The sequence below is a fragment of the Cebidichthys violaceus genome, unplaced genomic scaffold (genome assembly GCF_023349555.1).
Source record: "Cebidichthys violaceus isolate CVI_PGR_0920_01 unplaced genomic scaffold, fCebVio1.0.p SCAF_9, whole genome shotgun sequence".
In the NCBI taxonomy this organism is placed as follows: Eukaryota; Metazoa; Chordata; class Actinopteri; order Perciformes; family Stichaeidae; genus Cebidichthys; species Cebidichthys violaceus.
The window spans coordinates 1,409,732-1,475,871 of NW_027176975.1; the positions used below are offsets into that span (position 1 = coordinate 1,409,732).

Below are 66,140 nucleotides of genomic sequence, written 5' to 3' on the forward strand. Positions count from 1 at the left end.
CGACTCCACGTATGACGGAGCACATGAGAGGAGGCGAGTCCCACACACACTCACACACACACACACACACACACACACACACACACACACATGGCTGTTTCCTGACCTGGCCGTCTCTCGTCCAATAGGAGGCTGTTTAGCGGTCTGGGTCAGCTGACGGACGGTGTGATCGGCCTGGACGACTTCCTGCTGACGCGTCAGTACCACGTGTGGCCGGGCTACGACTACCTGGGCTGGAGGAACGACTCGCTGGGCAGTCTGGGATACGTGGAGATGGAGTTTGTGTTCGACAGGCAGAGGAACTTCACCTCCATGAAGGTCTTAAAAATGATTTTACACCAAGATTTATATTTGTATATAAGGTTTAAACCCTATTATTATTGTTTTTGTATTTGGTTCATTCTTTTCTTGGCCTTTAGGACTGCTGTGACTTGCTGGTGTTCTTATATTTTGTTATGTCATGTATTGTTTAAGAGATTAAAATAAATCACAGTCTCTGTTTTCAGTCTAACAAACAAACTCTCCTCCGTCAGGTTCACAGTAACAACATGTTCTCCCGCGGAGTGAAGATCTTCTCCTCCGTTTCCTGTTGGTTTAAGCCCCGCCTCATCGCCGGCTGGGAGGCGGAGCCTGTGGCGTTTAAGACGGTGCTGGACGACAGGAACCCGAGCGCCCGCTACGTCACCGTGCCGCTCAACCGCCGCGCCGGCAAATCCCTCCGCTGCCGCTTTTACTTCGCCGACATCTGGATGATGTTCAGTGAGATCTCCTTTCAGTCAGGTAACACACACACACACACACACACACATATACATTAATATATACACACACACATGTATACACACATGTATACATTAATATATACACACACACACATGTATACACACGCACACATATATATATACACACATTAATATACACACCCCCCCACACACACACACACACACACACATATACATTAATATAAACACACACATATATACACACACACCCACACACATATATATATATATATATATATATATATATACACACACACATACATACACACATTAATATATATATATACACACACACGCACACAATTATACTCACATGCACACTAACACACCTACACACACACACACACACACACACACACACACACACATATATATATATATATATATATATATATATACACACACATATACTCTCACACACACACACACACACACACACATATATATATATATATATATATATATATATATATATATATATATATATATTTACACACACAGATTCTAATTTCCTCCACACCGATGAATAAAACATATTTCCTTTTTTGTCCCTCAGAGGACACCGTACTCCCGACCCCAATGACTCTGGGGACGACCTCGTCTCCAGTGAAGAGAGAGAGCACCATGGCAACCCCATCTGTGACAGGTCTGACCTCTGACCTCCCCCTTTTGATCTCACATGAGATGAAACAAACTCACCTGAAGTCATTAAGTCCTCTCCTCTTTCTCCACAGCAGCCAATCCATCAGCCAGCGAGCCGCCCGACGACGGGAACACGCCCATCCTGATTGGCTGCCTGGTGACCATCATCCTGCTGCTCGTCATCATCATCTTCCTCATCCTCTGGTGCCAGTACGTCTGCAAGGTGCTGGAGAAGGTGAGCAGATGAAGAGATTCAATCAATCAATCAATCAAGTGTTATTCTAATTCACCTTTCAAACAAATCAATTATCATTTAAAGTGCTCCACAGATGATTGACAAGAAGGAATGGAGATAAGAAGAAGACATGAATAAAAAAAATTTAAAAAATATAATGCAACACAAAATAAATTGTTCATGGTAAAAAAAAGTAAAACGTTAAAGTAAAAAAGTAGACAGAATCATGATTATGAATATAAACATGAATGTTCTTTAAAAAGCTGTAATAAAAGTCCTCCTCTCCTCTCCTCCTCCAGGCTCCTCGTAGGATCCTTGACGAGGACGTGACGGTTCGGCTGTCCTCCTGCAGCGACACCATCATCCTCCAGACCCCCCCTGTGCCCCCCCGCTCTGGCCACGCCCCCACAGGTAGACAGTTTGATGCATAAATTGAAGGCCGTAACCATCTTCATTTTTGTCCGTCGCCATCTTGGTTTTTCATCGCTCAATGAATGTAGAATAATGACACCATCAGTGTTAATCAGGATTAAGCCTCACTTTCATTGTGCAGTTCTGTCTGACGCCAGTTTAAAAGTTCTTGTTTCATTTTGTTGACTTATTAGAGTCAAAGGTTTTTCCAGAGGGAGTTTTGTTTCACTCCATAAATCATAAAATACTGTCACCAGACATAAAAATCCATTTCCTCCATGTTTTTATTAATAAATATAGTATAAATGAGTGTGTGAGTGGTGTGTGGACAAAGCCCTCAGTAGAAAGCTTCAGCACACAGAGAGGAATGAAGGTGTGAAGTTTGGTGGATGTCAGAACTACTGAAGTGGAGATTTCTGGATCAGAGTGTGAGAAAAACTCCATTGATAGAAAAGCTCCTTTAAAGAGACGTTTAGTTAAAGTCCAGACATTTAGAAGAGTCTCCAGGTGAAGAGGGTCACAACATGAACTAGTAGATATCACCATCACACTTCACCACTTCATCACTCACAGCAACACCAGTAGTTATTGTATCACAAGTTCTCTGAAATGTTGAGGCATTATGTAATGGTTTTGTTTTTTGTCTCAGGCCTCACCAACACCGACCCTCACTACGAGAGAGTCTTCCTGTTGGACCCTCAGTACCAGAACCCGGCAGCGCTGAGGAACAAGCTGCCGGAGCTGTCGCAGAGTGCCGAGGCGTCAGGTAGACCCGCCGGAGCTCCTCATTGTTCTTTAACCTCACAGTCGTAGCAGAAAGAGAGGAATGTTTGACACGGTTGACAAGTTTTTCTTTCATTGTTGGTGTTTTGTTCACCGTCTGTAGAGGTTTGGTGATAGTTATCATAGTCCTTTTTCATCTACGGAAACTCAAAGTAAATGTGAATCAGTGATGCTTTCAAAATGCTTTGTTCAAACTGTCGACGCCATCGAACTGCTGCAGTCTGCCCCCTGCTGGCCGCATCACGAACCTCCATCTTCTCAGTTCTTCACAGCTCTCTGCTTTTTCTTTTCTTCTCTTTCTTGGTTTCCAGTATTTTCTTGATGATGCAGAATGTGCATGCTCATTCACTCTGCAGCTCTTCTCGTCCCTCTCTGTCTCTGTCCATGTTTCCTCCTCCTCCTCCTCCAGCTCTCCTCCTCCTCGGTAACCCTCTCTACGATCTCCTCCTGCTGACTTCCTGTCACATGTCGTCAGGCTGGCTGCGTGGTAAGAGCTGAAAGGTGTGACTTCATCAGATCAGATACGGTCGACCGGACTGAGAGACGAGGACGTGAACACTTTATTCTCTCTCATATGTCAGCCTGCAGTAAATTACTGGAGGAGAAGTTCATTATTTTTAGTTCAGGACTTCCCGGAGCTTCACCATCCGTCCCACAGAATATTTGACTTGCTTCAGTCTTGCCGTCAAAGGACGTCGCAAAATTATCCGGAAACTGAAGACGAACAAATCAAGCAGTAAAGCTACTGTGACGGATTTATGGTGGTAGAAATCCATTTATCTTCGCTTGGTTCAGTCATTAAAGCTTACTGCTAAATTACCACAACTTCATCATCATCGTCATTGAGCAGGTTTTTGATTGCTTAATAACGGCAGTGGCGCAACCCCAGTAGCATGAGAGATTAGCCGCGGACGGACAGACACAGAGATGCACACTCACACACAACAGAATACATCATCTCCTTGCGGAGACAACTAGCTAATCAAACACGCCTCTTCCTTCCCTCTCCGTCAGCGTGCGGAGGAGGCTACGCCGAGCCCGACGTCACCCAGTGCACGCCGCACCAGTGTTTCCACAGCAACGCGCCGCACTACGCCGAGACGGACATCGTGCGCCTGCAGGGCGTCACCGGCAGCAACATGTACGCCGTGCCCGCCCTCACCGTCGACTCGCTCACCAGGAAGGACATCTCCGCCGCCGAGTTCCCGCGGCAGCAGCTGATCTTCAGGGAGAAGCTGGGGGAGGGGCAGTTCGGAGAGGTGAGGAGGAGGAGGCGGGGCCACAGCTGAATGGCGTGGTGCTTGTATTTGATTCATTTTATAACGCCGTGCTCTGGTGCTGTGATTTCCTGAATTGAAATGGATGGTTTCATTTATACAGGTCCACCTGTGCGAGGCCGAGGGACTCCCAGAATTCCTTGGGGAGGGGTCTCCTCTCCCTGACAGGGATGGGCGTTCGGTACTCGTGGCCGTTAAACAGCTGAGGGCCGACGCCACCAGCCAAGCCAGGTACACCATGTGACTGTGTTTATTTCTTTAAAAGTCTTTATGTCAATTTAATAAATCTGTATTCTCTCCGGCGAGCAATTCTGGTTCAGTAAAAAGTTTAGTTAGTCCATTTTCTGAGGGAAACCCTCAACGGATCGGACCTGCAAAACCCATGTGGTGACTACAGTGACCGAGTATCATGTAAACAGGGACATGAGCACATTTTCCAAATGAATTTAATGTGATTTCAACATTTTGTTCATCTGTGTGAGAAAAAAACAACAACAAGACAATCCACAACTGAAAGTGCCTCAAATGAAACCTAAAAAATAAAATGGCCGCTCTTCCCTCCGTCCACCAGGAACGACTTCCTGAAGGAAATAAAGATCATGTCCCGTCTGAACGACCCCAACATCATCCGGCTGCTGTGCGTGTGCGTGTCGTCCGACCCGCTGTGCATGGTGACCGAGTACATGGAGAACGGAGACCTCAACATGTTCCTGTCGCAGCGGGAGATCGAGAGCACGCTGACGCACGCCAACAACATCCCCTCAGTCAGGTTAGTGTACACAACACTGTACTCTTTATACATGCGAACACCATATGTTCAAAAAGTTTAAGATGCAAACAGCAGGGGACGACATGATCACTCTCCAAACACGATCAAGCTACGATCAACTCATGAATTCAAAGTTCTCACCACCTTCTTCTTCCTTCCTTATCTCTTCCCCTCGCAGTCTGTCCGACCTCCTCCACATGTCGGTGCAGATCTCGTCGGGGATGAAGTACCTGGCGTCCCTGAACTTCGTGCACCGCGACCTGGCCACCAGGAACTGCCTGCTGGACCGCCGCCTCACCATCAAGATCGCCGACTTCGGGATGAGCCGGAACCTGTACAGCAGCGACTACTACCGCATCCAGGGCCGGGCGGTGCTGCCCATCCGATGGATGGCCTGGGAGAGCATCCTGCTGGTGAGATTAACATAAGATAGGACCAAAGACCTCCACCTGCTCCTAACTATGGATTTATAACGCCTCATGCCTTAACCTTGACTTGGGATAACTTTACTTTTATACATTGTGAATGTCGGTGGATCTCTTAGTTTTATGAATTTATGCAGATGTGCAATTATGGAAAAATGATAGAGGCACTCATCCAGACCCAAACCAGATCGAGAACATATAACTCGACTGATCAGCTGCTTCTGCTGTCGGCGTCTTCTCGAATATTCCCATAATATGCTAATGCTTGTCTTTGGACAACATGAAACATGGCCAATGCTAGGTGACATGAAAGAACAATCAAAACTTGTTCTCTCACCATTTTTCTCTTGTAGATTGTTAGACTACCGAGCCAACTTGTTTTGTTTCCGGTTCACAACCTCTTCTTCTTCTTCTTCTTCTTCTTCTTCTGCTTCTACTCTGTTTACTGGCTGATTACAGCCATGCTTGGCCTAAAGCGCTAGCTTCTGACCAAACTATGCTGTAGTTATAAGCTCCAAACCAGGTGATGGAAAGTTGTTGAATTGTCTGGTTTTTGTTGTGACATTTCAATGGAAGCATGGCTAGTGTTTTTATAGAAATAATCAGTGCACCGGCTACTCAAGGGCAGAAAAGAACCTCTTGTTCATGACCTGGTATATTTGGATAGTGGCACACAAAGTTCATTCCTCGTGAAATAGGGGCTTGGTGACGTGGGCGATTACTCGTTGGGTTACTTGGGTGAACCGCTGTCCGGTGTCATGCTAGCCAGCCGTCAACAAGCACGAGTCAATCACAAAAGCCCTCAAAGCTAGTGGTGCTAGAGCACAAACTGACTGAAAGCTAATCCAGTTATTTCAGAAGACTTCTCAGAATAGGTTCATCTTTAGATTTTGCCCCCCAAAAAAAGGTTTGTGCAAGACATTCAAGACCTGTTCATCGATGGATGCAACCTCACGTAGTCTGATGGTAACACACCAAACAAAAGAGTGTTTATTCTAAAACATGAAAAGCTCTTTCCCAAAATGAAATAATGTCACCTCTCGCCTCTCCAGGGTAAGTTCACCACGGCCAGTGACGTGTGGGCGTTCGGCGTCACCCTGTGGGAGATCTTCACTCTGTGCAAGGAGCAGCCCTACAGCCTGCTGTCCGACGAACAGGTCATAGAGAACACTGGCGAGTTCTTCAGGAACCAGGGCCGACAGGTGAGACCATCGACTCCAAGTGGAGCACTAGCCTTGCATCCAGGAGTGCCTGATTTAGATCACCGTTGGGCCTTGACTTGTGAAAGCAGCTCCAGTTCCTGCGGATGCTCACGACATTTCATGATTATGTTCGTCAGTCATGTGAACTGGGTCCAGTTTAGGACGACCAGTTGTCCTTGATACAGCACTTCTGTTCTTTGAGATTGCCCTGACTACGTTGGTACATCTGAGGAATTTTCTGGTTCTTTACTAAACAACCTCTTTAACTCTCCTGTATTTCCCGACTAGATCTTCCTCTACGGCCCTCCGCTCTGCCCACCTTCACTCTTCGAGCTGATGATGCGTTGTTGGAGTCGCGACATACCCGACCGGCCCACTTTTGAGGGACTCTACCAAGCCCTGAGGCCCCACGTCAACCAGTGAGCCGAGGCCACTGGGATGTACTTACTTGTGTAGGACGACAGACTGACACGAGAAGACTAAGGACTGGAATTATGCTACAAGAGTAAGACGCGTTCAGAGGGAATGAAGAAACTGGCAGAACTGTTGGTCAGAAGGTGGGTTTGTTTTGTGGTAACAGCAGCAACTCTATTCTGAGAGACAAGATGGAGGTAGAAGGAGAAAAGGCTGGTCAACTCAGAGGAAACCCAAACCTGTCAGGCGTTGGTGAACAAAAATTTCTAAGCTTTTTAAAGCTTTCTATCATTTCTGATTTCACAGTTTCATCCGTCTCTTTAAATCCCCTTTGACCAAAGCGTCTTGTCGGACCTTTTGACATATCTTTTTATTACGTTGTTTTGGTGCCAAAGGTGCCATAAGCTTTATATTCTTCTTCTGTTTGGCTTTTAAAGATGCCAAAAACTGGACAGACTCTTCAGTCTTGGTAGTTTCCCCTGTCCCTGTGTTTTTATTTTTATTTTATTGTTATTGTAAAGCACTGTCTGTCTCTCTCAGTTATTCATGTTCATATATTAACCCACACTGGAGCTAGGGTTAGGGTCAAATTGTAGTTTAGCTTTATTTTTTATTTTATTTTTCTTGTTTTACAGTATTTCACTTTTGTTTTTGTGGATATGAACATTGTCCATCTGAGATTGACATCATATTGAAACCTGTGTGGTTCACAGACTGAATTGTGGGTAATTAAGTAGAGAAAGTCGGTTGGAGGCACACCGAAACCAAATAACAAAAGAAAAGTGCCTATTTTATTGCCAAAGAGAAATAAAGAGTGTAAGTGATAAAACTATTACATTTGTAAAACTCAATATACCATTAACATCTGTTGGTGGATGCTTTCATTCAAAGTGCCTTAAATTTGTAGCATGAGTGGGAATCAAGCCAATGTTAACACGGGTAGGGCTCCTGCTAACAGTGAGAGTATCTCATGCAAAGTTCCAATGTTTAGGTATCACTTTACTCCTGTGTCTGTGTTTGTGCTGGGGCCTAAAACATGTGTGTTAAGTTTGTGTTGGATTCATTAGACCTGTGTATATTCTTTGTCTCCATTTGTTCTGCCAGGGTGGCTGTTCCAAAGATTAGCCAGATAGCCGTAAAGAAGTCCGTAGTTTCAACAGTGAAACAAAAGATACAACTGTTCGAATTAAAGTTGAAGTATTTACCAAACTTAAACGGGGCCTTTGCAGCATTTCAAAGAATAGCTACCAGGCTCAGTTTAGTAACTAAAGGCAGTGAAGACACTACAGCCCTGTGGGAGGAGAAGCACAGTCTCTGTGTTAACGCTAGCTAGCTAACTGACTTGCTAGCTCGCTAACTGACTTGCTAGCTCGCTCTGGGGTCACAGTAGACTCGGTTGTCTTTACTTTAAGGACATAAACAAGATAACTAGGGTTTCCATCTGTCCTGTATTAGTTAGGATGTCCGCTGTTTTGGGCTTAATTCACTTTTCACATATCGAACCTCCCAATGTCCATATTTGACTGCTACTCTAGTCTGATGGCACTCTTACAGATCATATATATATATATATATATATATATATATATATATATATAGATATATATATATATATTTATATATATTTATATATTTATATATATATAAATATATATATATATTTATATATTTATATATTTATATATATATATATATATTTATATATTTATATATATATATATATATATATTTATATATTACCTGTTATCCAATCACACGCCCCATTATGCGCATTTGTTGTATGTACATTGTAAATGCGCCGATAACTGCGAGATCAATCAAAGTAAAAGTTGATTGGTCAACATTGCAACTAGGTTAATGAATGTGCGATCGAGGTTTAAGGCTAATCATTTTCAACATTGTTGTCCAATGTGTAAAAGTTGTTAAGCCCATTTACATTTTTTAAACGTCATCATTTTATGTCCCATTCTTTTAGTGTTTTAGTCACTCATTCGTGTGAGTGTGTATTACATGTGTGCAGTATTTTAAATCCCTTCCTTTGAACAAATTGTTAAAAAATGTAAAATGGCGCAAATCAACGTGACCTTCACAGGAAAGAGGGAGGAAGACCAAATATGTTGCGTTTGAGTGCATCCTTCAGTGTTTATGTTGTTGCAGTAGTGTTTGTATTATCTGTACTGTATCTTAACACTTCTACGAGTGTGTGTGTGTGTGTGTGTGTGTGTGTGTGTGTGTGTGTGTGTGTGTGTGTGTGTGTGTGGGTGGTTGTTTTAGAGAAAATGGGTTTTGTGTTTGCGTGTTTTTGACATTCCTTTGAGCACTGGGAGCGTTGGGATTGAAGTGGTTCACCGGAGTTGCTCTGTTGTACCGAATGACATGATTAAATGAGGGCGAAGGGACTTTTTTTTTAAAGCAATAGGACAGAAAAGTAAGGAAACCACTAAACTCAAACTCCCAGAGTCCTTTGCTACAGTGAGCCTATGTATGTTTCTTCTGGTTCCATTAGAGAGATAGTCTTTTAGTTTGATAGTGTACTGTATAAGTGATCTAAAATATCTCAGTGTGTGAATGCAGATTAGGTGTGATAATTATTGATAATTCATTTTCTATCACAATTTATATCTTCTTCTCTGATTACTTCTATTCTGGGAAGGTGTTGTGTTGTTTTTTTCCAACAGTAACATTTCTAACAGATGTGTCCTGCTTCAGACTTGTCCTGTACATAGGCTAGTAGCTGTGTATATTAATATATTGGGAGTCGTCCCAAGTCTTTCTCACTCTGTACCCTCTCATGTTGGTTTTTCCTCCAATAAACAGTACATTTTGTCAAGCAGAGGAGTACACACTGGGTCTTACTTTACATTTAAAACACCAAAAGACTCCAAAAGACTCCAAAGTTTCCATAAATACCAAATTATGTCTTAGGTTAACCATCACATCCATTAATAAAGTTACTCTGATTAAAGGTTTTTTGTTGTATTCTCTATTCTAATGCGGTTGTAAGCACACAGTAGCTGCAAGTTTCACCATAAAACCTCACAGATTGTACTGATGGGTTCTATTTCTTCTCTATAATGAGCTATAATATTTGACACATTCAGAATTATAATACAATTTTGCAGCAGAAGTGTTACATCCATATGTGAAGCTATTAAAAAGACTCAAAAAGTATGGCTGTGTTTAGAGTGATTGGTTAGATGTCAATCACTACACTCGTGGAGGAAACACAGGTCACATTTCCTCTTTGAAAACCACATGCAGGGTGACCTTACCTCCTTCTAGTCCTGCTGGGTTTACTGTTGCAACTCTCCATTTCAGTCATGATGAAAGAATCAGTGCAACGTACAAAATGTGCATCTGGTGTGTGTTTATGTGCTGGGTATCAGCAGGGGGCGGCAGAGAGACAGAAAACTTTTTCCCAAACTCTGAATCCTGCAGAGAACTTCCACCCCAAAGCTCAACTTACAACACCTTAAACAGCAAACAGCAACAGCACAACTGATGTATTTCATAGATGACAGAACCTCGAGGGGTTTATAAGAGACACATCTCCTTTACTGGAGCTCAGTTGCATTTGGAACATCTTGGATGTTTCTTTAGGGATTTAAACGGTTCCAGTTAGTCAGCAGATCTCTCATTGTGGATTTACTTTTAAGGTGGATTTATTTTCCCGGATAAACAATGGCTTATGTGTTCCAGTTTAACAACAGGGTTCACGGTGGGCAGGAATGTTACCCATGACATCGGTAATAAAACTTTACAGCCAATAAACAGGGACACAATTAAAAGGCTACTTTCATTGATTCATCCTTTTTCAGCCACTAGGGGGCAGACAAGCTCAACACACAGCTCAAGATGTTAGCAACCAGAAGGGTTGGGCAGAATGCAGAAGGGACAAAAACTGCAGTTCCTCAAATGGCCACTCGAGGCCGGCTCCAAAAGCGAGTGAATCCTCATAGACCCTCATGTTAAAAGGACCAATTTCACAGCAGAAATAATCATGAAGCATTCTCAGGCCAGACTAGATATATAATCCCTCCAGCATGTTCAGAGCCTCTTACCCATTGGCCGTGCCTGGAAAACTTCTAAAGGGAGGTGTCCAGGAAGATCCTGATCCAGATGATGAACCACCTCAGCTGGTCCCTTTCAACCTGAAGGATCAGTGTCTCTACTCTGAGCTCCCTCCAGAAGTCTGAGCTCCTCTCCCTATCTCTAAGGCTGAGCCCAGTCACCCTACGAAGGATACCTATCATTTTGGCCGCATGTATCCGCAATCTCTTTCTTTCAGTAACTACCCAAAGCTCATGACCACAGGTGAGGGTCTGAACCGAGATGGACTGGTAAATCTGTTTATCTCAGGCTTCATTGTACCCTTATCCCTGAACAAGAACCCAAGATACTCAAACTCCCTCGCTGGGGTGTAAATCCACCATTTTCCAGCAGAGAACCACGGCCTCAGACTCGGAGGTACTGACTCTCATCCCGACCGTTTCACACTCGGCAGTATCGTTAGTGAATCGGACCTTGAGACGGGGCAGACAGCTGTTGCAAGCGATGTTCAATTCCTGGTGCTATCAGCGGCCGCATTCCATTCTTTGTGAATTCACCCCTGAGACAGAACCAGACAGGAAGATGAGCCAAAGAAATGCTAAAAATTTCTGTAGAGCTGCAGAGTTGGTGAGAACTATTGGCCGGTTCGTCACTATGAGCGACCCGTTTAACATTACACACTTAAGTCTTTGGTGAGAAGCTTCTCAAATCAAACCCTTTTATCTATTCCTCAACCCTCCAAAAAGGCCTTTTGATTGACCCCAGCAACTACCAGTAGCTTCTACTTTGATAAGCTTGGAAAGAATTTACTGACATATTCTTCTTTTTTCAAGCCTGACTAGCTTGGTTTGGTGCCAGGATCGTGTTTCTCTTTTACCAGCTACCGTCTGAATTGGATAATGAGGGTCAGGTGTTACAGAACGTTTGCTCTTCTCTCTCGCTGTAAGTGCCCTTGCAGAAAGCAAAGCTACATTTGCCTGGGAGCAGAGGTTTTGTTAGCAGACGTGAACCTCGGCTTTCATAAAGGGTGGTTCAACAGTCAAGGCCAAGTCAGCCAAACCCAACCTGGCTGTAACTGTTGGTGCTGCTGTTGTCCTTCTGGATGAGAGAGGAGGTTTGGTCTTTTTATTTGTATCTCTTCGGTGTGAACTCTGTCACGTCCATAGAGGAGAGTCCAGAGGTCCGAGAGGTTGAATGCATGAAGGGACAGATTTAGGTTTTCAGAGCGATGGACAGAATCATGACTACAATGACCTGATGGTGGCGGTTTAGTCTGAATCGATTTAGACCAGGCTCATTCAGTTTGATTTAATAAAACTCCAGAATCTCATCACTGGACATCTTCTGTACCTATGCGTGACTTTCCAACACTACAACATTCTCTGTCATTTGTACGATAGAGATACAGAGCAAACAGATCCACGGAGAAACGATTCAGTTGTACTTTATTGAGGAATAAAGCTGGAGAAATTCGGCCATGTTTTGGCCGTAGAGACGTTTTCCCTCGGTGTAGCTGTTAGCAGCTGAGCATGTCACAAAGTCTTGTCAGACCTACAGTCTCACGGCAGTTCATGAAATAGTCCGGAAATATAAATGGAGGTTCTTGTATGTGTCCTTTTGATGTGAAAAGATATGAAACATCATATTTTCTCACACTACCTTTGTTTAGTGTTAAAAAGCTGCGGCGTCTCACATCATTTCAGGTGTGTTAATTGATAATTGATGACTCTTCAGCTGCTCTTCATTTAGTTGAGTGGCCTGTTTTTCACAAAAAGGTGGAGAAACCTGACGAAACACCAGAACCATTTTTGATTCGGCCACGGCAAATCACGTGAACAATGTTTTCATCAATACTTCTGATGTCGGTACTCGTGGTATTTTTACGAGCCATCAACTTCACGTTGGTGTTTGAGAAGGAAGCTGGTCTCCATCACCACAGCAACATCTGGTCACACAAGGACAAAAGAGGTGAGCAGGTTGCAGGTAAGGATGTCTCCAACATTAAAGGTCAAAAAAGAAACTGGAGAATAATCATTGAACAGAGAAGAGCACCGAACACAAGGAGCTCTTTCCTCCACTCTGACTGATTGACAGGTGATCTACAGTGAAACAGGAACAGAAACATGAGCCACCTCTCTGTGATGTTTAATGGAAGGTGTGTGGAGGCCAGGGGGCCGCTGGCTGATGTGGATTCAGGTTTTGTTGTGGTTTTAATGAGTCTGGCTTCTGCTACAGCTGCTTTACAGCAGGAGTGAGCTGTTCTACAGATGGATGGATGAGGTGAGGCACGTTTCCATTGACATGTTGTGAGTATGTAACTGATACAGAGGAAGGGCGGCGTTCTTTAAGTCTTTACTCAAACTGCAAACTGTCTGCAGACATCCATCCCAGAACCCCCTCTGTTTTTATCCTTTATTTAGGTCTTTCCCAAAAGTCTGACTGAGGATTTGGCCATTGAGTATGTTTGAAAAATCAGTCTGGTCTCATCCAAGATTTGTAGCTATACCTTCAAAATATAATGTGCCGTAATTTGAGGAAGTATAAAGACTGCAAAAACACACACATAAGTGGATCAGGTCACTGAGAGGCCTGTTCGTTCCCCATGTGAGAGTCAACGTTGATTTATTCTTCACGTAACTTGCCTTCTTCAGTGGCGTCACTTCTGTGGTTGTTTTAACCCGGCAGTAAGAGTGAAGCCAAAGCTTCTTGTCTTAAAGCTGCATTCTCTCTAGTGTCCACCAGGGGGCGACTCCTCTGGTTGTATAGAAGTCTAGTCTAAAATGACTCTACTTCTCTCTTGATTTATTCCCTCAGTAAACATTGTAAACATGAGTTTATGGTCTCAATCTCTAGTTTACAGTCTTCTTCAATACAGCATGATGTTCATTTAGTACATTATGCTCCATTTAGAGTCATACAGACCATAAAGCAGTGGATGATTTAGGGGGCGGGGCTACAAGCTGATTGACAGGTCTCTACCAGAGACGTATACGGCGTCTCTGCCTCACTCCTCCTCAGCCCAGATATGGTCACTTCCTGTTCACTGGCTGCAAAAAAAATAAAATAAGATGGTGGCTGCCATTATCCAAGATGGCGACAGTGAAATCGCCGATCTTGAGGCTTCAAAACATCAGTCCACAAACCAGTGAGTGACGTCCCAATGACTACGTCCACTTCTTATATACAGTCCATGGTTTTAACTCAAACCACGATCTTTTCCTAAACCCTGACTAAGTACTTTTGTTGCTTAAACCCAAATAACTTGTTTCCTGTGAAGACGGAAAGCAGAAGTTGACACGTGTTGCTTGACTTTCATAGAAAAACTTTTGTTAAAATATCCTACAAACGGTTGTTTGAGGATATGTTGGAAAAGTTGATTTTTATCTCTTTTTTTCAGCTTTGCCAACTTTTCTACCTCATCCAAACAGGGATGTATTTTAGATGATTCCACTGTAAATGTAAAACGTGCATAAAAGGCTACTCACTGTACAGACTAACCACATGAATGACAAGAAAACGCTTCTACTGTTTACTGACTGACTTTGTTTTTCACTAAATGAGCCCTGCACACACGTACAAGTGTTTTCACTTATTCTGGCCAATTACACCTCTGGTGTGGTTGAAGGTGGACGGAGTTATGACGGTAATTAGGTGTTGTTAGTGTTGTCCCCAGACTCCATGTCGTCATACCGACAATAAAGTTGTAATTGTTATCGCCCTGACAGGTGCAACAAGCTAACGAGGTTCAGTGAGATCAGTCTTTTCTCTCCTCCACAGTCCTGAGAAGAAATCAAGTCACCTGTGAGGGACCACAGGTGAGCAGGACCAATTCATAAATGACCTCCAAGAGGACAAACACCAGCAACTACTGCAAACACCTAATGGTCCACCCTCTTATACCGCTAGCAGCTGCCCAAAAGAAGCCAAAGCAACCACTAAGCAAACATGGTAGTAAACCACTTGATAGACTGGTAGCTACCACATACCTTAGCATCCATCTGTTAGTCACCTACAACCACCGACCAACATCTTAAATCTCATCTCATGCCTCAACACTTGTCAACACGTTAGCTCGTCCAAGACTGCCGTCTATAAGCCTTGAGTTTGGCATTTTGGTTTTTAGCCATAGCCATCTTATTTTTTTTTGCAACCAGTGAACAGGAAGTGACTCTATTAGGACTGCGGAGGAGTGAGGTAGAGACGCCGTATACGTCTCTGGTAGGGACCTGTCAATCACTGTGTAGCCCCGCCCCTAAAGCATCCTCTGCTTTATGGTGTGTTTGACTCTAAATGGAGCATAATGTACTAAATGAACATCATGCTGTATTGAAGAAGACTGTAAACTAGAGATTGAGACCATAAACTCATGTTTACAATGTTTACTGAGGGAATAAATCAAGAGAGAAGTAGAGTCATTTTAGACTAGACTTCTATACAACCAGAGGAGTCGCCCCCTGATGGACATTAGAGAGAAGTAGAGTCATTTTAGACTAGACCTCTATGTTGTTTCTTGTCGTTATTAAGCAACCAAAACCTGAACGCTGGAAAGACGACGATGATGATGAAGCGGTAATTTAGTGGTAATTTAGCGTCACTGGCTAAACTAACCAAAGATCAATGGATTCAGAGCTTTACTGTCTGATTTTGTCTGTGACTGGCTGACCTTTGAACCGGATGCCGGGACGTCCTTCGATGGAAAAGGTGAAGCAAGTAAAATGTTCTCGATTCTGACGAGCTTTCCATTGACAACAATGGATTTGAGGGCACAAAAAATGTACTTTATTGTATAGTTTGTGATTTGTGTGGCCTTATTACAACAACCCTTGCATCGTCTTCTACACACACTTACTAACAAAGTGTCGATGATGTTGTCGGTGCTGGTAGGCAGTGCTATTGTGTTTCCACGGCTCTTTATGTGTCCTGTGTGCAGGAGGCCCCTGCAGGCGGCCAGCCCTCATTATGAAGCCGTTTAAAGCGCTCAGGTCGGGCCGACACCTGCTTCTCATTGGAAACAGCAGCGGCGGCTGTCTTTTTGTGTTCCTGAAAGGGAAGTGCAGAGCGCTGCGATTAAGTCGACCTGCCTTTGATCTTTACACAAATGTCATAAAAAAAAGAAAAAAGAGCAGTCGTTCAGCTCGATCACTTTTTCCCTTCAACATGACGGAATCGGTTTAACCACGCACACGTGTTGCTACTGTGAGCTAGCTGCTGCTAGCTGCTGAAACAATGGCGCATCAGACCTTCTCGTGCTGCACAGAACCCAGGCGTAACCTGGTGTCATCACTCACTGAATTTATCCGAAAGGACTCAGCAGTACTTTGTTTCATGTTGCCGTTATAAACACGGTTTAACAGCCTCAAAGGAACAGGAACTGAGAACAAATAAACTGAATGTTGAAGCCAGTTAATGATTTCAATCTGCAGTTCCACTAATGGCCACTAGATGATGGCATTGAGAAGCTCTCACTGTCATGGTCAATAGAAATATGTTGTGAGCATCCCAAAAAGCTAATGTCACTTTCTTGGAATGTTCAAGGCTTAAAGGAAGATTTCAACACATTTCACAAACTGTGGTTGTTTTTGCTCCCAGAACACAGAGCTGGAGTCAGGACTTGGTTAGTGTAGCTTAGAAGTCGAAAGTGGACCATTACAACGCCTCTAAAGGTCTCTTATTTGCATGTTGATGGGATAAAAGTGACTGTCAATTAAGATAATTCAGTCATTTCAGGGGACTTTTCATGAGTTCAAGGGGATTAATTACTAGTTGAGAATAAAGATACTTTGCTCACAATAGTAATAGAGGGATTGTTGTGTCTTTTTCCAGTAAATTAAAATATATGCTTTCCTTCTCCGAGCTCGATAACAGCAATGACGGATGAACAAGTTAAATTTCAGTCATCGCCGTGGATGAAGCAGCTGATCGTTAACAGATGCTCCTGATGTTCCTTCAGGGAACAATGAAGAGGTTCATTACAGAACTGCGGAAACAAACTATGCTTCAGTAAAGTGTCCTGTACATTAAGCAACAGGACAACAAGGTAAACAACATGTTCATGGTTCAAACCAGGACTGTTTCCTGACATAAGTTTGTCTCTTAATGCTACACCGGATACAGAAAATGAGCCGAACAAAGTTGTGACTCATGTGGATCGAGTCTGTGGATGAAGCGTTACGTTTTAATATCATTTTACTCATTTAAAATGAGGCTAGTTAGTTAGCTGGCCTAGTCATGTCACTTTCATGCTACACTGGTTACATGAGAAGTTTGCTTCTGTCAGAAATGTTCTTAGGTTAAGTCAACAAACTTACTTGTTTAGGTTTGGGTTCAAATCAACCCTTTATGGCCGGGTTAGAGAGGAGGATGGGTTAGTCACGTGAGTCATTGGGGTCCTTAGTCATGTGACTAAGATTAGTTGCAAGTAGGGTGGTTGAGGTTAACCTCCTGAGAAGACAGACCTTTATTTTGAAAAGACTATATGCATAAATGAGTGGAAACTGTACATTTTACTGTGAACACAGAAGTTTATTTTGAAAAGACTGTATGCATGTAATAAGTGTAAACTTTACATTTACTGTGGACACAGAAGTTTATTTTGAAAAGACTCTATGCATGTAATGAGTGGAAACTTTACATTTACTGTGGACACAGAAGTTTATTTTGAAAAGACTGTATGCATGTAATGAGTGGAAACTTTACATTTATTTATTTTGAAAGTTAGGAACGAGAATGTGTGGGACATGAAGTTTACTTTATGTTTTCTTACTCTTAACTCATTTGAAGTGACATATGAGAACATAGCCTGCGTGAAGTAACTCATAGCTATATAACTGTGTGTGTGTGTGTGTGTGTGTGTGTGTGTGTGTGTGTGTGTGTGTGTGTGCGTGCAGCATGTGGGTGGCAGGTTGTGTGTTTTACAGAAAGCTCTCTGTTCTGGTAAGTTCTTCAATTTAAGCTCTTTTTTTCTTTTTAAAGCGTCCTGAGCGCTCAGTGGGGAGTTATTGTCCAATAAAACCAGACAAAAGCAGCTTGAGTGGATCGTACTGAACAAGTAGCTACTGTACATGTTAATGATACAACAGACCCATGAACGATGATCTAAAGCAAGAACTAACGCTTTAGACAATAACAATAACAAAGATGAAGAGGATCATCAGTGAATAACCTGAAATAAGTGGAACATTTTGAACAGGTTCAACCTCTTGGTACCCTGACAGAGAGGGTTGAGGACCCTCTAGATGGAGTCAGGTCTTCACTGCTCTGACCACAGAGATGATGAGACAACACAGTGACTCTAATTATACCGCTGTGAAGAGAAAACAAAGGGTTTGAAGGACCATGCAGCCGTTGTTTCCACACGTAGACGTCCTATTGACACTGCTTTATCCGTTGCATTTGATTCAAATGTGTCACGTATGTTTTGGTTTGGCTGAAGTGAGATATGTAGTTGTGTGAGGTCCTGAAAATACAAAATAAAAGCCTCAGCAGCTGCTGCAGTCTTGCATTTATTTGTCTCATTCCGGATTGACTGCAAAGTCCTGCTACTCACACATCAATGCATGGATGGACATGCGCCTCCCTACCTACAGGAACTCATTACTCCCCAAACCTCCACCCGCACCTTCAGCTCTTCAAACAGCCTCCGGGTCCCCAACACCACGCTCCACACCATGAGCGACCGGGCCTTTGGCTGGGCAGCACCACGCCTTTGGAACAGTCTCCCTGACCACCTAAGGACGCAGATGTTTTTCTGTCGGCTTCTTGTCTTTTAAACATCCTTTTTTTTTAAATCCCAGAAATGCCGAATCAGTGTTTCTCAATGTCGTTAAATCACTTTAAAACACACTTTCTTTCAGCTTTCAACTTCATACGTGTTTGTTGTGTTTCTTTTGTGCATTTTGAAAAGTTGCACAATCATGCACCGATGACACAGAAATGAACCACTTCTTTCATCTGTTTGTACCGATTTAAAGGTTCAAAGTTGTCAAATGAGTCAAAGGTCTGCATGCAAAACCTGCCCTCTCTCCCTCTCTCCCTCCTTCCCTCTCTCCCTCTCTCCCTCCTTCCCTCCCTCCCTCTCTCCCTCCTTCTCTCTCTCTCTCTCTCTCCCTCCTTCTCTCTCTCTCTCTCTCTCTCTCTCTCTCTCTCTCTCTCTCTCTCTCTCTCTCTCTCCCTCTCTCCCTCCCTTCCTCCCTCCCTCCCTCAGCAGTAGTCTCGTAGCCGCTGCGCTTCATCACTTGAGAGGAACTCTTCAGGCTGTGTGGAACAAGTCTTCATTAAATACACATTTATTCGGGACCATGAAGGAACTCTCTCTGCTGTCTCTTTCACATCTATGTTTCCTCTGTAGTTTTCTGGACCGGGCTCGCGCTCAGGAGGCTGCTGGTGATGGAGAGGATGCGCTCCGGCGGGGGTTGACATGGCAACACAACGGGCAGGTTTTTAGCATCCTGAGCCGCGGCTCTCAGTACCGGCCGCCCGGCAGGAGGCGAACCGGGTCGCCTCGGCGCGGTAACCCGGTGGTCGTCCTCAGCAGCGCTAACGACACGGTCCCGGTCGCGTCCCGGGGCTCCCCGCGGGTCCCCGCCGCCAGCGACACTGCGCAATTGCGCGCGGCGATGCGTCAACAGCCGGCGCCCGGCAGCCACGGGGACTCTGCCCCGGTCAGACGGGAGGACATGATGGTCGGAGACGATCCGTACAACCCGTACAAGTCTTCTAACTACTACCCCTATTACAACTACTACAACTCGTACTACAGACCCAGACCCAGGACCCAGGACCGGCACGGATACGGAACCGGCTACCACCAGCACGGTACGAGACCAACCTGTCCTCTGTGAATGTTTGAGAGCAGCATGATCTCCACAGGATGAACCAAAGCAAAACCACTTTGATTTAATACAAGTCATCAATGTTCCTGTGAATACAGCTGCTTTAATTATTGTAATCTAAACAATATTTAATAATCAGTAAAACGTTTATCTTCATCCAAACAGGCTGATTGTAGTTTATCCTCCAATTGTGTGTCTCTTTGTGGTCGTTTCATGTCTCTTTGTGGTCGTTTCATGTCTCTTTGTGGTCGTTTCATGTCTCTTTGTAGTTGTTTCATGTCTCTTTGTAGTTGTTTTGTGTCTCTGAAAGTTGCTTTAATATAAATCTGAATGTGTTGCTGGTCTTAGGTCTCCCTGATCTGGTTCCTGATCCGCACCACATCCAGACCGGCACCTACATCCAGAGAATGTCGATGTACAACCTCCGCTGTGCTGCTGAGGAGAACTGCCTCGCCTCGTAAGACGACGACACACTTCTGAACTACGTCAATCAATCAATCAACTTTAAAATCTGTATATCCAACATTAATATTGACTGAAGTGATGCGATGTCACCAACATACTGTATCACTGCTGTCAGCTGATCAATCCTCTGTGACTGTAACTGAACGTGTTTTAAAACATCTGAGGTAGACGAGTGAAAAGTGAGTTCAAGTCTTCTATCCTCGAAGCAGAAATGTGTCCTCAGACCACTGATACTTTATTACTTTATTACATGAATACTTTAATACTTTATTACTTTGGTACTTTAATACTTTATTACTTTAATACTTTATTACTTTGATACTTTAATACTTTATTACTTTATTACATTAATACTTTAATACTTTATTACTTTGATACTTTGATACTTTAATACTTTATTACTTTATTACATTAATACTTTAATACTTTATTACTTTGATACTTTAATACTTTATTACTTTGATACTTTGATACTTTATTACTTTAATACTTTATTACTTTGATACTTTAATACTTTATTACTTTATTACATTAATACTTTAATACTTTATTACTTTGATACTTTAATACTTTATTACTTTGATACTTTAATACTTAATTACTTTAATACTTTATTACTTTGATACTTTAATACTTTATTACTTTATTACATTAATACTTTATTACTTTATTACATTAATACTTTATTACTTTATTACTTTAATACTTTATTACTTTGATACTTTAATACTTTATTACTTTAATACTTTATTACTTTGATACTTTAATACTTTATTACTTTAATACTTTATTACTTTGATACTTTAATACTTTATTACTTTAATACTTTATTACTTTGATACTTTAATACTTTATTACTTTGATACTTTAATACTTTATTACATTAATACTTTAATACTTTATTACTTTGATACTTTAATACTTTATTACTTTGATACTTTATTACTTTGATACTTTAATACTTTATTACTTTATTACTTTGATACTTTGATACTTTATTACTTTATTTGTTTACATTTGGTTACATTCAGGTCCCAGCTGATATACAAATTTTTAAATTTGCTCGTATTTATATTCTGTCTCTTGTCTCTTTCTCTCCTCTGTCCTCCCCTCATTGTCTCCTCTCCTCCTCTCCCCTCCTTCTCTCCTCCTTCTCTCCCCTCTTCCTATCTTTGTCATCTCTCCTCCTTCCTCATCCTCCTTTTCTTCTCCCCTCCTTGTCTCTTCTCCTCTCCTCTCCTCTTCTCTTTGTCACCTTTTCTCCCTCCTCCATCTTCTTCTGTCCTCCTCCCTTCCTCCTCCTCTTCCTCCTCCTCCAGCTCCTCCTCGTCCTCCAATGACTACGACACCAGAGTGTTGTTGCGGTTCCCTCAGCGGGTGAAGAATCAGGGAACAGCTGACTTCCTGCCCAGTAAACCTCGATATTCGTGGGAGTGGCACAGCTGTCACCAGTACGTAGCTCCTCCTCCTTCACGTCTGTGCAGAGTGACCTGATGATTGACCTCTTGTTGTTGTTGTTGTTGTTGTTGTCAGTCACTTCCACAGCATGGACGAGTTCAGTCTGTATGAGCTGCTGGACGCCGACACTCAGACGCAAGTAGCCGAAGGTCACAAGGCCAGCTTCTGTCTGGAGGACACTTCCTGTGACCCGGGGTACTACCGCCGCTACGCCTGCACCTCCCACACTCAGGTACACACACACACACACACACACACACACACACACACACACACAGTGTATACTAACAGGAAATAGGTCTACTCAAGTAAAGTACTACTGACACTTAAAAACATGTACTTAAGACTAAAAACAGGAACGATCAATAACAAACGCACAGAAAAAAGAAATATATGAAAGTCATAATGAATAAATATATTTGTGTGTGTGTGTGTGTGTGTGTGTGTGTGTGTTCAGGGCTTGAGTCCAGGTTGCTATGACACCTACAACGCTGACATCGACTGTCAGTGGATCGACATCACCGACGTCTCTCCTGGAAAATACGTCCTCAAGGTCTGTTGGTCTTCTGGGGTCATCATGTTTCTTTACACTCACCTCTAATCACATGTTGGGGTTTAAGTTATTCTATGTTCTCATGACTCACAAAATGTGGATTAGTCCGCCGCTGAAACGAGTCCCCGAGAGACGCATTTCCTCCTGTTTGAGTAACGTTTGCTTAAAACTATAGGCAGACTTTTAAAGTCATAATTTTTGTCATTTATAAAAAGATCACACAGAAGCTAAACACCCACACTACAACACTCTTTGCTATGTCCCAATACGCATTATTGTTAAATGCAGTATGCCAAAAATACCAGGTTGTTCTTCTACATCCGCTGGCATTTTGCAGTATGTAAGCCACCATGTTTTTTTTCTGGCTATTCTGACCCACAATCCTTTGCACAGCCAATGTATGAGCAAGAGAGTTGAGGTTCAAGGTGCCATTGTTTTAAGCAGACGGCAACTTACGGTTCTGAAAAGTGAAGTCAAAGCTTCATGTGTTAAAGCTGCATTCTCTCTAATGACCTCCAGGGGGCGACTCCTCTGGTTGTATACAAGTCTAGTCTAAAATGACTCTACTTCTCTCTAATGTCCACCAGGGGGCGACTCCTCTGGTTGTATAGAAGTCTAGTCTAAAATGACTCTACTTCTCTCTTGATTTATTCCCTCAGTAAACATTGTAAACATGAGTTTATGGTCTCAATCTCTAGTTTACAGTCTTCTTCAATACAGCATGATGTTCATTTAGTACATTATGCTCCATTTAGAGTCAAACAGACCATAAAGCAGGGGATGATTTAGGGGCGGGGCTACACACTGATTGACAGGTCTCTACCAGAGACATATTCGGCGTCTCTACGTCGCTCCTCCTCAGTCCAGATGTGGTCACTTCCTGTTCACTGGATGCCAGTAGACCGCTGTCTGTTCCCCGTGTGAAACGAGAAGTCAATGTCGATTCATTTGTCACGTAACTCGCCTACTTCCGCATTTCCGTATTTATTTTTGGATCTTTTCCTCAATCTAACTTAAGTAGTTTAGTTTCCTAAACCTAACGGAGTAGTTTCCTGTGAAGACGGGAGTTTATTTTGAAAAGACTGTATTCATGTAACGAGCAGAAATTGACACGTGTTGATGATTTTAGTAGGAAAACGCACAAAAAAATAGAAGTACATTTTCCGTAATATATCATATATCAAAAACCGCTGCATGAGGAAATAGTCCCAATTAGAATACATACCGCATGCAGTAGTACATACTTTGTAAGGGCAGCTTACTGTACTAAAAGTAAAAAAAAAAAAAAAAAGTATGCAATTTGGAGCTTATTTATTTGTAGTCTTAGAGATTTAAATCCTCAGTAGGAACCAATGGGCGTTAGAGTGCTGATGATTCAGCGTCTTACTTCAGGAGAGGTGACCTGCTGTCCTGATGACGGTGACTTTGTCCCGCCAGGTGACGGTGAATCCGCAGCAGAAGGTCCCGGAGTCCAACTTCAACAACAACGTAGTCCACTGTGACGTCCAGTACACCGGCACCGCCGCCCACGTCTCCGGATGCACCACCACATCGTGGGTTCATTCATTATTACTAATATCTGAGGCTCATTGCACCTTTTTTCTATTTTTGCAAAGTGTTGATAATTGACAGGTGTTTGTTTCTACCTGGGATCTTTCATCTGTCCATCTATAACGATCAATACTTCTCTCAATGCTTTTTCTTTTGTTCTTTCTTTCTTGCAGCCACTGAGATGAATTCTGCAACATGAGCTGGAGAACCAAGACCAACGGAGTGAACGCTGCAGAAGAATGAAGCTTAAAGTTGTGTGTGAGCAGGTTAAAGAACAAAGAGTGATCACTGTGAGACTCGCAGAACACCTGAAGAAGATCATTTTAGTCAAAACTAAGCCTCAAGTCAGAAGGAGCATAAACTGACTTTAGCTTTTTTTGAATTACGGACAGGTATCGATGTCTGTGAGACGAGATGCAAAGTCAATGTTGCACCAGTTATTTGTAAATCTATCTCTATGTTTGTGTGTAAAGTACTTTCTATGATCTTAGTAGCTACTAACTCCTTTTAGATGAGTGATTTGAAGTTTAAAACTCTTTATTTTGACCCTTTTTCTCCATGTTTTTCGTGTCTAAGTGACTAACGGGGACGACGATGTTTGAAATTGGTCCGATATTGATACAATGTAACATCTCGTCTCCTAAAAGGGCTTGTTGTTGCCACTGATGGGCTCAGATTGTTGGTATTAGTGTCTGACAGCATAATGGAAACGATCCCTCTAGAGACGGAGCAGAAGCAGAAGTCTCGTTCTGTTGTCGGAAGTTGCAAACGTGAGTGAGTTTTGTTGCGTATAGTACAGAATGCGTAGCTGTTGTCTATAAAAGATGTTCACTGTCATCGCTGAATGTTTCTACGATGTGGATGAGGTCTTTGAATTCGATGGCGGCCCCGTATTTATTCATTTGAGCCAGAATATACGGATGAAAATTCTCCGTCAAACTCAAGAGCTCTGGAGGCTGGAGGTTGTTTCTGTGGCTGCTGTGACCTCATGCACCACAGAGGAAGAACACTGCAGACATCTGGACCTGCTGCTGCCCGATATTCAGATTTCAGATCGAGACTTCTCTTTAACTCAGACTCGATAACGAACAGACCTGACCAAGGAAAAGGTAAAGAACAAGGTTTTATCTCTCTGTCAGGGTTCTTTCCATATTGTTGTCAGACACTCATAACAACATGTTAAATGAAGGTAACGTAGTTAATTGACTATTAATCACGATCATGATTTTGGCGACTTTAATTGACGTGATCGACTTGCGATACTTACATTTAAAATGCTCAAAGAAAACTCTCCTTCACGTCAAATGAAGTTCTTCCTAAACTAACAGCCGGCCACCAGGGGGCGATCAACATGTTTTGTCTTTCACTTTTGGGGAGCTGTCATGCAGCCTGTGAAGAACTTTGCTCAATGTTGAAGCTACAGTCCAAAGTACAAAAGTAATATACTGTATATTAGTCTTTTACGTTGTTGTATAACGGGCAAAATGAAAATGCACTGAAACCCGGTGAAGAAGAACCTTGTTTTAAGTTCTATTCTGATGCAAAGATTTGTACACTAGACATTATTTAACATTATAACAACATTATTTAAATGTCAAAGTGCAATATTCATATTTTGTCGCTAACATCAATGAATGATCAAGAATAATCTCCATATTTATCAAAATAATCCTGGTTATCATTGTGGCCATTTGCAGCTCAATTTAAAAAAAGGTTGTCCCCATTAGTCACTTAGACACATGAATAGAAAATATAATATGGAAAATAGGGCCCAGGTTGAAAAATACCAAAGTTCCCCTTTAAGAAATGTCTCATCAAAAGCAATCTATGCAAAAGCATAAAACCGTAGCATCACCAGCTGTGACTTCACTTCCAAAAACACACTAAACTCACCTGTCAATCCTTTTGTTCATGTAGTGATGTCGTTGCTTTATTTATGTCTGTATACTTGAAAAAGTTTGGAACGAATGTTGAATATCTGATCGCATAACTTTACAGACAAAGTTATGCACATTGTCAGCGTAAGGTTTTATAATTTGGAGACTTGTTTTGCAGAATTTAAAATCTTACATCTTCACATCAATAATAAACAGCAAATTGTCCGACGTGTCCGTATTAGCTCTTATACTTTAAACAGGTTATATATTAGCATGCTAACTTTAGATAGCTCGTTAGTGAGATACACAATCACACCTGACCGCTACTTATACGAGTCAGTATTTAGAACTAGCAATGAAAACTATTTATTAGAAGGCTTTTTTGTGGTGCAATATCTGTTTTAATTTAGTGATGCATAAAACTCCTATTAAATAAAACCCGTTATAACTAAGCTGAGGCTAAGATTGAGTTTACAAACAGGTGGTGCAACTGGAGTTTTCCTTCTTTTTACTGGTTACTTAACGTTTGGCTTTGGGCGTCTATTTCATGTTCATGTGTGTGTTTCTTTTTGTTTAGTTTACTCACAGTCAGGAGAAAGTTTTTTTGTGATGGCGACATAAAAAGATTTTCTTGAGATTAAAAAATTATTATTTAAATTAAAAGAATATGTATTTAATTGTTCCCGATATAGAGAACTCAGTATTTGTTGTTTTTCTTATTTTCTGATCTTAATCTCCATTAAAAACATTTTCTCTTGAACACAGAATAATAATTACAATTTACATGCATGGCATCTCTGGGCTTCCGTAGCTTTTATTTTATACAATATGTGATGTAACTGTTGTTTTACTGACATTTTAAAATTAATTAAATATTTTTAATTGGAGAAATTCCAGCATTTTCTGCTCTAAACTTCCTGTAAGGTTTCATAATTTCACTAATGAAGTTTTTGTTCTGTTTATTATTGGTGCTGTAAAGTAGATCTTTCATGTTTTGGTGCTAAAGGTGGTTTTCACTTTGTCACTTTGTCATTTTGTGTCCCCAAACTGAATTTAACCAAAAAGAAGGACACGAAAAGTTAACTTCTGACTTACAAACTAACGTGTGTATACTGAGTACACAGTGTGTGTACTTGTACAACCTGTAACCACACACACCTGCAGAGCTGTATATATGTTATCAACCTTCATACCACATTAATAAAGCTTGCTTGAACGTGAACAGTGTTCATGTATTTATGTACATTTTCAGTGTGTTCACAAAGTAGATTTAGTGTTAAATGACTTTTTACTGTACTACATCTCAGAGGTACATATTGTACTTTGTACTCTGTACTACATCTCAGAGGTACATATTGTACTTTGTACTGTACTACGTCACAGCGGTAAACTGCGCACCTTTTATTGCAGCTGACCGGAAGAAGCCCCCCCCTTCCCCCTCCTCTTTCCTTTTGTCTCGTCTCACCTGCGGAGATTCTCAGGAACACACAACAGGTATATCAGACTCTATCCGACGTTTCTTTCCATCTTGTGTATCATGTGTTTGGACTTTGTATCACTTATGAAATATTAGAAGTAAAAAGCTCGGCGCTTCACAGCCTGCTGTGGGTTTTAATGCTCTTTATCACCTTTTGTTGTAAGTGAAAGTAAAACAAGTCCGAACGGGCGCGTGCGGTGAAGGACGCCGCGTGTCCACTTCGTTATTATTATGTATTTATATGTGATTATGTAAGTATATATAGAATAAAGTCACGCTCTGGTTCACGCTCCAACTTATTTTACAGTTTAATGAATGCGTCAATGAGAGCATGAACCTGTAACTGACGACCAGCAGAGAGCGCCACTGAGCTGTCATCATAGATTAAGATACAACTTTATTAATCCAAGACAGCAGAATAAACATTCGGTCAGATTATATCTCACTTCAGTTTTTTGTTGGTTCTATAGTTAACTTATTTAATATAGTTTCTTTTGTTTATTATTCTGTGGAATAATCTTAATTTATCATAATAAATCATTTCAATGTGCTCCACCTGTACCAGCTGTAACATTAAAGTGATGAACACATTAATGCATCGGTAATTATAATACAATAATATAATATGTATTACTCTGCATAATGAGCACTTTTAGTTTTTGTATTTTAAATCATATTTTTGATGCTATTTGACTTTTTCTTAAGTAAGATATTGAACTCATGACGTGTCATTTTAAGGATATAAGTTAATATGTCATCATGAGTTAATATGTCATCATGAGTTAATATGTCATCATGAGTTAATATGTCATCATGAGTTAATATCTCATCATGAGTTAATATGTCATCATGAGTTAATATCTCATCATGAGTTAATATGTCATCATGAGTTAATATCTCATCATGAGTTAATATCTCATCATGAGTTAATATCTCATAATGAGTTAATATCTCAACATGGCTGACTGACTTAAATTCAGGTCCAGATTAAAATCATAACTCAATAATATTATTAACGCATTTTCTGAAGCAGATTTAAATGTTTGAAATGTTTAAAAGCAAATCTCATCAAGTTTGGAGAAGTACTGATCAAGCTGTTCATACGATGTTAAAGTTACTGTGAGGAGCTTGTATCTGGTCCTGAACCAGTCTCAGTGTAGTCCTGGTCCTCTATATGAACCAGTCTCAGTGTAGTCCTGGTCCTCTATATGAACCAGTCTCAGTGTAGTCCCGGTCCTCTATCAGACCTCCATCAGTACAGAGACCATCAGAGAGAAGATGGTCTGTTTCTATAGAGTTGTTCTTAATGATGTCATCGGAGCCACCGGGTTGGATTCTAGTGAAACCAGATGAACTCGCGCAGGTTCACCAGAACCTCCTTCAGCTCAGACTCCAGCAGAGACCGGTCCACCGTGGACAGACCCAGATCCTCCAGCAGAGACCTGATCCACCAGAACTAGGACTGAGAGGGTCAGACTGTCAGACCCTGCTGCAGTAGAATGAGAGGTTTTCTAAAGGGACTCTGGTGCTCAGAGACACTACAGCTTTAGTCCACAGGGACCAACAGAACCAACACATTAAAGTTCCTTGTCGTAACTTAAAGTACGTTATGTGACATCAGAGTGAAGCACATGAAGCATTTCTCTTCTTTATCGTTCTCCTAAACTTTTCATTTCTGTTGTCAGAGCTCCAGGATGTGTCATGTGACGGACAGACAGTGTGGTGCCTTCACTGTCCTGGTTTTCCACGCCGTTGTCTTCCTCGTCCTGATACACTCGTGTAGCGGTGAATGACACACATCACTAACACTAACACTCCATGTTAACATGTGAAGTGTTAAACAAACCTGTTTGTGTTTCAGGTCAGTCTGAGCCCATCGGTCCATCTCAGCCAATCGTGGCAATGGTGGGTGATGACACCGTTTTGCCGTGTCAGCTGGTCCCCGTCATGAACGCCTTCGTCATGACGGTGGAGTGGGCGAGGCAAGACCTGGACCCCCCGTTTGTCCTGCTGTGGCGTGACGGCATGGTGCTGGCGAGTATGAAACACCCGTCGTACAGAGGACGGACGTCTCTGTCCACCGACCGGCTGGAGGACGGAGACGTTTCACTGAAACTCTCCTCGGTGAGGATATCTGACGAGGGAAGATACAGATGCTTCATCCCAGGACTGCAGAAGTATTCTACTGTTCAGCTGGTTGTCGGTAAGTCGGCACATTTTGCCTTTTTAGTTAGAAGTGAGAAGTGCAACAAAGTGGAATTTCTTAAATTTATAATTAATGTTTTCCTGGAAAATGATCATTTAAAAAGTTAATGAAGGATTTTATATGTTTGACGAGACATGAGGAGAGAACTGAAGAAGAGCAGTGATTTTTAAAACCTTTCATTTCTTCGTCACAATTGTGCAAAATTTTGAAAATGTTTCAGTCAGAAGGCTAAAAAAGTAGCATATTTAGCTCCAGAGTACTTAAAAACATAGGAATAGACACCAAGATCATTCAAATCAGGGAAGAAAACAAATTTCAGGAGGCCCAATTGGCGGCCATCTTGGAAAATAGCCGCCATCTTGGATCTTTGAATGGCCAAGCGAGCATTTGATCAGATACCTCTGGAGAACAACTCCACCAAATGTCATGCTTGTATCATAATTTGCACGATTATTCTACTAACTATAAAGCCTCTCGTCCTTTAGGCGCCGTCTCCTCGCCTCAAGTCCTGATGAACGAAACCAGCAACGGCAACGTGTTGCTGCGGTGCGACGCTAAAGGCTGGTACCCAGAGCCTGAGGTGGTCTGGCTGGACGCAGAGGGAGACCACGTCCCCGCTGGACCTGCAGAGACACTCAGAGGTCCCGATGGCCTCTACGCTGTCAGCAGCAGTCTGACCGTGGAGAAGAGACGCGGCAACTTCACCTGCAGAGTCCAGCAGAAGACCACCAACCAGACCAGAGAGACACATGTCCAGGTTGCAGGTAGATACAGTTAAGGCTACAGGTCTCTATCGCTCTCATTCACACATTACATTTACTTTAAAATGAACACTTACAAATCCAAATTTACTAGATTATGAGTCAATAGATTTGGTCAACACACGTCTCCCCCTCGTTTCCTCTCGGTTTCATCGTTGTCCGTTCTCACACTCGTAGCTGAATCCTCTGTCGTACTGGAGAGCGTTTATGCGTTTGTTCCTTTACAGTTTCTTGGTGAACTTCAGAATAAAATAAGCATTGATAAGAAAAGAAAAGTCGTCCGTTTTGTGTCCATCGTCCTCCTCAAAGCTGCAAACCGGGACTTCTAAACGTAGGTCTGATAACGCCACTGGACACGCCGCTCGCTAATCGCTCCAACAGCAGCTCCTCAAGTTGTCAGTAGTAGAATTATAAAATGTAGAATTTAACTGAACAACAGCTGCTAGGTTCTAAAACTCCGGAGTAGTGGCAACTCTAGGCTCAAATTTAGCAAAAGATATGCGTTTTAAAACAAAAGCGTAGTAGTGTGCACGTACCCTCGGAGAGTATTATCTATGTCAGGCGTAGGCCTGTTGGGAGATATTGCGTTCGATCATGTATGTGTGTGTGTGTGTGTGTGTGTGTGTGAGTGTGTGTGTGTGTGTCTGTCCGCGGCTAATCTTGCATACTGCTGGACCCATCAGCCTAATCCTTGTTTCTATTATCTTTGCCGCCATCCTGACTGTAAGACAAATTCACACAAAACCAGGCCTTTAAAGTAACGAGAGAAATGACCCAGTATCAAGTAGTATTGAAACTCCTCTGTCAAATGATACTTTTTGTGACCAGATCTCCAAAGAAAGTACAATTTGCATGTTTTTCCCTGCAGCCAATCACTGCAAGCGTTTGTAAATCAAGACCACACGACAACGTTTATGTTCAACATGCTGTTTGTTCCAATATTCTCCACAGTGCCAGAGGGCGTACAAACAGAATGAACTGTTAAGAAGCAAAAAACAACAACAAGTGTAACCAAGTGGGTTGAGATCTGGTGGAGATCTGCACTCCGCTGAGGGCATCGTTCTAGTCTGAACATGTTCTTTGTTTCATTTCAGATCATTCCTCTATGGTCAGTCCACATGTTCTTATTGGCGCTATCATTGGCTGTGCTGCGTTGCTGTTTATTCCTGCAGTTCTCTTTGTTGTGTGGAAACGACAACAAAAGAAACGCAGTAAGTCACAAATTGATTTCACTTCTTTCTAAATGTTCAACTGCAGCCTTTGACTGATTTGAGTTTTAATCCCGTCGGCTTTCTTCTAAAGTAAAGTATTATAGTGGACGTCTACACATTCATCTTCTGCTTTCTACTTTGGAATAAGTTTATATATCTGTAATTCTTTTATTAACACCAGCCGGTGTTTTTAAGTTGTGTCATTTGTCCGTTCGTTACGAGCTTCATCAGTCTCTCTTCTCACAGAAACCAAGAGGAGGAGCCCAGAGGATGGAGCTGAGCAGACAGAAGAAGTGAAGGAGGTCACATCTATCAGGGACAACACAGGAGTTCAAGACGGAGAACATGTTTCACTTTTGGCAGGAAGAGAAGAAGAGAACAATGAGATTGAAAGGATTCAAAGTGAAACAAACCGAGATCAGCTTGTGACGAAACCAGACGGGGACAACCCAGAAGAAGAGACCAAAATTAAGTCTATCAGCGAAGAAAAAGTACGTCTGATAGATGAAGAGAAGATAGATCTCACAGAAACCAAGAGGAGGAGCCCAGAGGATGGAGCTGAGCAGACAGAAGAAGAGAAGGAGGTCACATCTAACAGGGACAACACAGGAGTTCAAGACGGAGAACATGTTTCACTTTTGGCAGGAAGAGAAGAAGAGAACAATGAGATTGAAAGGATTCAAAGTGAAACAAACCGAGATCAGCTTGTGACGAAACCAGACGGGGACAACCCAGAAGAAGAGACCAAAATTAAGTCTATCAGCGAAGAAAAAGTACGTCTGATAGATGAAGAGAAGATAGATCTCCAAACAAAGGAAGAGGGCACCATCAAACATGAAGCAGAACACAAGGATGAGAAAGGAAACCAGAGTAACTTTAACACAATGACAGAAAGCCAAAAGATGCAAATCAATGAGGAATCGAAGGAGAGTGAGATGGAGAGGGGTGAGAGAGAGACTCCATCAGTCAGTAGGGAGGTTACAGCAAGGCCAGACCAGAAAGTGCATCAAGAAATAACAGGGAGACAAAACCTGGAAGAGAATAAGCTAAAGCCAGATAAATCTCAGAGAAGTCAGGAGGAAACCAAAGAGCAGCTAGAGAAATTCATGAGGGGGGTGAAGGTGGAACGAGTGAAAGTAGAGAAAGAAATCAGAGAGCAGCCGGAACTCTCAAAGCCCCACGCAGTGAAGGCACTTCAGCATCAAGAACCATCGCAGGCGGAGCCGATGGAGATCGACAGTAGTCCTCAAACTCAAAGAAAAGTGAACCATAAACAGCATGAACAAGAGAAAGAGCTCCACGCAGTGAAGGCACTTCAGCATCAAGAAGCATCGCAGGCGGAGCTGATGGAGATCGACAGTAGTCCTCAAACTCAAAGAAAAGTGAAACAAAAACAGCGTGAACAAGAGAAAGAGCTCCATGTAAACCCGCAACAGACTGCCATGAAGAGGCAACGGCGGGAAGATCGCGGAGCGAAGACACGGAAGACTATCAAGAAGCTAAAAGAGCGTCCGGGAAAACGAGAGCTAAAAGAGCTACTGAGGGAACGAGAGCTAAAAGAGCTACTGAGGGAACGAGAGCTAAAAGAGCTACTGAGGGAACAAGAGCTAAAAGAGCTACTGAGGGAACAAGAGCTACTGAGGGAACGAGAGCTAAAAGAGCTACTGAGGGAACAAGAGCTAAAAGAGCTACTGAGGGAACGAAATGGGGATCCGATGGAGTTCAAAGAAGGTACAAAGATGGATCAAGAAGTGAGAAACGAACCTCAAGTCTATGATTGGAATTCACAACAAGATCAAGCACCTATGGGTCTGGAAGACAACCGAGAGAAGCCAATGGAGTTATAGTGAAAAAAAAGATGGCATTAGACAACTAAAAAAAGGAGGAGGAGGACGACTCAAAAGTTCAAAGTTCAGTTCATTGTCGTCATATACATATATATGAAATTTAATTTCTGCATTTAACCCATCCCTAGCTTATTGGGAGCAGTGGGCTGCTGAGAAGCGCCCGGGAAGCAGTTAGGGGTTCAGTGTCTTGCTCAGGGACACTCTGGCACAGGACATGTAGCCGCCAAGGATCGAACCACTGACCCTTCCATTTGACGGACAATCCTCTCTACCCGTTGAACCACGGCTGCCCCATCAGGGGGCGACTCCCCTGATGGTCATTAGAGAGAAGAGCTTCTCCTCTCTGGGAGCCGACACCACGCTGCTGGAGACCCAGGACGTATTGCTGGACCCGCTGGAGGGAAGGGAGGCAACGGGAGAACCGGAACCAGGACTGAGAGGGGCCGACTGTCAGACCCTGCTGCAGTAGAATGAGAGGTTTTCTAAAGAGACTCTGGTGCTCAGAAACACTACCGCTTTAGTCCACAGGGGGGCGACAGAACCAACACTAAATATAAGTTACTTGTAGTAACTTTAATATCTGAGTGATATAACACACAAACTTTCATTCATGGAGCAACGTCATGCGGCAGCAACTGTTTCGTTATAAATTAATGCAACTGTAAATTAAGACTTTCTGTAATCTGCAGAAGTCTGTTGCTAAGAACTTCACTCTGCTTGTCTTCACTACAACAAAACCCAACGTCTCTCCATCAGACTCAAAGAATCCTGGTTTGAATAAAGCAGAAAACTGAGAAGACGTCAACAGTCAGAGGACGAGTTCCCGATACAGGGCAGGTACCAGTCCTCCCGTCTTTACACTTTGTCTTTAATTGTTTACACACTAATATGACACATAAAGCCCAATTATTGTGCATATGTTGCACTGATTTGTTGTAGAGAAAATAAAGGTTTTGCTTCAACAGATATCTTTGTGTTTCTGCACACATTTCTGTCAACGTGAGCAACAGTCCTGCAGGATATTTGAGGTGTTTTGGCTCTTTGGGTGTGTGTTCTTCAGTGAACTGGTGTTTTAAAGTAAACCTCCTGCATGGAGTCTGTTTGAAACAGTGTGAGAAGGTTCCACTAGATGGCCCCGCTGAGGTCCAACTGGGCTGGTGAGCGTTAAACCAGTCTGGACCACAGCAGAAGTCCACAGTCTGTTATTATGGAAACATGTATTTATAGACCGGTCTCTGCTCCTGACAGAACCGACACTTATGGAAGTGAACGTGTGACGTTAAAGGTCTGGTTCTGGAGGACGAACGAGGCCCTCTGAGTCCGAGTCTGACGTTTAGATATAAAATACAGGCAGATTAATACAAAACATCATAAACAGTGACTGTAATGAGGATTACAAGAACTTTTCTCTGCAGTACAATGAACCCAGAGTTCTCCAAAGAGTTCTGAAATGAGCTATAAGAGCAAATAAGCTACGTTTGAATGTGTTAAGACGTTTAACAGTGTACATTACAATCAACTGTTGTATTTGTTTTTATATCATTCTTATCGTTTTTATTGTCATTCAACACACTAAAACATATACATAGTGGTTCAAGATAAAGATGCAATTGATAACTTTGAGCAATGAAATAAAGCGTCATGATTAATCTGTGTTTCTACCATAAAGCAGGGGACGCTTTAGGGGCGGGGCTACACTGTGATTGACAGGTCTCTACCAGAGACGTATTCGGCGTCTCTACGTCGCTCCTCCTCAGTCCAGATGTGGTCACTTCCTGTTCACTGGATGCCAGTAGACCGCTGTCTGTTCCCCGTGTGAAACGAGAAGTCAATGTCGATTCATTTGTCACGTAACTCGCCTACTTCCGCACTTCCGTATTTATTTTTTGATCTTTTCCTCAATCTAACTTAAGTAGTTTAGTTTCCTAAACCTAACGGAGTAGTTTCCTGTGAAGACGGGAGTTTATTTTGAAAAGACTGTATTCATGTAACGAGCAGAAATTGACACGTGTTGATGATTTTAGTAGGAAAACGCACAAAAAATTACAAGTAAATGTTCTGTAATATATCATAAGAACCGCTGCATGAGGAAGTAGTCCCAATTAGAATACATACCGCATGCAGTAGTACATACTTTGTAAGGGCAGCTTACTGTACTAAAAGTAAAAAAAAAAAAAAAAGTATTCCAATTTGGAGCTTATTTATTTGTAGTCTTAGAGATTTAAATCCTCAGTAGGAACCAATGGGCGTTAGAGTGCTGATGATTCAGCATCTTACTTCAGGAGAGGTGACCTGCTGTCCTGATGACGGTGACTTTGTCCCGCCAGGTGACGGTGAATCCGCAGCAGAAGGTCCCGGAGTCCAACTTCAACAACAACGTAGTCCGCTGTGACGTCCAGTACACCGGCACCGCCGCCCACGTCTCCGGATGCACCACCACATCGTGGGTTCATTCATTATTACTAATATCTGAGGCTCATTGCACCTTTTTTCTATTTTTGCAAAGTGTTGATAATTGACAGGTGTTTGTTTCTACCTGGGATCTTTCATCTGTCCATCTATAACGATCAATACTTCTCTCAATGCTTTTTCTTTTGTTCTTTCTTTCTTGCAGCCACTGAGATGAATTCTGCAACATGAGCTGGAGAACCAAGACCAACGGAGTGAACGCTGCAGAAGAATGAAGCTTAAAGTTGTGTGTGAGCAGGTTAAAGAACAAAGAGTGATCACTGTGAGACTCGCAGAACACCTGAAGAAGATCATTTTAGTCAAAACTAAGCCTCAAGTCAGAAGGAGCATAAACTGACTTTAGCTTTTTTTGAATTACGGATAGGTATCGATGTCTGTGAGACGAGATGCAAAGTCAATGTTGCACCAGTTATTTGTAAATCTATCTCTATGTTTGTGTGTAAAGTACTTTCTATGATCTAAGTAGCTACTAACTCCTTTTAGATGAGTGATTTGAAGTTTAAAACTTTTTATTTTGACCCTTTTTCTCCATGTTTTTTGTGTCTAAGTGACTAACGGGGACGACGATGTTTGAAATTGGTCCGATATTGATACAATGTAACATCTCGTCTCCTAAAAGGGCTTGTTGTTGCCACTGATGGGCTCAGATTGTTGGTATTAGTGTCTGACAGCATAATGGAAACGATCCCTCTAGAGACGGAGCAGAAGCAGAAGTCTCGTTCTGTTGTCGGAAGTTGCAAACGTGAGTGAGTTTTGTTGCGTATAGTACAGAATGCGTAGCTGTTGTCTATAAAAGATGTTCACTGTCATCGCCGAATGTTTCTACGATGTGGATGAGGTCTTTGAATTCGATGGCGGCCCCGTATTTATTCATTTGAGCCAGAATATACGGATGAAAATTCTCCGTCAAACTCAAGAGCTCTGGAGGCTGGAGGTTGTTTCTGTGGCTGCTGTGACCTCATGCACCACAGAGGAAGAACGCTGCAGACATCTGGACCTGCTGCTGCCCGATATTCAGATTTCAGATCGAGACTTCTCTTTAACTCGGACTCGATAACGAACAGACCTGACCAAGGAAAAGGTAAAGAACAAGGTTTTATCTCTCTGTCAGGGTTCTTTCCATATTGTTGTCAGACACTCATAACAACATGTTAAATGAAGGTAACGTAGTTAATTGACTATTAATCACGATCATGATTTTGGCGACTTTAATTGACGTGATCGACTTGCGATACTTACATTTAAAATGCTCAAAGAAAACTCTCCTTCACGTCAAATGAAGTTCTTCCTAAACTAACAGCCGGCCACCAGGGGGCGATCAACATGTTTTGTCTTTCACTTTTGGGGAGCTGTCATGCAGCCTGTGAAGAACTTTACTCAATGTTGAAGCTACAGTCCAAAGTACAAAAGTAATATACTGTATATTAGTCTTTTACGTTGTTGTATAACGGGCAAAATGAAAATGCACTGAAACCCGGTGAAGAAGAACCTTGTTTTAAGTTCTATTCTGATGCAAAGATTTGTACACTAGACATTATTTAACATTATAACAACATTATTTAAATGTCAAAGTGCAATATTCATATTTTGTCGCTAACATCAATGAATGATCAAGAATAATCTCCATATTTATCAAAATAATCCTGGTTATCATTGTGGCCATTTGCAGCTCAATTTAAAAAAAGGTTGTCCCCATTAGTCACTTAGACACATGAATAGAAAATATAATATGGAAAATAGGGCCCAGGTTGAAAAATACTAAAGTTCCCCTTTAAGAAATGTCTCATCAAAGCAATCTATGCAAAAGCATAAAACCGTAGCATCACCAGCTGTGACTTCACTTCCAAAAACACACTAAACTCACCTGTCAATCCTTTTGTTCATGTAGTGATGACGTTGCTTTATTTATGTCTGTATACTTGAAAAAGTTTGGAACGAATGTTGAATATCTGATCGCATAACTTTACAGACAAAGTTATGCACATTGTCAGCGTAAGGTTTTATAATTTGGAGACTTGTTTTGCAGAATTTAAAATCTTACATCTTCACATCAATAATAAACAGCAAATTGTCCGACGTGTCCGTATTAGCTCTTATACTTTAAACAGGTTATATATTAGCATGCTAACTTTAGATAGCTCGTTAGTGAGATACACAATCACACCTGACCGCTACTTATACGAGTCAGTATTTAGAACTAGCAATGAAAACTATTTATTAGAAGGCTTTTTTGTGGTGCAATATCTGTTTTAATTTAGTGATGTATCAAACTCCTATTAAATAAAACCCGTTATAACTAAGCTGAGGCTAAGATTGAGTTTACAAACAGGTGGTGCAACTGGAGTTTTCCTTCTTTTTACTGGTTACTTAACGTTTGGCTTTGGGCGTCTATTTCATGTTCATGTGTGTGTTTCTTTTTGTTTAGTTTACTCACAGTCAGGAGAAAGTTTTTTTGTGATGGCGACATAAAAAGATTTTCTTGAGATTAAAAAATTATTATTTAAATGAAAAGAATGTATATTTAATTCTTCCCGATATAGAGAACTCAGTATTTGTTGTTTTTCTTATTTTCTGATCTTAATCTCCATTAAAAACATTTTCTCTTGAACACAGAATAATAATTACAATTTACATGCATGGCATCTCTGGGCTTCCGTAGCTTTTATTTTATACAATATGTGATGTAACTGATGTTTTACTGACATTTTAACATTAATTAAATATTTTTAATTGGAGAAATTCCAGCATTTTCTGCTCTAAACTTCCTGTAAGGTTTCATAATTTCACTAATGAAGTTTTTGTTCTGTTTGTTATTGGTGCTGTAAAGTAGATCTTTAATGTTTTGGTGCTAAAGGTGGTTTTCACTTTGTCACTTTGTCATTTTGTGTCCCCAAACTGAATTTAACCAAAAAGAAGGACACGAAAAGTTAACTTCTGACTTACAAACTAACGTGTGTATACTGAGTACACAGTGTGTGTACTTGTACAACCTGTAACCACACACACCTGCAGAGCTGTATATATGTTATCAACCTTCATACCACATTAATAAAGCTTGCTTGAATGTGAACAGTGTTCATGTATTTATGTACATTTTCAGTGTGTTCACAAAGTAGATTTAGTGTTAAATGACTTTTTACTGTACTACATCTCAGAGGTACATATTGTACTTTGTACTGTACTACGTCACAGCGGTAAACTGCGCACCTTTTATTGCAGCTGACCGGAAGAAGCCCCCCCCTTCCCCCTCCTCTTTCCTTTTGTCTCGTCTCACCTGCGGAGATTCTCAGGAACACACAACAGGTATATCAGACTCTATCCGACGTTTCTTTCCATCTTGTGTATCATGTGTTTGGACTTTGTATCACTTATGAAATATTAGAAGTAAAAAGCTCGGCGCTTCACAGCCTGCTGTGGGTTTTAATGCTCTTTATCACCTTTTGTTGTAAGTGAAAGTAAAACAAGTCCGAACGGGCGCGTGCGGTGAAGGACGCCGCGTGTCCACTTCGTTATTATTATGTATTTATATGTGATTATGTAAGTATATATAGAATAAAGTCACGCTCTGGTTCACGCTCCAACTTATTTTACAGTTTAATGAATGCGTCAATGAGAGCATGAACCTGTAACTGACGACCAGCAGAGAGCGCCACTGAGCGGTCATCATAGATTAAGATACAACTTTATTAATCCAAGACAGCAGAATAAACATTCGGTCAGATTATATCTCACTTCAGTTTTTTGTTGGTTCTATAGTTAACTTATTTAATATAGTTTCTTTTGTTTATTATTCTGTGGAATAATCTTAATTTATCATAATAAATCATTTCAATGTGCTCCACCTGTACCAGCTGTAACATTAAAGTGATGAACACATTAATGCATCGGTAATTATAATACAATAATATAATATGTATTACTCTGCATAATGAGCATTTTTAGTTTTTGTATTTTAAATCATATTTTTGATGCTATTTGACTTTTTCTTAAGTAAGATATTGAACTCATGACGTGTCATTTTAAGGATATAAGTTAATATGTCATCATGAGTTAATATGTCATCATGAGTTAATATGTCATCATGAGTTAATATGTCATCATGAGTTAATATTTCATCATGAGTTAATATCTCATCATGAGTTAATATGTCATCATGAGTTAATATCTCATCATGAGTTAATATCTCATGAGTTGATATCTCATCATGAGTTAATATCTCAACATGAGTTAATATTTCATCATGAGTTAATATTTCATCATGAGTTAATATCTCATCATGAGTTGATATCTCATCATGAGTTAATATCTCAACATGAGTTGATATCTCATCATGAGTTAATATCTCATCATGAGTTAATATCTCATCATGAGTTAATATCTCATCATGAGTTGATATCTCATGAGTTGATATCTCATCATGAGTTAATATCTCAACATGAGTTAATATCTCATGAGTTGATATCTCATCATGAGTTAATATCTCAACATGAGTTAATATCTCATCATAAGTTAATATCTCATCATAAGTTAATGTCATCATGAGTTAATATCTCATCATAAGTTAATGTCATCATGAGTTAATATCTCATCATGAGTTAATATCTCATAATGAGTTAATATCTCAACATGGCTGACTGACTTAAATTCAGGTCCAGATTAAAATCATAACTCAATAATATTATTAACGCATTTTCTGAAGCAGATTTAAATGTTTGAAATGTTTAAAAGCAAATCTCATCAAGTTTGGAGAAGTACTGATCAAGCTGTTCATACGATGTTAAAGTTACTGTGAGGAGCTTGTATCTGGTCCTGAACCAGTCTCAGTGTAGTCCTGGTCCTCTATATGAACCAGTCTCAGTGTAGTCCTGGTCCTCTATATGAACCAGTCTCAGTGTAGTCCCGGTCCTCTATCAGACCTCCATCAGTACAGAGACCATCAGAGAGAAGATGGTCTGTTTCTATAGAGTTGTTCTTAATGATGTCATCGGAGCCACCGGGTTGGATTCTAGTGAAACCAGATGAACTCGCGCAGGTTCACCAGAACCTCCTTCAGCTCAGACTCCAGCAGAGACCGGTCCACCGTGGACAGACCCAGATCCTCCAGCAGAGACCTGATCCACCAGAACTAGGACTGAGAGGGTCAGACTGTCAGACCCTGCTGCAGTAGAATGAGAGGTTTTCTAAAGGGACTCTGGTGCTCAGAGACACTACAGCTTTAGTCCACAGGGACCAACAGAACCAACAGAACCAACAGAACCAACAGAACCAACACATTAAAGTTCCTTGTCGTAACTTAAAGTACGTTATGTGACATCAGAGTGAAGCACATGAAGCATTTCTCTTCTTTATCGTTCTCCTAAACTTTTCATTTCTGTTGTCAGAGCTCCAGGATGTGTCATGTGACGGACAGACAGTGTGGTGCCTTCACTGTCCTGGTTTTCCACGCCGTTGTCTTCCTCGTCCTGATACACTCGTGTAGCGGTGAATGACACACATCACTAACACTAACACTCCATGTTAACATGTGAAGTGTTAAACAAACCTGTTTGTGTTTCAGGTCAGTCTGAACCCATCGGTCCATCTCAGCCAATCGTGGCAATGGTGGGTGATGACACCGTTTTGCCGTGTCAGCTGGTCCCCGTCATGAACGCCTTCGTCATGACGGTGGAGTGGGCGAGGCAAGACCTGGACCCCCCGTTTGTCCTGCTGTGGCGTGACGGCATGGTGCTGGCGAGTATGAAACACCCGTCGTACAGAGGACGGACGTCTCTGTCCACCGACCGGCTGGAGGACGGAGACGTTTCACTGAAACTCTCCTCGGTGAGGATATCTGACGAGGGAAGATACAGATGCTTCATCCCAGGACTGCAGAAGTATTCTACTGTTCAGCTGGTTGTCGGTAAGTCGGCACATTTTGCCTTTTTAGTTAGAAGTGAGAAGTGCAACAAAGTGGAATTTCTTAAATTTATAATTAATGTTTTCCTGGAAAATGATCATTTAAAAAGTTAATGAAGGATTTTATATGTTTGACGAGACATGAGGAGAGAACTGAAGAAGAGCAGTGATTTTTAAAACCTTTCATTTCTTCGTCACAATTGTGCAAAATTTTGAAAATGTTTCAGTCAGAAGGCTAAAAAAGTAGCATATTTAGCTCCTGAGTACTTAAAAACATAGGAATAGACACCAAGATCATTCAAATCGGGGAAGAAAACAAATTTCAGGAGGCCCAATTGGCGGCCATCTTGGAAAATAGCCGCCATCTTGGATCTTTGAATGGCCAAGCGAGCATTTGACCAGATACCTCTGGAGAACAACTCCACCAAATGTCATGCTTGTATCATAATTTGCACGATTATTCTACTAACTATAAAGCCTCTCGTCCTTTAGGCGCCGTCTCCTCGCCTCAAGTCCTGATGAACGAAACCAGCAACGGCAACGTGTTGCTGCGGTGCGACGCTAAAGGCTGGTACCCAGAGCCTGAGGTGGTCTGGCTGGACGCAGAGGGAGACCACGTCCCCGCTGGACCTGCAGAGACACTCAGAGGTCCCGATGGCCTCTACGCTGTCAGCAGCAGTCTGACCGTGGAGAAGAGACGCGGCAACTTCACCTGCAGAGTCCAGCAGAAGACCACCAGCCAGACCAGAGAGACACACGTCCAGGTTGCAGGTAGATACAGTTAAGGCTACAGGTCTCTATCGCTCTCATTCACACATTACATTTACTTTAAAATGAACACTTACAAATCCAAATTTACTAGATTATGAGTCAATAGATTTGGTCAACACACGTCTCCCCCTCGTTTCCTCTCGGTTTCATCGTTGTCCGTTCTCACACTCGTAGCTGAATCCTCTGTCGTACTGGAGAGCGTTTATGCGTTTGTTCCTTTACAGTTTCTTGGTGAACTTCAGAATAAAATAAGCATTGATAAGAAAAGAAAAGTCGTCCGTTTTGTGTCCATCGTCCTCCTCAAAGCTGCAAACCGGGACTTCTAAACGTAGGTCTGATAACGCCACTGGACACGCCGCTCGCTAATCGCTCCAACAGCAGCTCCTCAAGTTGTCAGTAGTAGAATTATAAAATGTAGAATTTAACTGAACAACAGCTGCTAGGTTCTAAAACTCCGGAGTAGTGGCAACTCTAGGCTTAAATTTAGCAAAAGATATGCGTTTTAAAACAAAAGCGTAGTAGTGTGCACGTACCCTCGGAGAGTATTGTCTATGTCAGGCGTAGGCCTGTTGGGAGATATTGCGTTCGATCATGTGTGTGTGTGTGTGTGTGTGTGTGTGTGTGTGTGTGTGTGTGTGTGTGTGTCCGCGGCATACTGCTGGACCCATCAGCCTAATCCTTGTTTCTATTATCTTTGCCGCCATCCTGACTGTAAGACAAATTCACACAAAACCAGGCCTTTAAAGTAACGAGAGAAATGACCCAGTATCAAGTAGTATTGAAACTCCTCTGTCAAATGATACTTTTTGTGACCAGATCTCCAAAGAAAGTACAATTTGCATGTTTTTCCCTGCAGCCAATCACTGCAAGCGTTTGTAAATCAAGACCACACGACAACGTTTATGTTCAACATGCTGTTTGTTCCAATATTCTCCACAGTGCCAGAGGGCGTACAAACAGAATGAACTGTTAAGAAGCAAAAAACAACAACAAGTGTAACCAAGTGGGTTGAGATCTGGTGGAGATCTGCACTCCGCTGAGGGCATCGTTCTAGTCTGAACATGTTCTTTGTTTCATTTCAGATCATTCCTCTATGGTCAGTCCACATGTTCTTATTGGCGCTATCATTGGCTGTGCTGCGTTGCTGTTTATTCCTGCAGTTCTCTTTGTTGTGTGGAAACGACAACAAAAGAAACGCAGTAAGTCACAAATTGATTTCACTTCTTTCTAAATGTTCAACTGCAGCCTTTGACTGATTTGAGTTTTAATCCCGTCGGCTTTCTTCTAAAGTAAAGTATTATAGTGGACGTCTACACATTCATCTTCTGCTTTCTACTTTGGAATAAGTTTATATATCTGTAATTCTTTTATTAACACCAGCCGGTGTTTTTAAGTTGTGTCATTTGTCCATTTGTTACGAGCTTCATCAGTCTCTCTTCTCACAGAAACCAAGAGGAGGAGCCCCGAGGATGGAGCTGAGCAGACAGAAGAAGAGAAGGAGGTCACATCTAACAGGGACAACACAGGAGTTCAAGACGGAGAACATGTTTCACTTTTGGCAGGAAGAGAAGAAGAGAACAATGAGATTGAAAGGATTCAAAGTGAAACAAACCGAGATCAGCTTGTGACGAAACCAGACGGGGACAACCCAGAAGAAGAGACCGAAATTAAGTCTATCAATGAAGAAGAAGTACGTCTGATTCCAGCAGAAGGAGAAACGCACCAAATGCAGGACATGAAAAATAAAGGTGAAGGAGATCAGACAATGAAACTTCCCCTGGTGCTGGTGGAAGACGGACAAAAGGAGCAGCAGCTAAATGTCCATGCAGCTCTGGAGGTACGGAGAGAAGAAGAGACAAACCAAGCGCCAATGAACAATGTGGATAAGGAAGAAGCAAAGAAGAAGAACAAGAAGGAGCGGGAGGAAAAGGTAGATTCTGGACAGACAGGAAAGAAGAAGCTTCTGGAGAACCGGAAAGAACGAAAGCAACAGGAGCTAGAAAGACGAAGGCGGCAGACAGGGATGCAACATGAGGACGCAAAAGTAGAAGATCAGGAGGGAAAGCAGAGTAACATCACTAGAACGAAAGACGGGAAACAAAAGGAACAATTGAGGGAGACAAAGAAAGAGAATGAAGAGAATAAAAAGACGCCTGAATCAGAGCTCAAAACACAGGAAATAGTTGCCATCAAAGATCAGGAGGGAAACCAGAGTGAAATTACTAGAACAACAGAAAGGAATGCAGAGAACCAAAAGGAGACATTGAAGGAGACAGAGGAAGTGAAGGACGACAATGTCAAGGAGTCAGAGGAGCAAGAAAATATACAGATAGATGAAGAGAAGATAGATCTCCAAACAAAGGAAGAGGGCACCATCAAACATGAAGCAGAACACAAGGATGAGAAAGGAAACCAGAGTAACTTTAACACAATGACAGAAAGCCAAAAGATGCAAATCAATGACGAATCGAAGGAGAGTGAGATGGAGAGGGGTGAGAGAGAGACTCCATCAGTCAGTAGGGAGGTTACAGCAAGGCCAGACCAGAAAGTGCATCAAGAAATAACAGGGAGACAAAACCTGGAAGAGAATAAGCTAAAGCCAGATAAATCTCAGAGAAGTCAGGAGGAAACCAAAGAGCAGCCAGAGAAATCCATGAGGGGGGTGAAGGTGGAACGAGTGAAAGTAGAGAAAGAAATCAGAGAGCAGCCGGAACTCTTAAAGCTCCACGCAGTGAAGGCACTTCAGCATCAAGAAGCATCGCAGGCGGAGCCGATGGAGATCGACAGTAGTCCTCAAACTCAAAGAAAAGTGAACCATAAACAGCGTGAACAAGAGAAAGAGCTCCATGTAAACCCGCAACAGACTGCCATGAAGAGGCGACGGCAGGAAGATCGCGGAGCGAAGACATAGAAGACTATCAAGAAGCTAAAAGAGCGTCCGGGAAAACGAGAGCTAAAAGAGCTACTGAGGGAACAAGAGCTACCGAGGGAACGAGAGCTAAAAGAGCTACTGAGGGAACGAGAGCTAAAAGAGCTACTGAGGGAACGAGAGCTACTGGGGGAACAAGAGCTACTGGGGGAACGAGAGCTACTGGGGGAACAAGAGCTAATAGAGCTACTTGGGGAACAAGAGCTACTGGGGGAACAAGAGCTAATAGAGCTACTGGGGGAACAAGAGCTAAAAGAGCTACTGGGGGAACAAGAGCTACTGGGGGAACAAGAGCTACTGGGGGAACGAGAGCTACTGGGGGAACAAGAGCTACTGGGGGAACAAGAGCTAATAGAGCTACTTGGGGAACAAGAGCTACTGGGGGAACAAGAGCTAATAGAGCTACTGGGGGAACAAGAGCTAAAAGAGCTACTGGGGGAACAAGAGCTACTGGGGGAACAAGAGCTAATAGAGCTACTGGGGGAACAAGAGCTAAAAGAGCTACTGAGGGAACAAGAGCTAAAAGAGCTACTGAGGGAACAAGATCTAAAAGAGCTACTGAGGGAACAAGATCTAAAAGAGCTACTGGGGGAACAAGAGCTAAAAGAGCTACTGGGAGAACGAAATGGGGATCCGATGGAGTTCAAAGAAGGTACAAAGATGGATCAAGAAGTGAGAAACGAACCTCAAGTCTATGATTGGAATTCACAACAAGATCAAGCACCTATGGGTCTGGAAGACAACAGAGAGGAGCCAATGGAGTTATAGTGAAAAAAAAGATGGCATTAGACAACTTAAAAAAGGAGGAGGAGGACGACTCAAAAGTTCAAAGTTCAGTTCAATTTATTGTCGTCATATACATATATATGAAATTTAACTTCTGGATTTAACCCATCCCTAGCTTATTGGGAGCAGTGGGCTGCTGAGAAGCGCCCGGGAAGCAGTTAGGGGTTCAGTGTCTTGCTCAGGGACACTCTGGCACAGGACATGTAGCCGCCAAGGATCGAACCACTGACCCTTCCATTTGACGGACAATCCTCTCTACCCGTTGAACCACGGCTGCCCCATCAGGGGGCGACTCCCCTGATGGTCATTAGAGAGAAGAGCTTCTCCTCTCTGGGAGCCGACACCACGCTGCTGGAGACCCAGGACGTATTGCTGGACCCGCTGGAGGGAAGGGAGGCAACGGGAGAACCGGAACCAGGACTGAGAGGGGCCGACTGTCAGACCCTGCTGCAGTAGAATGAGAGGTTTTCTAAAGAGACTCTGGTGCTCAGAAACACTACCAATTTAGTCCACAGGGGGGCGACAGAACCAACACTAAATATAAGTTACTTGTAGTAACTTTAATATCTGAGTGATATAACACACAAACTTTCATACATGGAGCAACGTCATGCGGCAGCAACTGTTTTGTTATAAATTAATGCAACTGTAAATTAAGACTTTCTGTAATCTGCAGAAGTCTGTTGCTAAGAACTTCACTCTGCTTGTCTTCACTACAACAAAACCCAACGTCTCTCCATCAGACTCAAAGAATCCTGGTTTGAATAAAGCAGAAAACTGAGAAGACGTCAACAGTCAGAGGACGAGTTCCCGATACAGGGCAGGTACCAGTCCTCCCGTCTTTACACTTTGTCTTTAATTGTTTACACACTAATATGACACATAAAGCCCAATTATTGTGCATATGTTGCACTGATTTGTTGTAGAGAAAATAAAGGTTTTGCTTCAACAGATATCTTTGTGTTTCTGCACACATTTCTGTCAACGTGAGCAACAGTCCTGCAGGATATTTGAGGTGTTTTGGCTCTTTGGGTGTGTGTTCTTCAGTGAACTGGTGTTTTAAAGTAAACCTCCTGCATGGAGTCTGTTTGAAACAGTGTGAGAAGGTTCCACTAGATGGCCCCGCTGAGGTCCAACTGGGCTGGTGAGCGTTAAACCAGTCTGGACCACAGCAGAAGTCCACAGTCTGTTATTATGGAAACATGTATTTATAGACCGGTCTCTGCTCCTGACAGAACCGACACTTATGGAAGTGAACGTGTGACGTTAAAGGTCTGGTTCTGGAGGACGAACGAGGCCCTCTGAGTCCGAGTCTGACGTTTAGATATAAAATACAGGCAGATTAATACAAAACATCATAAACAGTGACTGTAATGAGGATTACAAGAACTTTTCTCTGCAGTACAATGAACCCAGAGTTCTCCAAAGAGTTCTGAAATGAGCTATAAGAGCAAATAAGCTACGTTTGAATGTGTTAAGACGTTTAAGAGTGTACATTACAGTCAACTGTTGTATATTTTTATATCATTCTTATCGTTTTTATTGTCATTCAACACACTAAAACATATACATAGTGGTTCAAGATAAAGATGTAGTTGATAACTTTGAGCAATGAAATAAAGCGTCATGATTAATCTGTGTTTCTACCATAAAGCAGGGGACGCTTTAGGGGCGGGGCTACACAGTGATTGACAGGTCTCTACCAGAGACGTATACGGCGTCTCTACGTCGCTCCTCCTCAGTCCAGATGTGGTCACTTCCTGTTCACTGGTTGCCGGTAGACCGCTGTCTGTTCCCCGTGTGAAACGAGAAGTCAATGTCGATTCATTTGTCACGTAACTCGCCTACTTCCGCACTTCCGTATTTATTTTTTGATCTTTTCCTCAATCTAACTTAAGTAGTTTAGTTTCCTAAACCTAACGGAGTAGTTTCCTGTGAAGACGGGGGTTTATTTTGAAAAGACTGTATTCCTGTAACGAGCAGAAATTGACACGTGTTGATGATTTTAGTAGGAAAACGCACAAAAAATTACAAGTAAATGTTCTGTAATATATCATAAGAACCGCTGCATGAGGAAGTAGTCCCAATTAGAATACATACCGCATGCAGTAGTACATACTTTGTAAGGGCAGCTTACTGTACTAAAAGTAAAAAAAAAAAAAAAAAAAGTATGCAATTTGGAGCTTATTTATTTGTAGTCTTAGAGATTTAAATCCTCAGTAGGAACCAATGGGCGTTAGAGTGCTGATGATTCAGCGTCTTACTTCAGGAGAGGTGACCTGCTGTCCTGATGACGGTGACTTTGTCCCGCCAGGTGACGGTGAATCCGCAGCAGAAGGTCCCGGAGTCCAACTTCAACAACAACGTAGTCCGCTGTGACGTCCAGTACACCGGCACCGCCGCCCACGTCTCCGGATGCACCACCACATCGTGGGTTCATTCATTATTACTAATATCTGAGGCTCATTGCACCTTTTTTCTATTTTTGCAAAGTGTTGATAATTGACAGGTGTTTGTTTCTACCTGGGATCTTTCATCTGTCCATCTATAACGATCAATACTTCTCTCAATGCTTTTTCTTTTGTTCTTTCTTTCTTGCAGCCACTGAGATGAATTCTGCAACATGAGCTGGAGAACCAAGACCAACGGAGTGAACGCTGCAGAAGAATGAAGCTTAAAGTTGTGTGTGAGCAGGTTAAAGAACAAAGAGTGATCACTGTGAGACTCGCAGAACACCTGAAGAAGATCATTTTAGTCAAAACTAAGCCTCAAGTCAGAAGGAGCATAAACTGACTTTAGCTTTTTTTGAATTACGGACAGGTATCGATGTCTGTGAGACGAGATGCAAAGTCAATGTTGCACCAGTTATTTGTAAATCTATCTCTATGTTTGTGTGTAAAGTACTTTCTATGATCTAAGTAGCTACTAACTCCTTTTAGATGAGTGATTTGAAGTTTAAAACTCTTTATTTTGACCCTTTTTCTCCATGTTTTTTGTGTCTAAGTGACTAACGGGGACGACGATGTTTGAAATTGGTCCGATATTGATACAATGTAACATCTCGTCTCCTAAAAGGGCTTGTTGTTGCCACTGATGGGCTCAGATTGTTGGTATTAGTGTCTGACAGCATAATGGAAACGATCCCTCTAGAGACGGAGCAGAAGCAGAAGTCTCGTTCTGTTGTCGGAAGTTGCAAACGTGAGTGAGTTTTGTTGCGTATAGTACAGAATGCGTAGCTGTTGTCTATAAAAGATGTTCACTGTCATCGCTGAATGTTTCTACGATGTGGATGAGGTCTTTGAATTCGATGGCGGCCCCGTATTTATTCATTTGAGCCAGAATATACGGATGAAAATTCTCCGTCAAACTCAAGAGCTCTGGAGGCTGGAGGTTGTTTCTGTGGCTGCTGTGACCTCATGCACCACAGAGGAAGAACGCTGCAGACATCTGGACCTGCTGCTGCCCGATATTCAGATTTCAGATCGAGACTTCTCTTTAACTCGGACTCGATAACGAACAGACCTGACCAAGGAAAAGGTAAAGAACAAGGTTTTATCTCTCTGTCAGGGTTCTTTCCATATTGTTGTCAGACACTCATAACAACATGTTAAATGAAGGTAACGTAGTTAATTGACTATTAATCACGATCATGATTTTGGCGACTTTAATTGACGTGATCGACTTGCGATACTTACATTTAAAATGCTCAAAGAAAACTCTCCTTCACGTCAAATGAAGTTCTTCCTAAACTAACAGCCGGCCACCAGGGGGCGATCAACATGTTTTGTCTTTCACTTTTGGGGAGCTGTCATGCAGCCTGTGAAGAACTTTGCTCAATGTTGAAGCTACAGTCCAAAGTACAAAAGTAATATACTGTATATTAGTCTTTTACGTTGTTGTATAACGGGCAAAATGAAAATGCACTGAAACCCGGTGAAGAAGAACCTTGTTTTAAGTTCTATTCTGATGCAAAGATTTGTACACTAGACATTATTTAACATTATAACAACATTATTTAAATGTCAAAGTGCAATATTAATATTTTGTCGCTAACATCAATGAATGATCAAGAATAATCTCCATATTTATCAAAATAATCCTGGTTATCATTGTGGCCATTTGCAGCTCAATTTAAAAAAAGGTTGTCCCCATTAGTCACTTAGACACATGAATAGAAAATATAATATGGAAAATAGGGCCCAGGTTGAAAAATACCAAAGTTCCCCTTTAAGAAATGTCTCATCAAAAGCAATCTATGCAAAAGCATAAAACCGTAGCATCACCAGCTGTGACTTCACTTCCAAAAACACACTAAACTCACCTGTCAATCCTTTTGTTCATGTAGTGATGTCGTTGCTTTATTTATGTCTGTATACTTGAAAAAGTTTGGAACGAATGTTGAATATCTGATCGCATAACTTTACAGACAAAGTTATGCACATTGTCAGCGTAAGGTTTTATAATTTGGAGACTTGTTTTGCAGAATTTAAAATCTTACATCTTCACATCAATAATAAACAGCAAATTGTCCGACGTGTCCATATTAGCTCTTATACTTTAAACAGGTTATATATTAGCATGCTAACTTTAGATAGCTCGTTAGTGAGATACACAATCACACCTGACCGCTACTTATACGAGTCAGTATTTAGAACTAGCAATGAAAACTATTTATTAGAAGGCTTTTTTGTGGTGCAATATCTGTTTTAATTTAGTGATGTATCAAACTCCTATTAAATAAAACCCGTTATAACTAAGCTGAGGCTAAGATTGAGTTTACAAACAGGTGGTGCAACTGGAGTTTTCCTTCTTTTTACTGGTTACTTAACGTTTGGCTTTGGGCGTCTATTTCATGTTCATGTGTGTGTTTCTTTTTGTTTAGTTTACTCACAGTCAGGAGAAAGATTTTTTGTGATGGCGACATAAAAAGATTTTCTTGAGATTAAAAAATTATTATTTAAATTAAAAGAATATGTATTTAATTGTTCCCGATATAGAGAACTCAGTATTTGTTGTTTTTCTTATTTTCTAATCTTAATCTCCATTAAAAACATTTTCTCTTGAACACAGAATAATAATTACAATTTACATGCATGGCATCTCTGGGCTTCCGTAGCTTTTATTTTATACAATATGTGATGTAACTGATGTTTTACTGACATGTTAACATTAATTTAATATTTTTAATTGGAGAAATTCCAGCATTTTCTGCTCTAAACTTCCTGTAAGGTTTCATAATTTCACTAATGAAGTTTTTGTTCTGTTTGTTATTGGTGCTGTAAAGTAGATCTTTCATGTTTTGGTGCTAAAGGTGGTTTTCACTTTGTCACTTTGTCATTTTGTGTCCCCAAACTGAATTTAACCAAAAAGAAGGACACGAAAAGTTAACTTCTGACTTACAAACTAACGTGTGTATACTGAGTACACAGTGTGTGTACTTGTACAACCTGTAACCACACACACCTGCAGAGCTGTATATATGTTATCAACCTTCATACCACATTAATAAAGCTTGCTTGAACGTGAACAGTGTTCATGTATTTATGTACATTTTCAGTGTGTTCACAAAGTAGATTTAGTGTTAAATGACTTTTTACTGTACTACATCTCAGAGGTACATATTGTACTTTGTACTCTGTACTACATCTCAGAGGTACATATTGTACTTTGTACTGTACTACGTCACAGCGGTAAACTGCGCACCTTTTATTGCAGCTGACCGGAAGAAGCCCCCCCCTTCCCCCTCCTCTTTCCTTTTGTCTCGTCTCACCTGCGGAGATTCTCAGGAACACACAACAGGTATATCAGACTCTATCCGACGTTTCTTTCCATCTTGTGTATCATGTGTTTGGACTTTGTATCACTTATGAAATATTAGAAGTAAAAAGCTCGGCGCTTCACAGCCTGCTGTGGGTTTTAATGCTCTTTATCACCTTTTGTTGTAAGTGAAAGTAAAACAAGTCCGAACGGGCGCGTGCGGTGAAGGACGCCGCGTGTCCACTTCGTTATTATTATGTATTTATATGTGATTATGTAAGTATATATAGAATAAAGTCACGCTCTGGTTCACGCTCCAACTTATTTTACAGTTTAATGAATGCGTCAATGAGAGCATGAACCTGTAACTGACGACCAGCAGAGAGCGCCACTGAGCTGTCATCATAGATTAAGATACAACTTTATTAATCCAAGACAGCAGAATAAACATTCGGTCAGATTATATCTCACTTCAGTTTTTTGTTGGTTCTATAGTTAACTTATTTAATATAGTTTCTTTTGTTTATTATTCTGTGGAATAATCTTAATTTATCATAATAAATCATTTCAATGTGCTCCACCTGTACCAGCTGTAACATTAAAGTGATGAACACATTAATGCATCGGTAATTATAATACAATAATATAATATGTATTACTCTGCATAATGAGCACTTTTAGTTTTTGTATTTTAAATTATATTTTTGATGCTATTTGACTTTTTCTTAAGTAAGATATTGAACTCATGGCGTGTCATTTTAAGGAGTATTTCTACACAACTGCTATATGTCTAAAAATACTCAAATATAATAGTAATCATTGCAGCCGTTTACTAGTGTACTCCAACAGTCCTGCAGTACATCTTCTCTGCATGAAGATACAGTTTGTGTAGAAACTGTTGGTTGATCAAAGAAAAGGTTTATCTCATAATGAGTTAATATCTCATCATGAGTTAATATCTCATCATGAGTTAATATGTCATCATGAGTTAATATCTCATCATGAGTTAATATGTCATCATGAGTTAATATCTCATCATGAGTTAATATCTCAACATGAGTTAATATCACATCATGAGTTAATATCTCATCATGAGTTAATATGTCATCATGAGTTAATATCTCAACATGAGTTAATATGTCATCATGAGTTAATATCTCAACATGAGTTAATATGTCATAATTAGTTAATATCTCAACATGAGTTAATATGTCATAATTAGTTAATATCTCAACATGAGTTAATATCTCATCATGAGTTAATATCTCAACATGAGTTAATATCTCATCATGAGTTCATATCTCAACATGAGTTAATATCTCATCATGAGTTAATATGTCATAATTAGTTAATATCTCATCATGAGTTAATATGTCATCATGAGTTAATATCTCATCATGAGTTAATATGTCATCATGAGTTAATATCTCAACATGAGTTAATATGTCATAATTAGTTAATATCTCAACATGAGTTAATATCTCATCATTAGTTAATATCTCATAATTAGTTAATATCTCAACATGAGTTAATATCTCATCATGAGTTCATATCTCAACATGAGTTAATATCTCATCATGAGTTAATATGTCATAATTAGTTAATATCTCAACATGAGTTAATATCTCATCATGAGTTAATATCTCAACATGAGTTAACATCTCATCATGAGTTCATATCTCATCATGAGTTCATATCTCATCATGAGTTAATATCTCATCATGAGTTAACATCTCATCATGAGTTCATATCTCAACATGGCTGATTGACTTAAATTCAGGTCCAGATTAAAATCATAACTCAATAATATTATTAACGCGTTTTCTGAAGCAGATTTAAATGTTTGAAATGTTTAAAAGCAAATCTCATCAAGTTTGGAGAAGTACTGATCAAGCTGTTAATACGATGTTAAAGTTACTGTGAGGAGCTTGTATCTGGTCCTGAACCAGTCTCAGTGTAGTCCTGGTCCTCTATATGAACCAGTCTCAGTGTAGTCCTGGTCCTCTATCAGACCTCCATCAGTACAGAGACCATCAGAGAGAAGATGGTCTGTTTCTATAGAGTTATTCTTAATGATGTCATCGGAGCCACCGGGTCGGATTCTGGTGAAACCAGATGAACTCATGCAGGTTCACCAGAATCTCCTTCAGCTCAGACTCCAGCAGAGACCGGTCCACCGTGGACAGACCCAGATCCTCCAGCAGAGACCTGGTCCACCGTGGACAGACCCAGATCCTCCAGCAGATACCTGGTCCACCGTGGACAGACCCAGATCCGGAGCTCTAGAGGGAGGAGGAGAGCTCAGCTCCCGGCAGCAGCAGCGTCTCCTCCTCCTCATCCTCCTCCTCCTCCTCCTCCTCCATGAGCAGAGCTTCTCCTCTCTGCTGGAGACCCAGGACGTATTGCTGGACCCGCTGGAGGGAAGGGAGGCATGGAAGAACCAGAACCAGGACTGAGAGGGTCAGACTGTCAGACCCTGCTGCAGTAGAATGAGAGGTTTTCTAAAGGGACTCTGGTGCTCAGAGACACTACAGCTTTAGTCCACAGGGACCAACAGAACCAACAGAACCAACAGAACCAACACATTAAAGTTCCTTGTCGTAACTTAAAGTACGTTATGTGACATCAGAGTGAAGCACATGAAGCATTTCTCTTCTTTATCGTTCTCCTAAACTTTTCATTTCTGTTGTCAGAGCTCCAGGATGTGTCATGTGACGGACAGACAGTGTGGTGCCTTCACTGTCCTGGTTTTCCACGCCGTTGTCTTCCTCGTCCTGATACACTCGTGTAGCGGTGAATGACACACATCACTAATACTAACACTCCATGTTAACATGTGAAGTGTTAAACAAACCTGTTTGTGTTTCAGGTCAGTCTGAACCCATCGGTCCATCTCAGCCAATCGTGGCAATGGTGGGTGATGACACCGTTTTGCCGTGTCAGCTGGTCCCCGTCATGAACGCCTTCGTCATGACGGTGGAGTGGGCGAGGCAAGACCTGGACCCCCGGTTTGTCCTGCTGTGGCGTGACGGCGTAGAGCTGGCGAGTAAGAAACACCCGTCGTACAGAGGACGGACGTCTCTGTCCACCAACCGGCTGGAGGACGGAGACGTTTCACTGAAACTCTCCTCGGTGAGGATATCTGACGAGGGAAGATACAGATGCTTCATCCCAGGACTGCAGAAGTCTCCCACTGTTCAGCTGGTTGTCGGTAAGTCGGCACATTTTGCCTTTTTAGTTAGAAGTGAGAAATGCAACAAAGTGGAATTTCTTAAATTTATAATTAATGTTTTCCTGGAAAATGATCATTTAAAAAGTTAATGAAGGATTTTATATGTTTGACGAGACATGAGGAGAGAACTGAAGAAGAGCAGTGATTTTTAAAACCTTTCATTTCTTCGTCACAATTGTGCAACATTTTGAAAATGTTTCAGTCAGAAGGCTAAACAAGTAGCATATTTAGCTCCTGAGTACTTAAAAACATAGGAATAGACACCAAGATCATTCAAATCGGGGAAAGAAAACAAATTTCAGGAGGCCCAATTGGTGGCCATCTTGGAAAATAGCCGCCATCTTGGATCTTTGAATGGCCATGCGAGCATTTGACCAGATACCTCTGGAGAACAACTCCACCAAATGTCATGCTTGTATCATAATTTGCACGATTATTCTACTAACTATAAAGCCTCTCGTCCTTTAGGCGCCGTCTCCTCGCCTCAAGTCCTGATGAACGAAATCAGCAACGGCAACGTGTTGCTGCGGTGCGACGCTAAAGGCTGGTACCCAGAGCCTGAGGTGGTCTGGCTGGACGCAGAGGGAGACCACGTCCCCGCTGGACCTGCAGAGACACTCAGAGGTCCCGATGGCCTCTACGCTGTCAGCAGCAGTCTGACCGTGGAGAAGAGACGCGGCAACTTCACCTGCAGAGTCCAGCAGAAGACCACCAACCAGACCAGAGAGACACACGTCCAGGTTGCAGGTAGATACAGTTAAGGCTACAGGTCTCTATCGCTCTCATTCACACATTACATTTACTTTAAAATGAACACTTACAAATCCAAATTTACTAGATTATGAGTCAATAGATTTGGTCAACACACGTCTCCCCCTCGTTTCCTCTCGGTTTCATCGTTGTCCGTTCTCACACTCGTAGCTGAATCCTCTGTCGTACTGGAGAGCATTTATGCGTTTGTTCCTTTACAGTTTCTTGGTGAACTTCAGAATAAAATAAGCATTGATAAGAAAAGAAAAGTCGTCCGTTTTGTGTCCATCGTCCTCCTCAAAGCTGCAAACCGGGACTTCTAAACGTAGGTCTGATAACGCCACTGGACACGCCGCTCGCTAATCGCTTCAACAGCAGCTCCTCAAGTTGTCAGTAGTAGAATTATAAAATGTAGAATTTAACTGAACAACAGCTGCTAGGTTCTAAAACTCCGGAGTAGTGGCAACTCTAGGCTTAAATTTAGCAAAAGATATGCGTTTTAAAACAAAAGCGTAGTAGTGTGCACGTACCCTCGGAGAGTATTATCTATGTCAGGCGTAGGCCTGTTGGGAGATATTGCGTTCGATCATGTATGTGTGTGTGTGTGTGTGTGTGTGTGTGTGTGTGTGTGTGTGTGTGTGTGTGTGTGTGTGTGTGTGTGTGTGTGTCTGTCCGCGGCATACTGCTGGACCCATCAGCCTAATCCTTGTTTCTATTATCTTTGCCGCCATCCTGACTGTAAGACAAATTCACACAAAACCAGGCCTTTAAAGTAACGAGAGAAATGACCCAGTATCAAGTAGTATTGAAACTCCTCTGTCAAATGATACTTTTTGTGGCCAGATCTCCAAAGAAAGTACAATTTGCATGTTGTTTCCTGCAGCCAATCACTGCAAGCGTTTGTAAATCAAGACCACACGACAACGTTTATGTTCAACATGCTGTTTGTTCCAATATTCTCCACAGTGCCAGAGGGCGTACAAACAGAATGAACTGTTAAGAAGCAAAAAACAACAACAAGTGTAACCAAGTGGGTTGAGATCTGGTGGAGATCTGCACTCCGCTGAGGGCATCGTTCTAGTCTGAACATGTTCTTTGTTTCATTTCAGATCATTCCTCTATGGTCAGTCCACATGTTCTTATTGGCGCTATCATTGGCTGTGCTGCGTTGCTGTTTATTCCTGCAGTTCTCTTTGTTGTGTGGAAACGACAACAAAAGAAACACAGTAAGTCACAAATTGATTTCACTTCTTTCTAAATGTTCAACTGCAGCCTTTGACTGATTTGAGTTTTAATCCCGTCGGCTTTCTTCTAAAGTAAAGTATTATAGTGGACGTCTACACATTCATCTTCTGCTTTCTACTTTGGAATAAGTTTATATATCTGTAATTCTTTTATTAACACCAGCCGGTGTTTCTAAGTTGTGTCATTTGTCCGTTCGTTACGAGCTTCATCAGTCTCTCTTCTCACAGAAACCAAGAGGAGGAGCCCCGAGGATGGAGCTGAGCAGACAGAAGAAGAGAAGGAGGTCACATCTAACAGGGACAACACAGGAGTTCAAGACGGAGAACATGTTTCACTTTTGGCAGGAAGAGAAGAAGAGAACAATGAGATTGAAAGGATTCAAAGTGAAACAAACCGAGATCAGCTTGTGACGAAACCAGACGGGGACAACCCAGAAGAAGAGACCGAAATTAAGTCTATCAGTGAAGAAGAAGTACGTCTGATTCCAGCAGAAGGAGAAACGCACCAAATGCAGGACATGAAAAATAAAGGTGAAGGAGATCAGACAATGAAACTTCCCCTGGTGCTGGTGGAAGACGGACAAAAGGAGCAGCAGCTAAATGTCCATGCAGCTCTGGAGGTACGGAGAGAAGAAGAGACAAACCAAGCGCCAATGAACAATGTGGATAAGGAAGAAGCAAAGAAGAAGAACAAGAAGGAGCGGGAGGAAAAGGTAGATTCTGGACAGACAGGAAAGAAGAAGCTTCTGGAGAACCGGAAAGAACGAAAGCAACAGGAGCTAGAAAGACGAAGGCAGCAGACAGGGATGCAACATGAGGACGCAAAAGTAGAAGATCAGGAGGGAAAGCAGAGTAACATCACTAGAACGAAAGACGGGAAACAAAAGGAACAATTGAGGGAGACAAAGAAAGAGAATGAAGAGAATAAAAAGACGCTTCAATCAAAGCTCAAAACACCGGAAATAGTTGCCATCAAAGATCAGGAGGGAAACCAGAGTGAAATTACTAGAACAACAGAAAGGAATGCAGAGAACCAAAAGGAGACATTGAAGGAGACAGAGGAAGTGAAGGACGACAATGTCAAGGAGTCAGAGGAGCAAGAAAATATACAGATAGATGAAGAGAAGATAGATCTCACAGAAACCAAGAGGAGGAGCCCCGAGGATGGAGCTGAGCAGACAGAAGAAGTGAAGGAGGTCACATCTAACCGGGACGACACAGGAGTTCAAGACGGAGAACATGTTTCACTTTTGGCAGGAAGAGAAGAAGAGAACAATGAGATTGAAAGGATTCAAAGTGAAACAAACCGAGATCAGCTTGTGACGAAACCAGACGGGGACAACCCAGAAGAAGAGACCAAAATTAAGTCTATCAGCGAAGAAAAAGTACGTCTGATAGATGAAGAGAAGATAGATCTCCAAACAAAGGAAGAGGGCACCATCAAACATGAAGCAGAACACAAGGATGAGAAAGGAAACCAGAGTAACTTTAACACAATGACAGAAAGCCAAAAGATGCAAATCAATGAGGAATCGAAGGAGAGTGAGATGGAGAGGGGTGAGAGAGAGACTCCATCAGTCAGTAGGGAGGTTACAGCAAGGCCAGACCAGAAAGTGCATCAAGAAATAACAGGGAGACAAAACCTGGAAGAGAATAAGCTAAAGCCAGAGAAATCTCAGAGAAGTCAGGAGGAAACCAAAGAGCAGCTAGAGAAATCCATGAGGGGGGTGAAGGTGGAACGAGTGAAAGTAGAGAAAGAAATCAGAGAGCAGCCGGAACTCTCAAAGCCCCACGCAGTGAAGGCACTTCAGCATCAAGAACCATCGCAGGCGGAGCCGATGGAGATCGACAGTAGTCCTCAAACTCAAAGAAAAGTGAACCATAAACAGCATGAACAAGAGAAAGAGCTCCACGCAGTGAAGGCACTTCAGCATCAAGAAGCATCGCAGGCGGAGCTGATGGAGATCGACAGTAGTCCTCAAACTCAAAGAAAAGTGAAACAAAAACAGCGTGAACAAGAGAAAGAGCTCCATGTAAACCCGCAACAGACTGCCATGAAGAGGCAACGGCGGGAAGATCGCGGAGCGAAGACACGGAAGACTATCAAGAAGCTAAAAGAGCGTCTGGGAAAACGAGAGCTAAAAGAGCTACTGAGGGAACGAGAGCTAAAAGAGCTACTGAGGGAACGAGAGCTAAAAGAGCTACTGAGGGAACAAGAGCTAAAAGAGCTACTGAGGGAACAAGAGCTACTGAGGGAACGAGAGCTAAAAGAGCTACTGAGGGAACAAGAGCTAAAAGAGCTACTGAGGGAACGAAATGGGGATCCGATGGAGTTCAAAGAAGGTACAAAGATGGATCAAGAAGTGAGAAACGAACCTCAAGTCTATGATTGGAATTCACAACAAGATCAAGCACCTATGGGTCTGGAAGACAACCGAGAGAAGCCAATGGAGTTATAGAGAAAAAAAAGATGGCATTAGACAACTAAAAAAAGGAGGAGGAGGACGACTCAAAAGTTCAAAGTTCAGTTCATTGTCGTCATATACATATATATGAAATTTAATTTCTGCATTTAACCCATCCCTAGCTTATTGGGAGCAGTGGGCTGCTGAGAAGCGCCCGGGAAGCAGTTAGGGGTTCAGTGTCTTGCTCAGGGACACTTTGGCACAGGACATGTAGCAGCCAAGGATCGAACCACTGACCCTTGCATTTGACGGACAATCCTCTCTACCCGTTGAACCACGGCTGCCCCATCAGGGGGCGACTCCCCTGATGGTCATTAGAGAGAAGAGCTTCTCCTCTCTGGGAGCCGACACCACGCTGCTGGAGACCCAGGACGTATTGCTGGACCCGCTGGAGGGAAGGGAGGCAACGGGAGAACCGGAACCAGGACTGAGAGGGGCCGACTGTCAGACCCTGCTGCAGTAGAATGAGAGGTTTTCTAAAGAGACTCTGGTGCTCAGAAACACTACCGCTTTAGTCCACAGGGGGGCGACAGAACCAACACTAAATATAAGTTACTTGTAGTAACTTTAATATCTGAGTGATATAACACACAAACTTTCATACATGGAGCAACGTCATGCGGCAGCAACTGTTTCGTTATAAATTAATGCAACTGTAAATTAAGACTTTCTGTAATCTGCAGAAGTCTGTTGCTAAGAACTTCACTCTGCTTGTCTTCACTACAACAAAACCCAACGTCTCTCCATCAGACTCAAAGAATCCTGGTTTGAATAAAGCAGAAAACTGAGAAGACGTCAACAGTCAGAGGACGAGTTCCCGATACAGGGCGGGTACCAGTCCTCCCGTCTTTACACTTTGTCTTTAATTGTTTACACACTAATATGACACATAAAGCCCAATTATTGTGCATATGTTGCACTGATTTGTTGTAGAGAAAATAAAGGTTTTGCTTCAACAGATATCTTTGTGTTTCTGCACACATTTCTGTCAACGTGAGCAACAGTCCTGCAGGATATTTGAGGTGTTTTGGCTCTTTGGGTGTGTGTTCTTCAGTGAACTGGTGTTTTAAAGTAAACCTCCTGCATGGAGTCTTTTTGAAACAGTGTGAGAAGGTTCCACTAGATGGCCCCGCTGAGGTCCAACTGGGCTGGTGAGCGTTAAACCAGTCTGGACCACAGCAGAAGTCCACAGTCTGTTATTATGGAAACATGTATTTATAGACCGGTCTCTGCTCCTGACAGAACCGACACTTATGGAAGTGAACGTGTGACGTTAAAGGTCTGGTTCTGGAGGACGAACGAGGCCCTCTGAGTCCGAGTCTGACGTTTAGATATAAAATACAGGCAGATTAATACAAAACATCATAAACAGTGACTGTAATGAGGATTACAAGAACTTTTCTCTGCAGTACAATGAACCCAGAGTTCTCCAAAGAGTTCTGAAATGAGCTATAAGAGCAAATAAGCTACGTTTGAATGTGTTAAGACGTTTAACAGTGTACATTACAATCAACTGTTGTATTTGTTTTTATATCATTCTTATCGTTTTTATTGTCATTCAACACACTAAAACATATACATAGTGGTTCAAGATAAAGATGTAGTTGATAACTTTGAGCAATGAAATAAAGCGTCATGATTAATCTGTGTTTCTTGTCAGGATTCGTGTTTTTAATGAGAACTGAATGCTCTGAACAGAACGTGTGTTGTAGTTCTTATTCTGAGGATAACGGACCGATGTAACGGGTCCGCTTCCTCTGCAGAGATCGTCTATTGAGACGATGCATCAATACATAAATAGATCAAAGTCGGAGGCTGAAGTTAAACCTTCAACAGAACTTATTATCAAATATGAAGATGAAGTTTACCTTAATGTGAACAATCATAGAATAAAGATATAATAGTATAATATATAAAAACGACTCCACATTGATGAACTACAACTCATTTATGATGAAAATAAATCATATAATTTTATACTGTAACATTTTCAAAGGGGCCATTCTTGCGTAATGAGTACTTTTACTTTTGTCACATAAAGTACATTCAAGCTGATAATACTTTTGAGGTATTTTAAGACCTTTGTAATTGTATAATGACTTACAGGATCTTTAATTTTCCCCACATCTAACATACTGTACACACACAAAAAAATAATTTAAAAAACACACACAATACACTCGTATTTGCAGGTGTAAAACTAAAATTGTACTTCTTCCCTTCTTCTTTCTTTACGAAACAGATGTGGTCCTCACTAAACGCGGTCGGAGTGAGACGTCCGCTCGTTCCCCTTCTCCCCCATCTTTGCGGCCCAGACGTCACAGTCTTTGTGCTTTTCAAGACGGAGAGAGAAAACACACACAGCTGGATCCAGGGATCGCTCCTAGAGCTAGCTTCTCGGCTAGCATCTCGGCTAGCATCGCGTCTCATCCTCAGCGCTAGCTGCGTCTCCTCGGCCGCCTGTGACGTCCAGACAAAAGGTACTCAACTGTCCGTTAGCCGGGAGAGAGCGGCTCCTCGTCCACCGGAGGACCGACTGTCTGTTTTTTTATTTTAGTTATTCTTTTTTTTTTTTAACCAGAGCTTTTCTGCTCCTGACCTAATTTTTCCAGCTGGCTAAGTCGGTTAGCTTCCAACGTTAGCATCTCTCGGATGCTAATGCTAGCTAAGCTAATTAGCGAGCTAATGCTATCTAAGCTAATTAGCCTCCCGCTGCTTCGCGTGCAGATTATCAACGGATTAGAATGAGCCGTTTGAGGACAACTCTCGATGTTTGCTCCGGTTAAACACACATTTTATACAGTATTTAAACCACTACCAGTCTGTTTGCTCCTCTTTGTTACCTAGTAACTCATATCATATAAAGTAGTATTTTAATTATGTGGAAATGAAGGAAAAAAACACTCACGTTGGTGTTAAATGTTATTTTAATCCACTTTTTATCATTTTATTTCTCTAAATGTAATGTATCTGTATCTTTGTCATTAAAACAAAAGATAAATATTTTATATATATATATATATATATATATATATATATATATATATATATATATATATTATGTATTATATATAAGATATTAAGTTAAGTAATAACCTTAAATAGCGACATGGCAGCAGGAGACTGTGCTTATTAAAACATTAAAGTTAAATTACTCATAAAACAATCTGTAATTTGTTCATTTCTACTGTTCAGCAGGTCGGTTTAAAGCTTTTGTTTAAATACAAGTTAAGGGTTTAGTGACATAGTTCATATGAATATCACATTACATTGTATTTCTGATATTAATATAAATAATATGAATTTATATCCAGTCAAATATGAAGCAAACTGAGTTAACTGTGTCTTAAAAGGTGCTAAACAAACCTTCCAACGCTCATTTTTAAATAACTGTGACGCAAAGAAATCACTTCTTGATGCCGTTTATTTAACAACGAAGGATTAAAATAGTGTAATAATCCTCAGACTTCACTGTTATGAATAAAACCCTCTTCTTAAAGAGGGTTAGAATGTCAATAACAACAACTTTGTCTTTTCTATTCCCTTCACCTCCACTAAAGCGTAGACGAACGTTTATGTGTTTATTTATGTGTATTTTAAATCTTTTTATATCTGGTTTATCGCGTTAGCTAACAAGCTAGTTCATTCTCCAACCTGGCAACCCGAGCTGCAGCGCTAACTGATGCTAAAACCATAAACATATAACATAATGTATAACATGTAGCATGTAGCATGTATCAGACCGGGAGACGCTTTATATTGAGCTTCACTGTGTAGAAGAGAGGATGAACTCCCGTCCTTGTTCCTTTGACTCGTCAGCTGTTCACATAAACACAGAATGAGTCCAGTCTTATTTTTAGAAACCCCTCTTTTGAGGCCTGAACTGTTGTTTTCTCAAAAAGCTGCAATCAGAGGGTTTTATTTTGGCGGGGTTTTAGTCCTGCGGTCTGAAAACGACTCCAGTCAGCTCTGTGAACATCCGGAGACTCTGAGAGGAAGTTTATAAAAACCCATGAAGAAGACTCCTCACAGTGTGTTTAATCACAGCGGCTGTTATTTCTAATATTCAGATCAGCACAAAATAAAAATCATTATTATTATTATTATTATTATTATTATTAAAGAAGTACAATAATGTGTTTAGAGCTCGTGTTGGGAAGTTAAACAACTCATAATTCATCTATTTTATATTCATGTGAAAACATCTCCTTCAAACTACCGGATTTATTCAAGTTCATCACCAAAACGAGGAAGAAGGAACGAAGGAAAGGAGGAGTGACGTAGAGATACAGACCTGTCAATCACTGTGTAGCCCCGCCCCTAAAGCATCCCCTCTTTATGGTCTGTTTGACTCTAAATGTTCCATAATGTACTAAATGAACATCATGCTGTATTGAAGAAGACTGTAAACTAGAGATTGAGACCATAAACTCATGTTTACAATGTTTACTGAGGGAATAAATCAAGAGAGAAGTAGAGTCATTTTAGACTAGACTTCTATACAACCAGAGGAGTCGCCGCCTGGTGGACACTAGAGAGAATGCAGCTTTAATAACGTGTGTTATCGTCTGCAGCTGCTGCTGAGGCCGGTGATGATGGTGTGAAGATGGAGGCTCCTGAATACCTGGACCTGGATGAGATCGACTTCTCTGATGATTCAGTGGTCAGTCGTCATTTAAACATGAATATTAGATTCTGACCGTCATGGAGGAGGAAAACAACTGTAATCTAAATATAACTTCTTCTCTCTTTTTCTCTCTGACTCTCTCTCTCTGACTCTGCCTCTCTCTCTGACTCTCTCTCGCTCTCTCTCTCTGACTCTCTGTCTTTCTCTGACTCTCTGTCTCACTCTGACTCTCTCTGTCTTTCTCTGACTCTCTCTCTCTGTCTTTCTCTGACTCTCTTTCTCTGACTCTCTCTCTCTCTCTCTCTCTCTCTCTCTCTCTGTCTTTCTCTGTCTCACTCTGACTCTCTCTCTGACTCTCTCTCTCTCTCTCTCTCTCTCTCTCTCTCTCTGTCTTTCTCTGACTCTCTTTGTCTCACTCTGACTCTCTCTGTCTCTCTGACTCTGTCTCTCTCTCTCTGACTCTGCCTCTCTCTCTCTCTCTCTCTCTCTCTCTCTCTCTCTCTCTCTCTCTCTCTCTCTCTCTCTCTCTCTCTCTCTCTCTCTCTCTCTCTTTAGTATTCTGTGACGTCTCTGAAGAGCATCCCAGAGTTGTCCAGGAGGAGTGATGGTCCAGCCGAGGACAGACCAGGTAACCACGTCTTATTATGATGGAGGTCTGGTCTGGTCTAGTTTTTGTTCTTTAAACTCGTCTAGTTAAGTCTGTTGTCCCGCCTCCTCTTCCTGCAGCTCCGGCCATCAACTGGAGTCGCAGCGTCTCCTCCCTCGGCGGCGGCGGTGGCGGGGTGGGGATCAAACCCACGGGGCTCTCCGAGGCTCATGGGAACAAGTTCCGCCCCGTGAAGAGGGTCTCGCCTCTCAAGCACCAGCCGGAGACCACCGACTCGGACTCGGACGGTAAAGTCCAGGTGGAGCCGGCGGAGGAGGCCGGTAAGGATGAGCCCGGCTCGGACAAACCAACCCAGGCCTCCAGCTCCAAGGAGGCCAAGGGGCAGAGCGGAGGAGGAGGAGGAGGAGGAGGAGGAGGAGGAGGGAACAACCCCCAGGCTCTGTTCGGGGAGCTGGAGCACTACGATCTGGACATGGACGAGATCCTGGATGTGCCGTACATCAAGTCCAGCCAGCAGATGTCCACGCTGCCCAGAGTCGCCCACGACAAGCGCTCAGTGACGGGGAGCAACCTGGGGGGAGGAGGAGGAGGAGGCGGCAACCTAGGAGGAGGAGGAGGCACCCTGGAGAGGAGCCGAGGAGGAGGAGGAGGGATGAAGAGCTTGGCGTTGGCCCACGGAGAGCCTCTGAGCCTGGGCAGCAGCAGCTCACAGACTCAGGTACTCTTTAAGACTCTTAATCTGAAACGGAAATGTACATCTGGCCTTCAGAGTAAAAGCATGACATTGTTAATTTCAGTACTGCGTTCTGTCTCCGGTGAAGTGGTCCGACCTCAGGAAGTCCAAGTCCATGGATCCAGACCTGCACCTCCTCCACCGCTCACCAGCAGGAGGAGGCTTCCAGTCAGAGCTGCTCTCCTCGGGACTCCTCAGCTGCTCCTCCTCCCTCTCCTCCTTCTCTGATGCAGGTAGGACCTGTGTGTGTTAGTGTGTGTGTGTGTGTGTGTATGTTAGTGTGTGTGTGTGTGTGTGTGTGTATGTATGTATGTTAGTGTGTGAGTGTGTGTGTGTGTGTGTGTGTTAACTTGTTTAAACTTCTTCCAGACAAGCTGCTGTCGGCTCGGGTCTACCCAGAGTCTCAGAGCCAGAGGCCGGGCGTGGAGCCTCCAGGAGGTCCGGGGATGAAGTTCCCCATGCAGGGCAGGCAGGACGCCTGCAAGTCCTGGGCGTCTGGACCAGGAGGAGGAGGAGGACCAGGAGGAGGAGGAGGAGGCAGCAGTGGTGGTGGTGGCGGTGTGCCGCCGAGGGGGTTCGGAGCAGGAGGACCAGGAGGGGAGGTGGACGAGGAGACCAAGAAGAACCAGAACATCATCAACATCGTCA

The 66,140-nt window shown here is 42.0% G+C and overlaps 6 protein-coding genes and 1 long non-coding RNA gene across 11 annotated transcripts in view; all 7 read left to right on the forward strand.

The window, feature by feature from the left end:
* The window catches only part of ddr2l (discoidin domain receptor family, member 2, like), a 25,143-nt gene extending 16,648 nt beyond the window's left edge, over positions 1–8,495 (forward strand). Inside the window, exons 7-19 of one of the 2 annotated variants that reach the window (XM_068702958.1) lie at positions 1–33; positions 129–318; positions 534–780; positions 1,339–1,428; positions 1,517–1,659; positions 1,959–2,070; positions 2,720–2,836; positions 3,868–4,112; positions 4,234–4,361; positions 4,702–4,899; positions 5,078–5,312; positions 6,377–6,526; positions 6,815–8,495. The exon at positions 1–33 is cut by the window's left edge and continues 73 nt beyond it. In XM_068702958.1, coding sequence (XP_068559059.1) covers positions 1–33; positions 129–318; positions 534–780; positions 1,339–1,428; positions 1,517–1,659; positions 1,959–2,070; positions 2,720–2,836; positions 3,868–4,112; positions 4,234–4,361; positions 4,702–4,899; positions 5,078–5,312; positions 6,377–6,526; positions 6,815–6,949 — 2,023 coding nt within the window. In that variant the 3' untranslated portion in view covers positions 6,950–8,495. The remainder of the gene's footprint in view (positions 34–128; positions 319–533; positions 781–1,338; positions 1,429–1,516; positions 1,660–1,958; positions 2,071–2,719; positions 2,837–3,867; positions 4,113–4,233; positions 4,362–4,701; positions 4,900–5,077; positions 5,313–6,376; positions 6,527–6,814) is intronic. The other variant, XM_068702959.1, reaches the window with a different exon arrangement.
* A 10,792-nt stretch (positions 8,496–19,287) lies between these two features.
* LOC137866806 (protein-lysine 6-oxidase) lies at positions 19,288–24,247 on the forward strand. Its single transcript, XM_068702963.1, has 7 exons — positions 19,288–19,804; positions 20,170–20,278; positions 21,606–21,737; positions 21,820–21,976; positions 22,202–22,297; positions 23,735–23,850; positions 24,022–24,247. Exons 1-7 carry the CDS (start codon positions 19,288–19,290, stop codon positions 24,026–24,028), a joined length of 1,134 nt encoding a protein of 377 aa, XP_068559064.1. The 3' UTR covers positions 24,029–24,247.
* Positions 24,248–27,169: 2,922 nt separating this feature from the next.
* On the forward strand, positions 27,170–36,009 carry LOC137866804 (trichohyalin-like). 3 transcript variants are annotated; one of them, XR_011102131.1, is made up of 8 exons: positions 27,170–27,219; positions 28,888–28,987; positions 29,064–29,405; positions 29,894–30,172; positions 31,264–31,380; positions 31,627–34,064; positions 35,555–35,670; positions 35,842–36,009. XR_011102131.1 is itself a non-coding variant. In XM_068702961.1 (6 exons), exons 2-6 carry the CDS (start codon positions 28,897–28,899, stop codon positions 33,225–33,227), a joined length of 2,430 nt encoding a protein of 809 aa, XP_068559062.1. In that variant the 5' UTR covers positions 27,170–27,219; positions 28,888–28,896; the 3' UTR covers positions 33,228–34,193. The 3 variants fall into 3 exon arrangements, 1 of the variants encoding a protein (XP_068559062.1); XR_011102132.1 differs by lacking the exons at positions 35,555–35,670; positions 35,842–36,009 and adding an exon at positions 34,897–34,914; XM_068702961.1 differs by lacking the exons at positions 35,555–35,670; positions 35,842–36,009 and having other exon boundaries at positions 31,627–34,193.
* Positions 36,010–38,951: 2,942 nt separating this feature from the next.
* LOC137867214 (golgin subfamily A member 6-like protein 22) lies at positions 38,952–45,568 on the forward strand. The gene is made up of 6 exons (XM_068703696.1): positions 38,952–38,999; positions 41,078–41,177; positions 41,254–41,595; positions 42,084–42,362; positions 43,445–43,561; positions 43,808–45,568. Exons 2-6 carry the CDS (start codon positions 41,087–41,089, stop codon positions 45,271–45,273), a joined length of 2,295 nt encoding a protein of 764 aa, XP_068559797.1. The 5' UTR covers positions 38,952–38,999; positions 41,078–41,086; the 3' UTR covers positions 45,274–45,568.
* A 61-nt stretch (positions 45,569–45,629) lies between these two features.
* LOC137867215 (uncharacterized) lies at positions 45,630–51,558 on the forward strand. The gene is made up of 3 exons (XR_011102162.1): positions 45,630–46,901; positions 48,392–48,507; positions 48,679–51,558. It is a non-coding gene; the product is annotated as an uncharacterized lncRNA (long non-coding RNA).
* A 268-nt stretch (positions 51,559–51,826) lies between these two features.
* LOC137866733 (golgin subfamily A member 6-like protein 25) lies at positions 51,827–60,485 on the forward strand. Its single transcript, XM_068702807.1, has 6 exons — positions 51,827–51,876; positions 54,528–54,627; positions 54,704–55,045; positions 55,535–55,813; positions 56,926–57,042; positions 57,289–60,485. Exons 2-6 carry the CDS (start codon positions 54,537–54,539, stop codon positions 59,517–59,519), a joined length of 3,060 nt encoding a protein of 1,019 aa, XP_068558908.1. The 5' UTR covers positions 51,827–51,876; positions 54,528–54,536; the 3' UTR covers positions 59,520–60,485.
* Positions 60,486–61,886: 1,401 nt separating this feature from the next.
* Positions 61,887–66,140, forward strand: part of sncaip (synuclein, alpha interacting protein) — an 8,428-nt gene continuing 4,174 nt past the window's right edge. Inside the window, exons 1-6 of one of the 2 annotated variants that reach the window (XM_068702808.1) lie at positions 61,887–62,005; positions 64,100–64,188; positions 64,708–64,780; positions 64,879–65,477; positions 65,557–65,725; positions 65,862–66,140. The exon at positions 65,862–66,140 is cut by the window's right edge and continues 23 nt beyond it. In XM_068702808.1, the coding sequence (XP_068558909.1) occupies positions 64,132–64,188; positions 64,708–64,780; positions 64,879–65,477; positions 65,557–65,725; positions 65,862–66,140 (1,177 nt within the window). In that variant the 5' untranslated portion in view covers positions 61,887–62,005; positions 64,100–64,131. The remainder of the gene's footprint in view (positions 62,006–64,099; positions 64,189–64,707; positions 64,781–64,878; positions 65,478–65,556; positions 65,726–65,861) is intronic. The other variant, XM_068702809.1, reaches the window with a different exon arrangement.

Excerpts from the sequence above, each read along its gene's own strand:
- LOC137866806 (XM_068702963.1), top strand. The coding sequence starts at position 19,288 with ATGAAGGAACTCTCTCTGCTGTCTCTTTCACATCTATGTTTCCTCTGT. Across the intron at positions 20,279-21,605 it reads GAGGAGAACTGCCTCGCCTC|CTCCTCCTCGTCCTCCAATG; the intron begins GTAAGACGACGA and ends CTCCTCCTCCAG. Across the intron at positions 21,977-22,201 it reads CCTGCACCTCCCACACTCAG|GGCTTGAGTCCAGGTTGCTA; the intron begins GTACACACACAC and ends GTGTGTGTTCAG.
- LOC137867214 (XM_068703696.1), top strand. The coding sequence starts at position 41,087 with ATGTGTCATGTGACGGACAGACAGTGTGGTGCCTTCACTGTCCTGGTT. Across the intron at positions 41,178-41,253 it reads CCTGATACACTCGTGTAGCG|GTCAGTCTGAACCCATCGGT; the intron begins GTGAATGACACA and ends TTTGTGTTTCAG. Across the intron at positions 42,363-43,444 it reads GACACACGTCCAGGTTGCAG|ATCATTCCTCTATGGTCAGT; the intron begins GTAGATACAGTT and ends GTTTCATTTCAG.
- LOC137866804 (XM_068702961.1), top strand. The coding sequence starts at position 28,897 with ATGTGTCATGTGACGGACAGACAGTGTGGTGCCTTCACTGTCCTGGTT. Across the intron at positions 28,988-29,063 it reads CCTGATACACTCGTGTAGCG|GTCAGTCTGAGCCCATCGGT; the intron begins GTGAATGACACA and ends TTTGTGTTTCAG. Across the intron at positions 31,381-31,626 it reads ACGACAACAAAAGAAACGCA|AAACCAAGAGGAGGAGCCCA; the intron begins GTAAGTCACAAA and ends CTCTTCTCACAG.
- LOC137866733 (XM_068702807.1), top strand. The coding sequence starts at position 54,537 with ATGTGTCATGTGACGGACAGACAGTGTGGTGCCTTCACTGTCCTGGTT. Across the intron at positions 54,628-54,703 it reads CCTGATACACTCGTGTAGCG|GTCAGTCTGAACCCATCGGT; the intron begins GTGAATGACACA and ends TTTGTGTTTCAG. Across the intron at positions 57,043-57,288 it reads ACGACAACAAAAGAAACACA|AAACCAAGAGGAGGAGCCCC; the intron begins GTAAGTCACAAA and ends CTCTTCTCACAG.